Here is a 72,089-nt window from a genome sequence, read left to right on the forward strand (position 1 = left end):
CCCTATCAACGGGGGGTAACACCTCACTGCCCATAGTTAACGATGGACAAAACTGGTTCTCCCGAGATGCCGGTATGCACAGCCACTCAGTCTTGGCAGGATTGAGTCGAAGCCTGTTTCTCCCCATCCAAACCCGGACCGCCTCCAGGCAACGGGACATAACATCAAGGGCATCACTGGGTTGGTTCAGGGTGGAAAGAAAAAGCTGGGTATCATCAGCATACTGATGATACTCCACCCCGAAACCACGAATGAGCTCACCCAGCGGCTTCATATAGATGTTGAACAAGAGGGGAGAGAGAACCGACCCCTGAGGAAGTCCACAAACAAGAGGCCTCGGGGCGGATCTCAACACCGACTGCGAGCGGCCCAGGAGGTAGGAGGAGAACTACTGTAAAACAGTGCCCCCCCACTCCCAACCCCCTGAGACGCCGCAGTAGGATACCATGGTCGATGGTATCAAAAGCCGCTGAGAGATCTAACAGGACTAGGACAGAGGAACATCCCCTGTCCCGAGCCCACCAGAGATCATTCACCAGTGCGACCAATGCCGTCTCTGTGCTGTACCCGGGCCTGAAGCCCAATTGGTACGGGTCTAGATAATCAGTTTCCTCCAGGAACAAAGGAAGCTGATGCGCCACCACGCTCTCAACAACCTTTGCTAAAAAGCAAAGGTTGGAGACCGGACGATAGTTATTCAAAATAGCTGGGTCCAGAGCAGGCTTCTTGAGAAGGGGCCTCACCACCGCCTCTTTCAAGGCAGTAGGGAAGGTACCCTCTCTCAAAGAAGCAGTTATTACTGCCTGGAACCAGCCTCGTGTCTCCTCCCGAGCTGAATACACCAGCCAGGAGGGGCACGGGTCCAATAAACATGTGGTGGAGCTCAGTCTCCTCATGGTCCTGTCCACCTCATCTGGGGTCACAGGATCGAATTCACTCCAAATGACATTCTCAAGACCGCTCATTTCCTCCCCGTCAGTCTCTGCCCAGAGTCCAGAGCAGCCCGAATCTGAGCAATTTTGTCCGCAAGATGATGACTAAACTCCTTGGCCCGCCCCTGCAAGGGCTCCTCCCTCACCTCCCGATCAAGGAGGGAGCGAGTCACCCTAAACAAGGCGGCTGGGCGATTATCTGCGGACGTGCTGACGGCAGTGAAGTAATTAGACTTCGCCATCCTCATCGCCGCAAGACCTCGTAGCAGCTCTCAACCGCAATCGGTCAGATTCGGATCAGCTGGATCTCCAACAGCTCTCCAGACCCCGTCTCCGACGCTTCATCTCCCGGAGCTCCACAGAAAACCATGGAGCCCACCGGGATCTGCGCCGGATCAGGGGTCGCAAGGGTACAACATGGTCGAGTGCCTCGGTGGCAGCCCTCTCCCAGGCCTCCACCAAGGCATTGGCCGAGCTGTGAGTGAGGGAGGGAGGTATAGACCCAAGCGCTGTCTGGAACCGATCCAGATCCATTAGGCGCCTGGGGCGGAACCACCTGATCGGTTCCGCAGCCCAGGAGCGAGGGGTGGCAAAGCGGAAGACCAACTGCAGGAAGTGATGATCGGACCATGACAGGGGGACAACAGTTGGCGAGCCCCCTCCCAGATCATCAAACCACTGTCCAGATAGAAAAACTAGGTCGAGAGTGTGACCCCCCTCATGAGTCGGACCCTGAATTATTTGGGTCAGGCCCATGGCCGTCATGGAGGCCATGAACTCCCGAGCTAACTCTGACGATCCCCCCAGGGAAGGAAGGTTAAAGTCGCCCAAAACTATGAGTTTGGGAAACTCAACCACCAACCCTGAAAGGGTGTCAAGAAGCCCGGGCAGGGCCGTTGGTATACTGCTGGGCGCCAGGTATGTCAGCAACAAGCCCAACTGAGCCCCAGGGCCACACCTCAGGAGGAGAGACTCACTCCCGCCCATCTGTACAACAGTGGTTTCCTGTGGACATAAGGTCTCCCGTATAACCACCGCCACACCCCCGCCCCTATCCTGAGCCCGCAGCCGGTGAAGCACACAGAAACCTGGAGGGCAAAGCTCAGTCAGAGGGACACCTCCCTCTGAGCCCAACCAGGTTTCGGTAATGCATGCCAGATCCGCGTGTTCCTCCTCGATCAAGTCACAGACGAGGGGAGCTTTGTTCGCAACAGATCTGGCATTAAAATATACCAGCCTGAGCTCAGGGGCCTGATCCCCCTCACCCCCGGATAAGCGGGTACCAACCGGAGGGTCGGAGCACGCCACCGCTTGAAGACAAGGATGAAGAGGGACGCGGTGGCTCAGTGGGTTAGGACGCTGAGCTTGTTGATCAAATGGTCGGCAGTTTGGCGGGTCGAATCTCGAGTGAGCACCCGTAGCAGAGTGAGCGCCTGTTACTCGTCCCAGCTTCTGCCAACCTAGCAGTTCGAAAGCACGTAAAAATGCAAGTAGAAAAATAGGGACCACTACGGTGGGAAGGTAACAGCGTTCCGTGCGCCTTTGCCGTCTAGTCATGCTGGCCACATGACCACGGAGACGTCCTCGGACAAGCGCTGGCTCTTCGGCTTTGAAATGGAGATGAGCACCGGCCCCTAGAGTCAGAAACAACTAGCACGCATGTGCGGGGAAACCTTTACCTTATACACACACACACACACAGACACACACTGTCTGCAATGGTATAGGTTCTCCTGTTCGAGCAGAGTACTGGACTAGAACAGAGGTCCCCAACCTTTTGGGCACCAGGGAGAGAAGTTTTTCCATGGACCACAGAGTGCGTGGTTTTGTGTGCTGCCTGCATTCCATGGATGGGGCTTTGCTCATTTCTGTGGACCAGTTGCTGGCACGCCGCAGCCTGGTACTGGTCCACAGACCAGGGGTTGGAGACCTCTGGACTGGAAGACCTCCAAGGTCCCTTCCAGCTCTATTCTATTCTAAATATATATATACATACACACACATATTACACACACACACGTGTGTGTATGTGTGTGTGTTTGTGTGTATACACACTTATGTATATATCTCAAAGCTATAGGAAGCCATATAAAGAGCGCCCATATACAGTCACACACCTGGATTAATATTCTCTCCCTCAAAGTTTAGAAGAATGTTTTTCCTGACCCAAATAGTTTGGAATGGTTGCCTGAATGCTTCAGTTAAAAACTTCTGCCTGCATAAATAAGAGACTCTCATCAAAAACAAGGACGAATAACAAAGTGCCTGCATGAAAGCTCTGAACTCGGCTTTTGTGGCCTCTCAAATATCTCAGGACTGGGTTTACTGGCACACCATGAGAAATCATATCATCGTTACTTGCAGGTTTTTTGATGGAGAACAACTAAAAACCCCATCAGCAGCCAATAAGCCTTGGGGAAGAAATGAGACCTCTGTATCTGTTCATATTAGAGAAGTCATCACTTCTCCACGTGGAGCCTTTGGCCATCCCATCTTAAGGTATCAAACTGAACCCAGGACCTTCCTTCCATACAATCCCCCAAATCATCTTGTTTAAAAATAAAAATCCACTTCCTTGCTATGGGAGAGGAGGGTCACATTGTCCACAACCTAATTAACTTTGATTAACATGGCAATTTGCTAAGGAGATTTTCTTGCAAGTGGTAATCAAAACCTACCTCAAAATTGCTGCCCTACCCCTCTAAACTGCTCATCAGCTGCAAAAAAGTCCAAATTAAACCCCAGGCTTAAGTGCAAACATAAACAAGAGAAGAGCAAATTAGGGGAAAATACACATTGCCAAAAGGGGTAAGGAAAAAAGAGTGTACACTGTATTTACAGGCAGGTTACACAAAAGAAAGCTCAAGGAGCACACATTTAGCCACAAGAGTGTCTTTCCTTCAAGTTCTTCTTCCAAAATAACAAGAAGTAACCTCGGGAATAAATACTGAGATAAAAAAAGTGGAAAGTACCATACGTGCCTCTTAACAAGGTCTAAGAGGACAAAACTTTATCCAAATTGATCTCACCTTTCTCCAAATCTAAATGCAGATAGGCATCCTGACAATATTTTTAGTGAGGTAAAAAAAATGAGCCAAAAGTCCTTTCTTTTTCATCCAAAGGGCATGATTATTTCCGTCGGCCTATTGGTGGAGTTCATTCCTTCCAACAACTGATATGGGCACCCAACTTGAAGATTGCAACTCCAGCATTTGGGGTGGACACAAAAGAACAGAAGCTAAAAATCCAGAACATTACGAGGTGACTGCTGATGGGAACTCCAATTCTGCAGGGCCGGAGGAAAAAGCTTTTCTTCACAGACCTTCCAAAGGCCAACTGCCATATCTCAGGAGAGAGATAGAAAAGGCCTGCATCCTGGGTCCCATGAGATGGCATTGTTTCCGGGAAAGGGCCTGAAGCATAGGGGATGGGCAGGTATCTTCGGGGAGAGCTATTCTGAAAAGCACAACTTTGGTCCATGTATTTGGTCCCTTCCCTGCCGATCTTGTCGTAACGAAGTCCATTAGACAAGCACTTTTTGGGGAGATGTTAACAACACCAAGTACGCTTTCTTCTCTTGAAAATGCCACCTTCATCCTCAGAGTTGGAAGGGACCTTGGAGGTCTTCTAGTCCAACCCCCTGCTCATGCAGGAGACCCTAGACCAGGGGTCTTCAAATGTGGCCCTTTTATGACTTGTGGACTTCAACTACCAGAATTCCTCATCCAGGCACGCTGGCTGAGGAATTCTGGGAGTCTACAAGTCTACAAGTCATAAAAGGGCCAAGTTTGAAGACCCCTGATCTAGATCATACTTTTCAGTCCTTTCTTCATCTTCTGGTGAAACTCTCTTCCCACTCTGACACTTCCCTCCTGGTTCACCTTTCTTCAGAAGAAAGAGAGCCGGTCTTCAGCTCCATCACAGCAAGCCTGGCCCCTTTTAAATGTCGTAAAGCCTTGTTGTTGTTGTTAGCTGCGAAGTCGTGTCCGACCCATCACGATTCTCCCAATATGCACTACTGGCGGTCCTCTACTTACAACAGCTCGTTTAGTGACCGTTCAAAGTCACGACGGCACTGAAAAAAGTGACTTAGGACCGTTTTTCACCCTTACGGCTGCTGCAGCATCCCCATGGTCACGTGATCAAAATTCAAATGCTTGGCAACTGACTCATAGTTATGACGGTTGCAGTGTCCCCCTGGGGTCACATGGTCCCCTTTTGTGACTTTCTGACCAGCAAAGTCAATGGGAAAGCTAAATTCATTTAACAACCATGTTACTAATTTAACAACTGCAATGATTCACTTAGCAAATGTGGCAAGGAAAGTCATAAAATGGAGCATAACTCACTTAACAAATTTTTCACTTAGCAACATAAATTTTGGGCTCAACTGTGGTTGTAAGTTGAGGACTACCTGTATTCATGCAGAACAGGAACAAGCTGAACATTCCAGGATGTGCTGGTTGCCAGGTCTGGACCTGTCCCCTCTTGTGCTTCCTACTCCGACTTCAACTTGTCAGGGTAGATGGAAGAAAGGATCACATTTTCCATGCTCTATCAAGATTCAATGACGCGAAATCCAAAACTTTCCTACCACACAATCCTTTGGTCCCTCCTCTTTTTTAAAACATAAAATAGAAAAAAAACAACCCTTAACTTGCATTTGAAGATCAAACTAATGGGAGAAAAAAACCAAGAGTCACAATGCTTACTGTGAAAACTGAATCATATTTTAGACACACAGAGAAAAAAATGCCTGCAGCCTCTGACTGACTGCACCCCAAATTTGAAGAAGAAAGTTATTTCACTCCACTAAGCAAAATAAGTCCCAAACAATCGTTTTTCAGGATGGACATTAAAGAGTAGAAGCGACACAAACTTGTTTACCCTATTTGTCTTCACTAATGAATTTCCTGTTCACCAAAATCAAAGCTTATTTAAAACGCAAGAAAGAATCTCAGTTTCCATCACCTGAATAAATCCATGCAGGGTTTTCCACCACTGGAAAAGTTTCAATAATACACTTGCAGGAAACTTAGCTGTGAAACCATTACAGGTAGTCCTCAACTTACAACAGTTCATTTAGTGACCGTTCAAAATTACAATGGCACTGAAAAAAGTTATGACCATTTTTCACACCTATGATCACTGCATATTTTAGACCCACATGATCATGGGATCAAAATTCAAACGCTTGGCAGCTGATTCATATTTAGATTGGTTGCAGTGTCCTAGGATCATGTCATCAAAACATCCTTCTGACAAAGTCAATGGGGAAGCCAGATTCACTTAACAACCATGTTACTAACTTAACTGCAATGATTCACTTAACAACGGGGGCAAGAAAAGTCGTAAAATGGGGCAAAGCTCACTTAAAAAATATTTCACAGCAACAGAATTTGGAGCTCAGTTGTGATCCTAAGTCAAGGACTGCCTTATTTCCTTCAGTGGGTGTTAACTGCATTTCCTTCCAGGATCACCTGTGGGTTCTTACAGAGACAACCTCTGGGCAACAGGTAGAGAAAGACTGGTGCTTACAAGACGCTGGTGTTTTAAGCCAGAGGACACCTGTTTCTCATTCTTATCACAAGAATCCAACAACATGCATGCAGTTGAGAAATAGACTGGCGAAAGCAGTTTAAGATCTTTCCTAGATGGAATGATTACAAAAGTAGTTTATTGGGGTCACCAGCCATAGGAATTTCCACACCAAAGGGGCACAAAAGGAAAAAAAATGCAGAACGCATTCAGACAGCAGAAGTACAACTACACTAAACAAATTAGCCTATACCACAATTTACCACAGGGGTCTTCAAACTTGGCCGCTTTAAGACATGTCCTCAGCCAGCCAAGTCTGAAGACCCTTGGTTTACAAGTTTTCATGGCTGAAAACAAATCTAGCTATTGTTTGTGGAAAACAGCAACAATTACCACCACTGCAGTCTGTAGGAATATTTAAACAAGTGCCACAAACCTTAAATCTTTATAAAACTTACATAATGAAAGTGATTCTACTTAAACAAGGCTGGTTATTTTTATTCCCAGCCAGATCCAGACACAGGGTGTCCTCGACTTACATTTGTTTAATCACCAAAGTTACAATGGCATTGAAAAAAGTCACTTATGACCGGTCCTTGCATTTATGACCATTGGTGTCCCTACGGCTCTGCAATCCAAATGTGAGTGCACTGATTCGCTTAACTGTAGCAAAAGAGGTCATAAATCTGGGCATGGTTCATTTAACTGCCCTGCTTAGTAACATAAATTCTGGCCCCAATTGTCATACGTCAAGGACTACCTGTACCATACAGGTCGTAGTTGTGCTAAATTTGCCTTGTTTCTCAACCTTGGCAAGTCTTCTGGACTTGCTGGCTGGGGAATTCCAGGAGTTTAAGTCCTCACATCTTAAAGTTGCCAAGGCTGAGAAACACAGATCTAAACGGCACCCAAATGTAGTAAGAAACTGGCAATAGGTGAAATCCCCACCAGGATTATTCCCCTCACCAAGGCTGGTACTGAGCCAAAATGTGGATAGTTAGATTTGTTGATAATGCTGAGGGAGCTGTTGAGACTCATAAATATGGATTGCTGCAAGAAAACAACAATACAGAACACCTTGTTAGTGCACAAGAGTTGCTGTTAAAGGTCCTGCTACAATTTTGACCAAAAAAAGAGGCCTTCTCAAAATCCTGGCAAAAATAGCTTTCCATGGCAGAGCTTGACAGGGGTGCCAGTTTGAAATTCAAATGCAATCTCCACTTCTTGGTAGCACTGTCTGGATTCAACCACTATGCTAAACCAAAGTTACTGAATGAGGTACGAGTGACTGGTATGAGGGCACATGCTGCAGTGGCTAATTAATCCCTATTAGCCACTTAAGATAGATCAAACTAGAACATCCAAGTCATGAACATTAAAACATTATATTAAATTATATTATTATATATTAATGCTATATTATTTTATACACACACACACATGTATGTATGTATCTATGTATGTATTATTTATTTATTGAAGAATTTATATAGCCATGCACTCACTCTTGGTGACTCTGGGCAGCTTACAAAAAATAAAAACCCAATACACAAACAGTAAAAATAATCCCTTCACCCCCTTCCAGCAACAACCATCAATCAGATAAGCCACTTGACAGACTCCATCCCACTCTGGATTCCCCAGGCCTGTTGGCAAAACCAGGTTTTTCACCGTCTTGTGAAAGAGTATCAAATGGGGGGGGGGGCAATCTGCTCCTGGCCATGTGAGGTTGGTCCCAACTTTATCTTTTCGTAAGCGCTGTGCCCGTTGGCTTGGGTCTCCAGTGGGGGATCAGCACAATAGAGGTGGTTGATCCAGTAATAACAGATCCCACCTCTCCCCCCCACACTCCACTCCGGCCCTTTGTCTTTGGTTTTAATGTTTTTTTTAAACTTTTCATGTTTTAGCTTATATGTAACTCTGTGGTAAGAAGAGTGACTCTATGGCAGGGGTGGACTTCAACTCTGGCTGAGGAATTCTGGGAATTGAAGTCCACAAGTCATAAAAGGGCCAAGTTTGAAGACCCCTGCTCTATGGTAAGAAGAGCAGCCAATAAATTTTGTAAATAAATCAATCTAATCTCCGCAGGGATGAGTTCCAAAGGGAAGGAGCCACCACGGACAGGGCTCTTCTTTGAAGACACTGCCAGATATTCCTTCTTAGGAAAAAGGACTCTTGACATTCCCCTGCCTCCCTGTTCTGTGGGTCAGGTAGATCCGACTGGGAAGAGAGGGTCCTTCAGAGCATCTGATCTCAAGATAACACTAGATATTAAAATATTATTACAGTACCAGAATCTTGCAAGTCTCAGTGTGCCTCTCCCTCCTGGCCTTTATCCTTAAGGCAAGGGTCTTCAAACTTGGCCCTTTTATGACTTGTAGACTTCAACTCCCAGAATTCCTCAGCCAGCATTCCTGGCTTAGGAATTCTGGGAGTTGAAGTCCACAAGTCATAAAAGGGCCAAGTTTGAAGATCCCTGCCTTAAGGGAACCAGTTTGAGATGCTTTCTCGAATTCCAACGGGGCTTTGGACTTGGTTGTCTCTTATCTGACCGTGCCTTAGTGCAGCTCTTTCTCAAGGTTATTCTCACAGCCAGTGCAGTATCACTTGTCTTGCATGTCATGCGAATCTGACCACGGAGGTTTCCCTCCCAGTGCAGCTGTGCCTCTCCATCATGGTTTGCTCACCATCTTTTCTTTTCCCCTGAAGCATTCCCTTGCTAGCCCTCATTCAGAACTGGACTAACTGGACTAACCAAGAACATCAGAACAGAGCTGGAAGGGTTCTTGGAGGTCTTCTAGTCCAACCCCCTGCCCATTCCACCCTAGACCATGCCAGACAAGTGGCTGCCCAGGGTCTTCTTAAAAGCTTCTAGTGAGTGAGTGAGTAAGGAAGGAAGGATAGCAGAGTAACAGTTGGAAGGGACCTCAGAGGTCTTCTAGACCAATCCCCTGCTGAAGCAGGAGACCCTATGCCATTTCAAACAAGTGGATTTCCAGTCTCTTCCTAAAACCCTCCAGTGATGGAGCGCCCACAATTTCTGGAGCCAAGCTTCGCCAATGAGCTGGACCCGGCTGCAATCCAAACTTTCATAATCACCCACCGCCTTGACCCCCCCAGCTGCAACTTAAGACAGCCAGACTGGCGGGGAGGGGGGAAGGCTCGACCCAAGCGGGAACAGCGGGAGAGCAGAGGCGGTTCCTACGGGGGGGGGAGGGGAGAGCTGCGCTGCAAAAGGGCGCCGGGGAGGGCAACCCGGGGGCCCCCTGCCCCCCCCGCCAGGCACTTACAGTAAATGAACGCGGTGGCGCGCAGCAGCGCCAGCCGCGTCAGCCAGAAGGAGCCGGGGCGTAGGGGAGGCGCCGGAGGGGCGCGCGGCTCCCGCGGGTCGGGGGCGTCTCCCGCCGGCCCGGCCGCCCCGCGCCGCGGCCGCCGCCTCAGCGACTCCCCAGCGCTCGCAGCCATGCCTGCCGGATTGGGGCAGGGCGCATGCGCGCCGCGGGAGCCGCCACGGAGCGCGCGCTCATTGGCGGAGGCGCGCCGAGCCGGAGCTGTCGGGGGGGGAGGGGGGGGAAGGGGCCGCGCCTGGCATGCACCGCCGAGTCCGGCGCTTCCCGGCCCCGGGCTTGCGGGCTCTCGGTCCCCCCCCCCGCGGATGCCTCTTTGATGAAGGAGAAGCCGGTGTTAAGTCACTTGTCTGAGATGGTACAGGTTCTCCTGCTTGAGCGGAGGGCTGGACTAGAAGACCTCCAAGGTCCCTTCCAGCTCTTATTCTATTCTGTTCTATTCTATTCTATTCTATTAATTGTTAAGTGAGTAACACGGATGTTAAGTGAATCCAGCTTCCCCATTGACTTTGCTTGGCAGAAGGATGTCAAACTTGATCACATGACCCCAGGACACTGCGACCAGTTGCCAAGCCCAAGGGCGCATGGGGAGTCGGGAGGGGGGAGCACAAGATGGCTGTAGAGGGCTGTAGGCATTTCAGCTGGTCCTGGAAAGACCCAGTTCAGATTGCTTACCCATGTTGTGGCCTGTACAGGTAGTCCTCGACATATGACCACAATTGAGCCCCAAAAGTTGAGACATTTGTTAAGGGAGTTTGACCCCATTTAATGACCTTTCTTGCCACAGTTGTTAAGTGAATCACTGCAGTTATTAAGTTAGTAACATGGTTGTTAAGTGAATCTGGCTTCCCCGTTGACTTTGTCAGAGGTTGCAAAAGGGGATCAAGGTTGCAAAAGGGGATCACATGACCCTGGTACACCGCAATGGTCACAAGTATGAGTCAATTGCCAAGCATCTGAAGTTTGATCGCATGATCATGGGGATGCTACAATGGTCATAAGTGTGAAAAACAGTCATAAGTTACTTTTTTCAGTGCCATTGTAAGTTTGAGTGGTCACCATATGAATAGTAAGTTGAGGACCATCTTTCTCATGTTCTCATTTTTCCTATCTTCTCTTACGATTTTTCACTTGTTGTTTGTATCTTATGATTGATTGTAATTATGATTATGATCTATGACCTATCACTTTGTTGTTGTGTATATGTATGTCCTGTTGTTATCACTTTGTTGTTGTATCTGAGACAAATTCCTTGAATATCCAATCATACTTAGCTAATAAAGAATTCTATTCTATACTATTTAAGTCCAGGCCCAAAAGTGCTTTTTCAAAAGGCAACTGGACTTTCTTTGTTTTTCCTTGAAGACGTTTCACTTCTCATCCAAGAAGCTTCCTCAGTTCTTGGATGAGAAATGAAACGTCTTCGAGGGAAAAAAACCAAAGAATCTCCACATGCCTTTTAGGACCACCTGGATGACTGAGAATCTCCATAGACTTTTAAATCCAGGCGCAGAACGAATTGCCTTCACGGAGAGCCACGTCTTGCGCAGTGTAGGGACCTCTTGGCTGGGGAGCATGGGGGCTGGAGTTGAACTGGAAAAGCACAGTGGTGCACTGTGAGAGGGACTTTTCCTTGCCACTGAAAGTCCTGGACAAAAGGTTTGGTATGCTTCAAACTGAAAATAAAAATCTTTTTCTTAAATGGCACCTTCCTTATTTGCTTAAGCCAGTCATGTAAAAGTCAAGAAGTGGCACCCAGGCAGGATGACCTTGGGGTTGACCAAAATTCCGCCAAGTATCTGGCCCACTAGTTTCCTCTTTTCTGTGGAAGGCAAGGGGCTTTTTCCAGCTTCAGCGGAACAATCTCAAGGAAATGATTTTTAAAGGGATGTTTTTTTTTGTTTTTATAAAATCTGCAGTTTCTCAAGCTTGGTGTAATGGTGAAGCTGATGGTCTAAAAATTGGGTGGTTGTGGGTTCTAGTCCTCCCTTAAGTGTGAAAGGCAGCAGAGTGACTTTGGACCACTCCCCTTCTTTCAGTCCGACCTGCCTCAGAGGGTTGTTATTGTGGGAAGGAGGAGCATTAACTACCTTACTTTGAGATGTAGAAATAAAAGTGGGATTAAAAAAACTAAATATAAGTAATCTTTAACTTACAGCCTTTATTTATTTATTTGTTTGTTTGTTTGTTTGTTTGTTTGTCTATCACATTTTTAAACAGCTCATCTCCCTCATAGAGCATTACTAAACCAGATGGCTCTTAAGTGAATGGGGCCCAGGGTGGTGACCTTTTTTGCTATGTTCCTTAAGTGAATCACTGCAGTTGTTAAGTGAAGCCGGCTCCCCCCAATGACTTTGGTTGTTGGAAACCGGCAGGGAAGGGCGGAAACAGCAACCACGTGACCATGAGACACTGAAACCCTCATAGCTGCACAACGGTTGCCAAGCTCCTGAACTATAGGGGTCCTGCAAAGGGATTTTGTAAGTGGGAGGATCGGCTGTATGTCGCTTTTTTCTGTGCCGTTGTACAGGTAGTGCTTGAGTTATGACGTGTTCTGGTGGAATTCTCCACCATTCAGTCAGAGCTGAAGAAGCTTCTTGGATGAGAAGCAAAACGTCTTCAAAGAAAACGAGAAAGTCCAGTTGCCTCGTGAAAAAAGCACCTTTGGGACAAGCAAGGGCTTCTTTGCAAGAGAGATGCGCGGGGAAACAGGCCCCGCCTCCTGCCTTTGGATTCTATGGTGCGCTCATGCTAGGAGGGCGCTTAGGATCGCTGCCGCGCGACCCCGGATTTGCCAATACTACGAGCTCAGGTCGGTAGCCCCCATAGGATCTTTAGCAGCGAGCCTGCTGCCTCCGCTTTCTCCCTCTTCGCAACCCGCGCTCGGCTTGGTTCGCGACTAGCCCCGGCCCGCCCCTGCGGGTTTCTATGTCTTAAGCGGGACACAGATGCTGGAGCGGAAGGGACGCTGGCTGCGTTCACACGATACATTTTACTTCGGGGGAGGGGCGAATTAATCCCTGGGGCCAGAAAGACACGGAACTTTCAGCGATTTTCGGCCAAGTAACTCCCCTAGGGAGCCAAAGTTACCCCCCCCCACCTTGTGCGCAGGCAGCTGTTGGGTCTCACCACCCGCAAAAAAATTTTTCTACCACGAACGGGGGCTTCACTTGGATCCGGGAAAAGGTAACCGGACGGAGATTACACGCCACTGCCGTTTTTCCTCGGGGTGGGGAGCCATGTTCACACGACACGGGTACTTCGCTGTTCCTTGGCGTTCAGGTTGCCAAGGCCAAATCCTTCTTGGCCAGGCAGCCACTGAACCATCATGATAAACACGTGGGCTGAAATGTGGTTAGTTTGTGTCTCGCGCGTTCTAGGAGCAGCCGGGCGCGTCAGGTGCTGCAAAAGGTTTTCTGGATCTCTTGATTCTGCAAAGGCGCTTCCCGCCCGCCGCTCCTCTGCCGGGATCTTAACTTGGTGCCACTGAGGCAAAAATGGACATTGTGGCATGGAAGGCCCGTTTAATAGATCGTGGCTTGGTAAAGCGACGCAGCTGCATGCCCGGTGAAGCTTCTGCAGAAGTGGGAACAGATCGCAGGTTGAGCCGTGCCTTTGCTGCCCCCTCCCCAGTTGTGTTCTCTGCCCCCAAAGACTCCCTTCCCCTGCCAGCTTTTGGGCTGATGACGCCTGAGGGCAGAAGCTGACTTTGCCCACTCCCACCTTCCCCCCCCCGCCCCAATCTGGAACACCCCCACCCCCACCTTCAACCGGCCTGGCTCGGCGCTTAGATGTGTGATCTGCTTAACCACGGTTCTTTGTAGATTCAATCCAAGCGGGCTGAGTGTGCACAACCCGCTATGGTTTAATCGCACGGCCTAAAAAGTTAGCCTAAGATGTAAGAATCCCCCGAAGCCCTTAAATTAGTCTTCCTTAGAGGTAGACTGCCCCACTCCGGCGCAGCTCCATTTCTCCCACCAAAGATGCGCACGCCCTTTGCTTACAGACCGCAAATCCCTACCCCACAGCCTTTGGGGGCAGAAAATAGCTTGAACGTCGGTCATAAATGCGTCTTGCTCCGAGGGAGAAAAAAAGCCAGGTCTCCAATCCCTGCATAACGAGCCTCCGCTCAGCGACCGAGGAGGATGAGGTGAAAAGAGGATTCACACCAGGGTTTCCCCCTCCAGCCTCCCAGAACGTTTTAAATCAGGCTCCGAAACCGAATCTGCGGCGGAAAGCGGAGCTCCGCGCCTCCCGCTTTGGCCTTCGCTGCGGCCTTCGCTGCCTTAGCTCAGGGACGTGGGTGGTGCAGCCGGTCGGTGGGCGAGCGCAGCGCAGCTATTCCAGAGTGAACCTGGAGCGCAACCACCTTGGGCAGAACAAGGTCCCAGTCCGAGCCCTCCCCGAAAATCAGCCTCCTCTGCCGGCCAAACCAGATCTCCCTGCCCTCGCAAAGAAACCCAAGAAATGCTGCATTCCCACAACATCCCAACCGGGCACTAGCTAATTACTACTTAGCTTTGCCTCGAGGCTGTTTAGTCAAGGGGGTGGATAGTCTGCGAATCCAAACAAACTTGGTTAATCGTGGTTAACTTGGTTAATCGTGGGTAAATGTATAGCAGAATAAGGTTGAGGTTCTTTATCCCTTGTTGTGGCTGAGCCCAGCCAACTCTGACGGATCAAGCCGGAGATCACTAGCATATTCTCGCCACAGCTTCGGCTAAAGTGGTGAGTTTATGATTCAGCGGGTGGTGCGAACCCAGGAAATTGGGAAAGCGCAGTCAGCCAAGTCTACTTAAGCGGGAGTCAGCGTGTCGTGGGAATAGAGCCTCGGTTAGGTAAATGTAATTACCCTTCGTTGCTCAGTGCCGTAATCACATTCCCGGCCTTTACTTGGATCCAAATTGCTGCGGACCGAGTTGGTCTTCTTTCTCTAATTTCACAGCGGCAGGAAAGTAGTTATCATTTGCAGAGATTAGTTCCTGCTTGGCAAGGGAAGGGGAGTCTCCAGGGAAGGGCGATGGCCGGGCACTGAAGCGACTCAGGGGACCCCTCTGGACCCTGGGAGGGTGAGGAGGGTTGGGGCTTCCCTGCTGATTTTCGTGGATTAATCAGACGCACCATTCTGTCCCATTGCCGACCCTCCACATTCAGGCCAATCCAGGTCCACTTCCAGATGTCCGAAGCAAACCTGAGGATAATTTGTTTGGCCACCCGCGCCGCATTACGTAGACTTCTGGAGCCCAGCCCGATCTAGCAAAGCTCTTTAACTGAAGTTCTTCGGATGCATTGAACTACAGAGTCCAGGCTCCATGGGTTGATCCAGCACGTCCGGACAGCACAATGTTGGGAAGAGCTGGCTAGTACATTTACTCCCCAAGTCACTACTATTTTATACCGTACTCGCAAATTTTACACTCGCAGTCCCCCTCCCCCAATTTTCCACGCAGCTAAACTGCAAACAAACCATATGTCAACTTTCCACCCTCCGTTTTTCATTTCATTTCATTTTACTTTTAAGTCGTGGGTCGCTTTAAGAACCCGGGGAGAGCCGAAGCCCCGCCTTTTATGCAGAGTAGCCCGTTCTCGGCCGGCCAATAGGAACGGGGGAGGAGGCGGAGCCGGCTCGCCCCGCCGGGGAAGAAAGTCGCTGGCCGCGCCGAGTCGAAGCGTTTGGATCAAGCGGCGCCGTCGGGCAGGTCGGGCGCTCCGCTTCGCCTGGGCTCACGGCAGAGGCGGCGGCGGGAGAAAAAGCCCAGCCGGCAGCTGAGTCCGGAGCTCCGGGCGCGCCGGCCCCCTGCCCGCCCGCGGCTGTCCGGCGGCATCCCCCGCTCGCCCGGCCCGCGCCGCCGATGCTCGACATGAGCGAGGAGCACGCCAAAGCCCCGGAGGCGCCGGGCAGCCCGGCCGGCACGGCCAGCTCCCTCTCGCACGTGGATTCGGACTCGGACGCGCCCTGCTCCCCGGCCGGCTCGGAGGGTCCGCCGCCGGGCTCGGCGCCGCGCTCGGCCAAGGGCGAGGCGGGGGAGGCGGACGAGCGCTTCCCCGCCTGCATCCGGGACGCCGTCTCGCAGGTGCTGAAGGGCTACGACTGGAGCCTGGTGCCCATGCCGGTGCGGGGCCACGGGGCGCTGAAGGCCAAGCCGCACGTCAAGCGGCCCATGAACGCCTTCATGGTCTGGGCGCAGGCGGCGCGCAGGAAGCTGGCCGACCAGTACCCGCACCTGCACAACGCCGAGCTCAGCAAGACGCTGGGCAAGCTCTGGCGGTGAGTGCGCGGCGCGGAGCCCGGGCGGGGAGCGGCAGGGCACGGGAGGGGGGGCGGCGGCGGCGGCGGCTCTCCTCGGTCGGTCGGTCGGTCTCCCCCGCGGTCGACCCTCTTCCCAGGCTCGTGATTCAGTGCGTGTTGCAGACGACGGCTTCTCCGACTCGGGGGATCGAGCGGCGGGTTGCGTTTGGGCGCCGGAGCCCGCGGGGGCTCGCGGTCGGCCCGGCTGGGTGCTGCTCCTTCCGCCGCTGTGCGGGGACTTTCTCCGTCCCAAGCTGCGAGCTTTGAGAATCGGAGCTAACCGACCGGCTGCCTTTGGACCGATTTTCCAGCGTCGTTGCCAGCGAGCAGGCCGGGGGTATGGCCGGCTGTGGATGATGGGAACTCCATCCTTCGGTTGTTGAGAAAGCCGTGTGTCGGGCTGGCCCGGGGGATTTTTAAGCCCGGGGGGAGGCGCTCGGGCTCAGTAAGCGGAAGAAGTGGCGGAGCGGTCGCTCAGATGCGGCGTTTGGATCAAGTTGTTGAGACGACCGACCGACCTGGGCGTGTTCGGACCTTTTTCCTGACTAAGCCGCCTTGAAAACCGATTCGACTTTCATCGGCTTCTGTCTGCAAGCAACTCCTGTCCTGTTGGGTGTCGCTTTGATGAAGGAGGGGAGCTGCGCGTTGGAAGGGCTGAAAAATTAGTAGCTCCCTCATTTTAAGTGGACACGCATGTTCAGGAGGGATCAGACTGGAACGGGGTGATGTAGTCCAAACATACGTGTGTATGCAAAACCTGGCTCTGATGGAGGTGTTTCCAAACATTGGCTTACAACATCCAAGCCTGGACATGCGCTGGCTTTTCAGGGCTACTGGAGGGGGTGGCTGGTAGAGCCTCTGAGAACCCCCCTCCCCACTTTTTCTTTGAGGGATAAATCCTGAAGTTAAGGAACACATAGTGGGAATCAAAAGTGCAGCCAGGGTAATGAAGGACAGCTGGAAGGAAATTAAGGGTCAGATCAGGGACATTCCTGGAAGTTCAAAGGGATTTACTTTAAGCCCCCCCCCTCCCACCCACCCTGATCTGAGCCTTTGAGGTTGCTGGCCTCTACCTGTTAAAAGGTGGCTCTTTCTAGCCCTGGTTCAAGCAACTTGCTTGAAGGGCCACTGATTTTCCAAAGCTGGAAACACGGTGCATTATAAAACAAACGAGGAGAGAGGGTTTGGGGAAGGGTTCTTGCCTTCCTTTCTCTTTTTAGCCTTATATGAAGCATCACCATGGTGCCAAATTCCTGGAATATTTCAGTATCTCACTTTTAAGCTCTAGGTGGTGAGATACTGATCTCAAGGTAGGGTCAGTTTGGAACTGTTTACAGAGAAATGGGTTCCCATCTCTTCCCAGCTTGTTGCCAATCAAGTGACTCTGAATAAACAATTTTTTTATGGGGAAGAGGAGCCTGAACCCCTCAAAAGGGACCCATGTCACAAGGTGTAAAACACTGTATGAAAGAGATGTAACAAACTATGTTCTTGGTCACAGGAATTAAATCAGTTTGTGGCGCCTTAGAGACTAACGATTTTATGATCCTTTGAGCTTTCCTGGCTCACACTTCTCCATAGGATCACTTTTTAAAACAACTCTTGTTGCCTATGAAAAAAAAAATCAAACGGTTCTCAGCTTTACTTAGAGAAAAAGGATACTTTAAAGTCCAACGTATTTATTGTGGCAAAAGTTTGCATGGACTAGAACTCCATGCCCCCAGAAGCTGACACCTGGCTTCAATTTTTTTTTCAGGTGCCACAAGACTTTCTTTGTTTTGCTGGAGCAAGCTCAGAGCAGCTGCCCCTCTGGAATTTTCTATTAGCTTGGCTCCCAAGGTTTGCTGCAAACCTTCATTGCTCTTGAGTTACAGGGAAGCCCTGTTGAGATTTTAAGTAGCACATTGGAATAGAGCTATGTAGGGTGAAAAAGACAAGTTTACTATTCCCTGGTTTGTACTTTGCAGGCATAGGATACTGGGTGACCTATGAAAACACCGGGGTGCTTATATTTGCTTTATACGTACTTCTATTATATATAAACAGGGATGCAGTGGCTCAGTGAGTTATGACGCTGAGCTTGTCGATCAGAAGGTCGGCAGTTTGGCGGGTGGAATCCTGAGTGCCGCATAACAGAGTGAGCGCCTGTTACTCGTCCCAGCTTCTGCCAACCTAGCAGTTCAAAAGCACGTAAAAATGCAAGTAGAAAAATAGGGACCACTCCGGTGGGAAGGTAACAGCGTTCCGTGCGCCTTTGGCGTCTAGTCATGCCGGCCACATGACCACGGAGACGTCCTCGGACAAGCGCTGGCTCTTCGGCTTTGAAATGGAGATGAGCACCGGTCCCTAGAGTTGGAAACGACTAGCACGCATGTGCAGGGGAACCTTTACCTTCTTTACCTTTACCTTATTATATATAAGTTTTTAGAAGCTCATCCTTTTTCTAAACCTGGCAATCAGAAAATGAGTACCAGGTTTAGAAAAAATAATGATGAGCTGAAACTATCCCTAATAAATGAATGGGATAGTTAGAAGAACTGTCATTTTGGTACAATGCAATACGGCACAGTTTAATAAAAGCCCTGTGCTTTTTCTTTCTCAGGCCACTGTCACTTAAACACCGTTAAAATTAAAAAGACAGAGGCTTTTGTTAACACTTTTTTGAAACAACTTTTTGAAACCCGTAAATAAACTATTTTGTTTTTATGCTACACTGCTTGACTTGGATAGGAATAATAGCTGTTACAGCTGTTTTTTTCCCTGTGCCCCTAGCTGATGTATTTTACTGTTTTAATGTTCTTTGAAAATGAATTCTTTTTAAGCCGCCTAGAAAACCCTTAGCACAGAGCAGATTCAGAATGAGTAAATAGATAAGGGGTATGCCACCTGTCTTCCCTAGGTGTAGTGTGTGTGGTCAATTGGTTTTTTTTAATTACTTTAATTTATTTTTACTACCGTTTATTATTTATTTTGCTACTGTTGGGTTTTTTGTTCTTATTTATGTGTTTTGTTTTTAGTTTATAACTGTGGACGCTCAGAGCCACATATGTAAATGGGCAGTTACACAAACGAAACAAACTGGAAGATTAAAAGAATTTTGTTTGATATGACAGATCATGGGTTTACTGCCTCTCTGTCCACTGCCTTCAGTTTCTTTGGTCTCAAACAAGCCTGTGCATGACTCCAGCTCTGGTGGTTTTTAATGCTCTGTTTATGGAGCATTATGTGCCAAGGCAGCCATACGGCTCGCTTGCACGCTGCACTTCAAACCTGCCACGGCGTCTTGTCTGAACCCAGCCAATATTGCCATAAAGCATACACACACACACACACACACACACACACACACACACTCTTATGTGCGCATTGTATCTCGCCTGACTCCGAGCAAAGCACCACAAGGCCACCCAGCGAGTTCCCGACTCGGAGGAGATTTTATTCAGGCATTCGTTGCTTTACAGCTCCCTCCTAGAGATGGTTTGGTACAGAAGCCTCTTTGCTGTAAGGCAAAAAATTTGCACAATATTTTCTCCCTCTGGAAGAAATTCCAGCCTCCCCTCCCCCGCTGCAATTCTCTGCATGGAAGTACAAGTAGTCCTCAACTTACGACCACAATTTAAACCCAAAATTTCTGTTGCTAAGCGAGACATTTATTAGGTGAGTTTTTCCCCCTTTTACAACCTTTCTTGCCATAGTTGTTAAGTGAAAAACTGCAGTTGTTAAGATAGTAACATGGTTGTTAAGTGAATCCGGCTGCCCCATTGACTTTCTCAGAAGGTCACAAAAGGGGATCATCTTACCCTGGGACACTGTGACCGTCCTCCATGTGAGTCAGTTGCCAAGTGTCCGAATTTTGACCGTATGTCCATGGGGGATGCTGCACTGGTGGTAAGTGTGCAAAATGGTCAGAAGTCCCTTTTTAAAGTGCTGTTGTAACTTCAAACGGTCACTAAATGTGTTTCTGTAAGTAGAGGACTTCCTGTACCTGGTGTATTTGCCCTCCAGCAAGGTAGAGCAGGTGGCTTTTGTCCTGCGTGTGTAAATACAGGCAGGTCATCCCAGTTTTCAGTTTTCTCTTCCAGCCCTGGCTTGTATTTCCCAATGAAGCTGGGCTGCACGATCAGTAATGAACGAGTTGAGCGAGTCACAATGAGCTACGTTGGCATGATTTGCTAAGCCGTAAGCTGTGGTTTTTGCAATCGGCCGTCAAGAATATACGAGAAGCCAAAACCGAATCATGGGATGGCTTAAAAGTGACATTTCTGAAGTTAGTTGGTGAGAAATTCAGAGGGGGAAAATATCCCTTGTTCATGTTTACGCCTGTGGGACCCCCAACATAAAAATACATCTAAATGTTCAATTGCATGATAAACCTACATCTTCCTAAGTAGTTAGAAATCAATAAATGCTTTTGTTAGAAATGTTTGCCCTGGAAGGCAACAGTTTTTGTGAACGATTGAGAGTCTCTGTGGTTTTGGGCTGTGTCTCCTTTGGGGGCAGATTCAGCTGTTGCCAAAAGGGCATGTTCTTTCCAAAGGTTAAAGGGCATTTTTCAGAATGCAAAGCTTTGTACTTTGCTGAATCTGATGCAGTATGCTAGAAGGGAATTCTAGGCTCCAAGTGACCTTTTCTTTGAGCCAAGAAATAAGCTTGTCTAGCTTAGAAATGTGGGCACCGAGGTATTTTCCTATTCAGAAGATCGAGGAAGTATCAGTCTTACTGCAACTCATTTTGGAGCAGAGGGACATCAGGTGTGAAATGGGTTTGAATCCTTGCCTGGCTCTTGGGTGTTGTCGTGATTTACCCAGCCCTTATACACTGCAGAGGAGAAAGAAGTGGTGGGGAGAAGAAAAACTCTATCAAGTCCTGAACTGTTGTGTAGCAAGTTGGGGAGGGGGATGTGGGATAGAACTGTTAGCAAGATAGATGCAAATACTTTGTTGAAGCACATGCAAAATACATGCAGATGAATCTCTTACAAGTTCCTGTGTGTGCTGTGAGAAGTCACTTATATACTGCTTAAAAAGACTTTCCAAATCAAGAGCTGTCTAGTCTAGTGAAGAGAAGGACTAGGAGTGACATGATAGCAGAGTTCCAGTATCTGACGGGCTGCCCCAAAGAAGAGGGAGTCAAGCTATTTTCCAAAGCACCAAAGGCAGGACAAGAAACAGTGGATGGAAACTAAATCAAGGAGAGAAGCAACCTAAGAACTAAGGAGAAATTTCCTGAAGGTGAAAACAATCAATCAGTGCAAGGGCTTGCCTTCAGAAGTTGTGGGTGTTCCATCACTGCTGACTTTCAAGAAGAGACTGGACAGCCTTTTGTCTGAAATGGTATAGACTATCCTGCTCGAGCAAGGGGTTGGACTCCCAAGGTCCCTTCCAACTCTCTTATTCTATGTTCTATGAGATGCCATTGTTCCTCTCTCCTTTGGGCTGCTCAGACTCCCACACCTTAACCGAGATTCGGAAAAACTGGGAGAAGAGCAAAGAAAAACAGAGAAAAGATGTTTTGGGGACTGGAAATGAGGTCTTCGGTTGAAGGGAGGTTGAAGGCAGTGGGTAGATGTAGCCTTGGCAAAGATAGGCTAGCCCAGGGGTAGGCAACCTTGGCTCTTTTATGACTCGTGGCTCAGGAATTCTGGGAGTTGAAGTCCACGAGTCATAAAAGAGCCAAGGTTGCCTACCCCTGGGCTAGCCTTTTTCTGAATCTGAAAGACTTGATGGGACCTGCTTTCCATCATTCCTAAATGTAGAACACAGAAGGCTGTCCTTGAGCTACAGGAAAGCAGACTCTGATTTTAGGAGAAAAAACAAATCCTGACAGTAAAAAGAATTCTGTGTGATTCAGAAGGCTAGTGGGCTCCTTTTTTGCTGGATGTGTTAAATAAAAACCTAGACAGTTATCTAAAGCAGGGGTCACCAACCCCGGGCCATGGACCGGTACCGGGCTGTGGCATGCCAGCAACCGGTCTGCACAAACAAGCAAAGCCCCATCCGTGGGATACAGGCAGCACACAAAACCACACTCCCTCCGGTCCGCGAAAAACCTCTCTCCACGGAACTGGTCCCTGGTGCCCAAAAGGTTGTGGACCTCTGATCTAAAGGGGATGTTTTAATTTGGGTTCCAAATTAAAGGGCTGTTGAGATCTCAGGGACCCTTTTTAATGGTTAAGCTTCCCCCCCCCCCAGAGAAGATTCTTCTGTATAGGTAGTCCTCGACTTAACAACCGTTCATTTAGTGACCAAAGTTACAATGGCACTGAAAAAAGTGACTTACGACTGTTTTTCACCCTTACAACCGTTGCAGCATTCCCCATGGTCACGTGATCAAAATTCAGATGCTTGGCAATGGACTCACATTTATTTATTTATTTTATTTATTTTAATTCCATTTATATCCCGCCCTTCTCCGAAGACTCAGGGCGGCTTACAAGCTTAGCAGTAGCCTTCATTCTATGTATATGCCTGCTTATTAGGGCTTTCACACACACACACCCAAGCGGCATTATTACAAAGTCAGCTTAATTGCCCCCAACAATCTGGGTCCTCATTTTACCTACCTGGGAAGGATGGAAGGCTGAGTCAACCTTGAGCCTGGTGGGATGCGAACCTGCAATAATTGCAGGCAGCTGGTGTTACTTAAGGAGGCATTAGCCCACTGCTCCACCAAGGCTCATTTATGATGGTCGCAGTGTCCCCCTGGGGTCATGTGATTCCCTTTTGTGACCTTCTGACAAACAAAGTCACCGGGGAAGCCAGGTTCACTTCACAATAACGTTATTAAGTGCAGTGATTCACTTAACAACTGTGGCAATAAAGGTCGTACAATGGGACAAAACTCATTTAACAAGCCTTTCAGTTAGCCACATAAATTTTGGGCTCAATTAGGGTCATAAGTCGAGAAATATAGTTTCTCAGAATAGGCCTCTTTGATCTCAGTGTGGCTTACTGCTGGGTGGGAAGATGGGAGCTTCAGTTTTCTGGAAACGAAAACTAATCTCTGGGTGGCAATAGGCAACAAAAGGAGGACACAAGTTGCAACTATTTTTTCCTTATGGAAGCTACTTTTGCAATTTCTGGATGAACACATGAAGCTGCTGGAATGCGTCCTGGGGAGATTTGCGCCACTGTATTTAAGGCAGGCTGTGAATGCCAGATTCTCTTAGAAGTAAACATATTTAGCCCTTGCATATAAATGTGCGTGTAGACCCTCTTAACACAGGGAGAAATTTATCTTGGAAGCTGATGGGACCTCGAAGGCATTGTCAATGAAGTTTATGGCTCTTCGGAGAGAACTATCTCTTCCTCTCCCCCCTCCTGTGTTCCTATCCACAGTCCAACTGCTTAGGAATATTTATATTGGCTTGTTACAGTTCAGTCTTTCTCAGTCAGACACCTTACAAATATTTGAGATGTGGGTTTTTGTAATCCTCAGCCAGTGCGGGATGTTAAAGTCAACACAACCAGAAGGCACTGGATTGGAGAGAGCTATCGCAAGAAATGGGACATGTAACCCAAGAGATGCCTCTTGGTTTTGTTTCAGAAAGAACAAATTGATGTAGGATTGTAGTCAAAAGTGTTTTATTTTCCATTGAATTAACGAGTGAATATATCAAACCATAATTTATTTTTTTATGAATCTGAATGTGGCTCATTTCTCTCTCTCTCTCTCTCTCTCTCTCTCTCTCTCTCTCTCTCTCTCTCTCTCTCTCTCTCTCTCTCTCTCTCTCTCTGTGTGTGTGTGTGTGTGTGTGTGTGTGTGTGTGTGTTTATGGGGATGGAAAGTCCCTTTCTGAATGTTCACTTCTGTCATTTTTAACTTCTATGCTAGTTGGCCACTCACAAATCCTTCGTAATGTCAGCAAAGTTATACTCCCTAGAAAAACTCTTGACAGTCAAGTCTACATTGTATTACTGTGTGGTTTGGAGATATTACTGTTTCGGACAGGAAGGTGGTGAAGACAAGATGATTGGAGTTTCACTTCCTTCTCTCCAGGACACGGCATGTAAGCGCTGCTTGACCAGGGTCTGCAGTATTGCCTGGGATGCTACACATCCTCTCCATGGCCAGTTTTCTTGTTACCTTCTGGGAGGAGGTTTCACAATATCCAAAGCATAACAACTAGATTCTGTAATAGCTTTGTACCATGTTAACTCTTTTTCCGCTATGTATTCTAAATGTCTGTGATATATACATATACTGTATGCATGTGTCTATGGATATGTATGTGTGCATCCCTTCCCTTCCCTTCCCTTTAGCATGACATAGTGCCATTTTGGGCTGAAGATGGGCTGTTGCACTAAAACTCCTTTTTCCTTCTCAGCTAATCTCAAATCAAACTGCTTCTCTTCAGGGCTGAGAATTTTTCCTTGTTTGCCGCCAGTCCCTTGGAATTGACTTGCATCAAGTTTCTGCTTGATACTGTTGTGGGGGAAAAAACACCCCTTTTCTTCATGAGCTCTTGTGAAATTGCTTTAAAATAAATGCTTTTTTCCCCCTTTGTATAGAAATGAATATTACATGCCATGGACTTTTTAGTTTACAAGCTCCTTATTTTATACTGTGATGTCATAATTGACTATAGCACACTGTCAATTGTTTTCTTCCATGTCTGGACAATATCTAGCGATAAATGCTTAATAAATAAGATTAATTTTGTTAGCATTTGGGTCTGTAGTCAAATAAGAAAGCAATAGTGTATTGGAAGAATTTTTAAGGGCTTTTGAGCAACTGGTGACAAACCAAAGGGCACTGCAGAAAATAGTGTCAGAATCAATCAGTCAGTGAATCTGGGGCTATTTTACAAAACTTGGTAACATTTATTTTGTGGTCTTCACGGATTGCCCACGTTATGATGGATGGACGGGTGTTATCCAGAGATGCCAGAAAACATGAGTGGGACTTAATGGGAACAGAGCTTTGGAAATTTAAGAACTTTTCTCTCACATATGAAGAATGGTTACAGGAGCTGAATATATCAATCTAGAGAAAAGAAGAAATGGGTGACATGATAGCAGTGTTCCAGTATTTGAGGAGCTGCCGCAAAGAAGAGGGGGTCACACTACTCACCAAAGCACCAGAACGCAAGACAAGAAACAATGCATGGAAATTAATTAAGGAGAGAAGCAAGCTAGAACTAAAGAGAAATTTCCTAACAGAACAATTAACCAGTAGAACAGCTTGTCTCCAGAAGTTGTTGGTGCTCCATCAGTAGAGGCTCAGTTATTAAGTGAATCACTGCAGTGATTAAGTTAGTAACATGGTTGTTAAGTGAGTCTGGCTTCCCCATTGACTTTGCTTGTCAGAAGGTCGCAAAAGGGGATCATGTGGTCCCAGGACACCGCGACCATCATAAATACGAACTAGTTGCCAGGTGTCTCAATTTTGATCATGTGACCCACGGGGATGCTGCAATTGGTCCAAAGTGTGAATTTTGCAACCAAGAGGGTGTTTTAGGTCAGAGTCTGAAATGGGTGCAACTCGCCCTCCCACATCAAGATAATTGTCGAAAGCGGTGGGAAAAGGCTTTTTTTAAAAAAATCTTTAAAAGCAGGTACTTTTCTTGAAGGGCATCTTTGGGGATTTTCCAAGGGCTGCCAAAAGGTGAAGGAAGGATGTTGTGGCTCCTTGGGTGGCGTGCAAAGGGCCCCAGGAGCACTGCTGCATTTTAGTTGCCCTGAATGATGTATAAATATGGCAGTCGAGGCATTTCTGTGGCATATTTGTGGAGGATAAGAGCAGGATACATTTTGATTCAGAATCAGTTTGGTTTAATTTATTTATTTAATTTATTTATTCGGTTTATATACCGCCCTATTCCCAAAGGACTCAGGGTGGTTTACAACGCAAATGGTTGGTTTGGTTTTATTAGTATCGGTTTGGAATCAATTTGGTTTTATTAGTACCACTTTATAAAGCCTTAGTAAGGCCACCTCTGGAATACTGCATCCAGTTTGGGTCACCACATTACAAAAAAGATGTTGAGATTTTGGCAAAAGTGCAGAGAACAGCAACTAAGATGATCAAAGGCCTGGAGACTAAAACATACGAAAAATGGTTGCAGGAATTGGGTTTGGCTAGTCTAGAGAAAAGAAGGACAGGGGAGACATAATAGCAGTGTTCCAATATTTGAGGGGCTGCCACAAAGAACGGGGTCAAACTATTCTCCAAAGGACCAGAAGGCAAGACAAGAAACAATGGATGGAAACTACTCAAGGAGAGAAGCAACCTGGAATTAAGGAGGAACAGCTTGCCTTCACACATTGTGGGTGCTTCCTCACTCAAAGTTTTTAAGAGGAGGCTAGACAGCCAATTGTCTGAAATGATGTAGGGTCTCCTACTTGAGCAGGTGGCTGGACTGGAAGACCTCCAAGGTCCTTCCAGCTCTATTCTGATTCTAATGTGGGGAAGAGCAACAAAGGTGATAAGGAGTCTGGAGGCTAAACTGATATATCAAGGTGTCAATTGAGGCATTTCTGTGGCATATTTGTGGAGGATAAGAGCATGATACACTTTGATGCGGAATCAGTTTGGTTTAGGGCAGAGAAGAGCAACAAAGATGACGAGGGGCCTGAAGACCAAACCATATGATAAACAGCTGAGGAAACTAGGTACAAGGGTGGAGGTTTGTTCTCCGAGCTTGTGGGTTGGTTTCCGACATTTCATTACCAGGCTAGGTAACATCTTCAGTGGAGTTTAGGGGACACACAGCCACACAACTCCCCTAAACTCTGCTGAAGATGTTAGACTGGTAACGAAATGTTCCAGAAACCAACCCACAAGCCCGGAGAACAAACCTTCATCCTCATCCTACCCCTGAGCTGCAGATATTTGCCACAGGTATGTTTAGCCCTAAGGAAGAGAAGAACTAGGGGGAGACATAGTAGCATCTTCCAATCCTTGAAGGGTTGTCACAAGAAAAAAAGTGACAATTTACACTCCCACAGCACCTGAGGACAGGACGACCAGCAGTGGATGGAAACTCATCAAAGGACGATCCAAGCTGGAAATAAGGAGGAATTTCTGGACAGAACCATTAATTAATGGGACAGCTTGCCTCCTGGAGTTGTGGGTGCTCTGGTTGCTGAGAAGGGTTTTGTTTTTGTTTTAAGAAAAGACTGGACAACTTTTCAACTCCTGCCTTGGTCAGGGGGTTAGACTAGAAGACCTCCAAGGACCCTTGGGGCCTTATGATTCTATTTCCATTTCTATCAATTCAGAAGCTATTTACTTTTATGTGGAAAGCTGGAAAAGAAAATATAGTCCATGCCCCTGAAATAGATCCTTGTTTATTTAATGGGCCTTGTCGAAAAATGTAAACGGAAGGTGTTCTTGTGGTTCTCAACTCCAAATCGAGCTGTGCTCAGTCGAGTTCTGCTACTTAGTAAACAACTACAGGATTGCAGTACTAGACTTATATACTGCCCCATAATGCTTTACAGCCCTCTTACACAGGGTCAGCCTCTTACCCCCAAGAACCTGGGTCCTCATTTTACCGACCTCTGAAGGATGGAAGGCTGAGTCAACCTGGAGCCAGTCAGGATCCAACTTCTGACTATGGGCAGAGTCAGCCTGTAATGCTGCATTCTAACTACTAGGAAAGGAGGGAGGGAGGGAGGAAGGAAGGAAGAGCAATAGCAATAGCACTTAGACCGCTTCACAGTGCTTTAATTTTCTCTAAGCTGTTTACAGGGTCAGCCTCTTGCCCCCAAAAGTCTAGGTTCTCATTTTACTGACCTCAGAAGGGTAGAAGGCTGATTCAACCTTGAGCTGGTGAGACTCGAACTGCCAAACTGGTGACAGTCAGCAGTCAGCAGAATTAGCCTGCAGTACTGCATTCTAACCACTGCATCACTCCGCTGATGGAACAGAATCATTAAAGGCTGTAAAGGGAGGGACAGAGTGAAATGTAAATGACAAAAAATAAAAACATTTTTAAAATCGTTTTAAAGAATTGAATTGTGGAATTGTCCCATGGCATGCTGGCCCTGGCAAGTTGTCCTGCAGCAAGTTGGCCACAACAAGTCAGCTGTGGTGCATTGATGGATTGCGATATTTTTTGGGTTATTCATTATAAAGGAAAAGCTTGTCCCTTAAACTTGTCGGAAAGATTAGAAGCTTTGTTTAAAATACTTAAAAGCATAGGAAATGTGAAGAAAGCTCATTAGTCCAAACATTTTCATTTGGATTCTGTCCTTGTGTGAAGTTGGAGTGAGGCAGTATTGACAGTAGGGCTTTATTCATGGGATCCCAAGTCCAGCTCAGTTTGTGGAGCGAAAAGTAAGCATCTGTGCTGTATCCCAGGGGATGTCGGTTATGGTGGTCTTCCCCAGTGTGATAGTCTTCAGATGTTGCAACAGTTGGAATCACAACAATTCCAGCCATGACATTCACAACACATCTGGATGGGTTGGGGAAAGGCTAAAATGAAGGCTTGGCCATAGAATCCAGCCAGTTAAATAGTTCTGTTGATTTCAGATAGCGCCATGTACATGCTAACGTACTCCTTGGTTATATTGCTTTTTTATTTGTTTGTGTCAACACTGCTAACATCAAATGTTATTGCTTGACAAGAGATGAAGAAATAGCCGTTGCATATGTTAAACTTGTGTATTGCTTTAAGAAAGTTAGTTTAATGTTGGGAGGGGGGATGAGTAGGATTGCACCTTTTAAGGCCATTTTTAACTAGAGAAGATAAGACCTTGGCGGCTTTTCTAATGGAAGGGAAGCTGATTCTTTAAATTAATTGGAGAATATGATTAATAACAAAATTAGAAAGGTGGAGAATTGTGTTTTAATATATTGTGCAAGGGGTGGAGATTTCAGATTCCAGCTTCCTTCGAGCAAGCATTTGCTGGTGTATTACGCTAATAAAGGACTTTTAAGGTAAACAATGCCAGAGTCACTTGAAAAGCCCATACTCAGAAACTTGACAGTTTGTTTATTTATCTATTGTTATTGGAAGCATATCTTCTAGTTCTGTAAAGGTTAAGTAACTTATTGTTCTGAAATGTCTTTGACTGTTCTTTGTTTTTAAAATTGTAATCATTTCCCCCCCCAGATACCATCTTTAATATTGTTTGTCATGAAATTTGTCCTGTAATTTGGCAGAGTAGAGTAGAGTAGAGTAGAATCTTGGAATAGAGCAGAGCAGAGCAGAACAGAACAAAACAGAATACAATTCTTTATTGGCCAAAGTGCCATCTTTATCAGGAAAAATAATATTAAAGCAATGTAACAAAAATGTGACTATATTTGTTATGTGCTACTACTGGAGATTGGGGTAAAACACAGTGAGGTGGGCCATGGGGAATTGGTTTGAGTGCCTTTGAGGTGTATCTCAGTTTTTTTTAAAGTGTGGTTTGTTGCTTATTTTCATCGAGTAAAAATATTGAGCTCTGCATTGGAGATAATTTCCCATTTAGACAGGCAGTTAAAATCCCATGGAGAAGAAGGATGAGGGTCTTGCATCATATGTACCTTGGACCAAAAATTCTAACTACTTATGCAAAGAAATGAGATCACAGCCTGCAGGGACCAATGGGGGAAAGAGATTTTAGAGTAATGATAAACAGTTCAGTGACCCAAGGTACAGATGACATTCAGTGAAGGTATTAGCACAGTGTGTATCCTCTACACAGTATGTTTGGGATAATGAGAAACGATATCGACAAGAGAGGTGCTAATATCCATGGCCAAGAGTTCGCAAGGTGTTGGATGAAGCCAGAAAAACCTATAAGAAATATGCTGACAAGACGTCCCCTCAGAAAAAAATCAAGAGAGGGGATGAAGTGTGTTTGTCCACCATGTATCTACAGTCTAGACCACAGTTCCCCAAAATTTCCGGCTTTGTGAATCAGGCAGGGGGAGGAGATGGGATGGGTCCATGTGGGCAGCGGGCACATACCCACCTGTTGCTCATGCAAGTGGGCGCATGCTCGCCCACCACCTCTGCAGCCCAGTTCCGAATGTCTCAAAACCCAGTAGTGGGCCACGGCCAGAGATTGGGGACTCCTGGTGTAGACAACCCTTGGCAAAGCTGGGAGAAAATTTGTAAGTCCTTTCCCTATGGTAAGAATTATCAACCCAGTAACTGTCAGATTTAAATGACCAAAAAAATCTTAAGAGGATACATCCTGTCTTCCACCGTTATCTGCTTAAACCAGTAAAATCCTTCCCATTAAAATCACCAGCAGAAGCCCTTCCCCCTCCTGATCTCATTGAGGACAAGCAACACTTTGAAGTGAAGGAAATATTTGGACTCATGTATCCACAGAGGCAAACTCTGATACCTTGCTTCAGTCTGATTGGACACGGTGTGCGTGTGTGTGGTCAGCGATGGGAGGCGGCTAAGGGAGGGAAATGTTGAACATAAGGATTTTGGCCTGTGATTCTCGGTTCTGGCTATGCATTATTGTGATACGCTCAACTTCTAATAAACTATAGCTTTCTCAACAAATGGAGCCAAGGCTCGTTTCTATTTAGAGGTTTACACTGGCAAGTCTGACAGAAAAACCAAATAGTGAGCAGGGCCAGATGAGCTAATTCTACATTATTGTAAGGTTATATTAACAGAAACTTGCAAATTCAAAAGTATATTTCCCCTCCCCCATCCCCTTTACAGCCCAAGAAACCAGGGAGGGTCTCTTCTGAGCATCTTCTTGCCCCACCCTCATTCCTGCTGCTGGCTAAGTTGCCTTTTATCTGGCCATTTCCTTGGCTGAGTCTCTTCTCCCTGTCTCCCAAGGTCATTCTCACTTAAAGTAAAGGTAAAGGTTCCCCCGCACATGCGTGCTAGTTGTTTCCGACTCTAGGGGCTGGTGCTCATCTCCATTTCAAAGCCGAAGAGTCAGTGCTTGTCCGAGGACGTCTCCGTGGTCATGTGGCCGGCATGACTAGATGCCAGAGGTGCACGGAACACTGTTACCTTCCCACCATAGTGGCCCCTATATTACCCAATATTATAATGCCCTTAGAAGAATCACTAGTGTGACCACATCTGGAATATTGTGCACAGTTCTGTTCAGAGCATCTTGTAAGGGACATAAGGGAACTTGGAGAAGGTTAGAGGAGGGTAACTAAGGTGATCAAGGGGTTGGAACATCTTCCCTGTGAACCAAGATTGCAACATTTGGGGTTTTTTTTAGTCTAGAAAGGAGGTGAATGAGATGACAGAGTTGTACAAAATTAGATGTGGGATGGATAAAGTGAACAAGGGGAAGTTATTTTCCCTTTCCTCAAATACTAGAACCAACCAATACAATTGGATCCTGGAAGAATTAGGACATATGTAACCACACAACTCAACAAAGTTTGGAATTTGCCACCACGAGATGTGATGCTCGCTATACCCAAAAGTTTGGTTAGCTTCAAAAAACGGTTTGGACATATTCATAGAAGTCCTGGGGGATCCATGGCTCTTAGCTTTGATGGGAGTGGGACTGCCTGTGAAGACCCTCTGCTGGGAGACTGGAGGGCTTTCTTGTGCACTTGGCTGGCCATCGAGAGAACAGGCTGCTGGATTAGATGGGCCTTTTATCTGATCCAACAGGGCACTGATTATGTTTTTGGGACTACATAAGAGTGTTAGACTTAAATTGGGTTAAGGCATACGTGAATGACTCATTTAGTTTTCCTCTCTCTGTTTTTAAGCTTACTGAGTGAAAATGAGAAGCGTCCCTTTGTGGAGGAAGCGGAACGGTTGAGAGTTCAACATAAAAAGGATCATCCAGACTACAAATACCAGCCACGCCGGAGGAAAAGTGTCAAAGCCGGCCAGAGCGATTCAGATTCAGGAGCTGAGCTGAACCATCACGGAGGATCCCAGATCTACAAATCGGACGCAGGGCTGGGCTCGATGAGTGAAGTGCATCACCCCAATGACCACACAGGTGAGGGAAGGGAAGAGTTTTTGTGTCAGACCTGCCCCAAATTAGACATTTAGGAAAGAAAGACCCTCGACTCTGGTTGAAGTGATAGGTTCTTTTACTAAAGTTAAGTGGTTGCAGCGAAAGTAAAGCTAGATCTGAGTATTCCCACATAAAGGTTACACTTTGCCCCTTTTCCCTGGCCCTCCGCCCTTGACCAGTTCATCAGTGTCCAATAGGTTGCCTTGAAGATGTTTTGGGAATGGCTCGGAGCTTGGTGCCTCTCAATCCAGTTTCACATTTGGTTCTCAAGCTAGGTGTCCTTGAATGTTGGTTTATTCCAGTTTAGCACCTCTGGTTCTTGTCAGTGTGTTTTCCATACCCCCTTCTCATTCCCAGGCCCACATGTTACTCCCCCAAATTCCTTCTCCCCTCCCTTACTATTTATGGCAGGATGCCAGTGAAGGGAAGAAGCTGGAGATGGCAGGTGTGACAGTTTGTTCAAGGGCAGAATCCTTAATTTGCTTTATCTTGGATGTCTCATGTCATGAGAAATAGCATGAATATAGGTGGAGATTTGGCAGCTCTGCCCATATTTCAAGTTCTCCTGTTTGGTGCATTTTCTGTTTGGGATGATTTTCTTGGGAAAAGAAAGGCTCAGTTCCAGATACCATGAGAACATTAATCAGTCAATCAATCAAGTTTGACAGAGTAGATGTCCTTCTCCATGAGACTTCTGCGGCCTTTCTCCTTCCAGAACTGTGGCGCTTGCATGATGCTTCCCATGGACTCCCACTTTTTGTTTGGAGCTGTCCCAGGTGCCTTGGCCAACACAGGCTACAATCTGAGACTATCCCCCTCCCCCCTCCTACAAAATTGGCAGTTTCTTCTCTGCTTCTGTTCTACTCACAGTCTTTTTTTTCAAGAAAGCTGGGATTTTTCCATTTCTGGCTTCTGCTCCTAGGCATAAAGCCAAGACCTTGTGGCTCTGTGCTCAGTTCCACACTGAGGGCTAAAAGTATATTTGTGTTCAGAATTTGGTGCACTCTGAACACGTTTGTGGAAAGCTCTTGCACATGGGTCCCCTTTTCCTTCCAAGGTGTCTTGGGAGCAGCCCCCCCCCGTGCATATATCTTTATGTATTCTATGGGAGACCCTATAGCAGGGGTGGGGAACTATGGCCCTGTTGTGACTTGTGGACTTCAACTCCCAGAATTCCTGAGCCAGCATTCCTGACTTAGGATCACAATTGAGCCCAGAATTTCTGTTGCTGAGACAGTTGTTAAATGAGTTTTGTCCCATTTTGTGACCTTTCTTGCCACAGTTGTTAAGTAAATCACTGCAGCAATTAACCTAGTAACCTGGTTATTAAGTGAATCTGTCTCCCCAATTGACTTTGCTTGTCAGAAGGTTGCAAAAGGTTTATTTTCCCCCAATAAGCAACTTCCTGGTTTTCCCCCCTTTTTATTTCCAGCTGTTGCACAGCAGGGATATTTTTAAAAGGAGTTTTTGAGATATTGATAAATCAAAGTTCCTCACTGAAACTGATTCTGGCAGCTTAGAAAGCCTGGCTGGGTGCTGCTCCTCCCTATTTTTTTGCAGCTTTCCAAGAAATCATTGTAAACTACAATCTATATTGCATCTTCATGATCATGTGATCAAAATTCAGACAATTGGCAACTGACTCATATTTATGACGGTTGCCATGTCCCAGGGTCATGTGACCTTTTGACAAGCAAAGCGAGATTCACTTAACCGGGTTACTAACTTAACAGCTGCAGTGATTTGCTTAACAGCTGTGGCAAGAAAGGTCGTAAAATGGGGCAAAACATACTTAACAAATGTCTCACTTAACAGCAGAAATTTTGGGCTCCGTTGTGGTCGTAAGGCAAGGACTCTCTGTACTTTGCTACTGGAATTAGGTGGGAGATGAGTTTTCAGCAGGAAATGGATAAAAAACACACACTTTAGGCCTCTGCTGTGCTTATTGCAACAATAACATATTTTCTGAAAAGTAGGAAAGTTGGGGAGGGGGGTGAAAGTGGGAAGAACCCTCCCCAGGCTCCCCCCCTCACAATAGAGCACTGATGTCTTACCTGTCCTTGTTACAAAGCAGGAGTCGTGATCCTGCAGTTTGGGCATGTAAAGTCACCAGTACCTTTCCCTGCTGTTCAGACCACCTGCTCAGATTTCTAAAAGTAGTTGCCCTAGTCCAGGGGTAGGCAACCTCGGCTCTTTTATGACTCATGGACTTCAACAGTAGTTGCCCTAGTCCAGGGGTAGGCAACCTCGGCTCTTTTATGACTCATGGACTTCAACTCCCAGAATTCCTGAGTCAGCTGACTCAGGAATTCTGGAAGTTGAAGTCCATGAGTCATAAAAGAGCCGAGGTTGCCTACCCCTGCCCTAGTCAGCTTCACAGCAGAACAATCAACCAGGAGACCAGCTTGCCTTCAGAAGTTGTGAGTGCTTCATCAGTGGAGGTTTTTAAGAAGACACTGGACAGTCACTTGTCTGAAATGGTGCAGTGTCTCCTGCTTGAGCAGGGGGTTGGACTAGAGGACCTCGAAGGTCCCTTACTGCTCAATTCCCTTGCGTGTATGTGTGTATGCAGACATACACATTATATTCGGCAGGGGTCCCCAACGCCCAGGCCACAGCCCATTTGGAATTGGGCCAGATAAGCGGAGGGCGAGCACACTCACGCATGCAGCTCCACTTGTGTGGAGAACCATCCTGCTTGTGCAGAACCATCCTCTCCCCCCCTCCCTCCCACCGGAACCGCTGCTGGTCCCCAAAGCCAGAAAGGTTGGAGACCACTGATATAAGGGCTGGGTGAAGCTTCTGTGAAAGATTCAAAGGCTGTTCTCCAGACTCACTCAGCTGCACTAGACCAAGAAAGCAAGAACTAGCCAGATTCCAATAAAGTCTCTTTAATGCTAGAATTAGGGGCAAATGCAGATAGCTAGAGCCTGCAAGAGTAATTTCCCTGCCTCCTTTATAAGGAGTTCATTTGCATGGTTGGAAATGCTTCTCCCCACCTGAGCTGAGCTGCTGTTTATGAGAAGAACTGCTGATAGATTCACCTTCTTTTGATTTATGTCTCTCCTTCCTTGCACTCCTTTCCCTGCTTCCCTAGAATAACAGAATAACAGAGTTGGGAGGGACCTTGGCTTGGAGGTCTTCTAGTCCAACCTCCTGCTCAGGCAGGAAACCCTATACCAGGAGTAGGGAACCTTGGCTCTTTTATAACTTGTGGACTTCAACTCCCAGAATTCCTGAGTCAGCATGGCTGGTCATAAAAGAGCCACAGTTCCCTACCCATTCCCTTGACCAGGGGGTAGGCAACCTTGGCTCTAGGGAATGGTCTAGGGAATGGGTAGGCAACCCATGGCTGGCTCAGGAATTCTGGGAGTTGAAGTCCATGAGTCATAAAAGAGCCAAGGTTGCCTACCCATTCCCTAGACCATTTCAGACAAATGGTTGTCCAATCTCTTCTTAAAAACCTGCAGTATTGGAGCACCTAAAACGTCTAGAAGCAAGTCGTTCCATTGAATGGATTTGGGACTTCTGGTCTGGCATCTTTGAATCAGTGTGAAGATTTGATGGACTTTGATGGACTTTGCTATGTGTTTGCATCCTTTACTCCAGGCAGTTTTCATCATAAAAACAGAAACAAAACCAATGAAAAAGCACTAAACTGCCATAAAACAATAGGTGCACTCAAATTTGCCATTAACAAATTTGGACTAATTTCATTCATCAAATCAAAGTGCACACTCAGTTTCATTCTGCAAAGGAAAGCAAATCAGACCTTGGTTAAGGCCTGACCAATGTGTGGTATAGTTCTTTCGGCTGGCCCATGCTGTGCTAAATGGTTTGACAACTTCTTGTTATCCGCCCCCCCCAGAGCTTCCATTTCTCTCCGTTGCAGCTGCTTACACTCAGAACAGCTTTCCAAATCTTTCTGCATATGCAGTTCACCAAATCGACATGCAGAGTTGGGAAAGCTATTAGGAAAGCATTTGCTTTACAGGCCAGGGGTGCCAGATGTTATCCTTAATGTCTGGTTGGTTTGGAAAGACCCTGGCTTGAATGTAAGAGAATCCTTTCCCTGTCAGATGGGAAGTTTTGAGCTAGCTCAGTGTCTCCCATCCTTAGACATTTTAAGATGTGTAGTCTTCAGTGCCAGCTGGGGTATTCTGGAAATTGAAGTCCACACATCTTAAAATTGGTAAGGTGACCCAACGGTGAAGTGGTAGAAGGTAAAGTTTGGATATTCCACTCATTTTCTAATGAGTACACTGTACAGTCAACCCTTACGTGGTCTCTCCCATGTTCCTTCTGTTTAGCACATCTGGAATTCTAAGTTCACACTGTTAGGTGCTCTGCCAAATGGTTGCCACATCATAAGCCCACGTTGGCCAGAAAGCAAGCTTGTTAGGTTGCTCCTTACCTTGAAGTTGTGAGTGCTCCATTACTGGAGGCTCTCAAAAAGAGATTGGACAACCACTTGAATGGTATAGGGTCTCTTCAGTGGTGGGATTCAGATAAGTGAGCAACCGGTTCTCTGTTTGGATGCCACTTCCGGAAGTCCATTCTGGGCCTGGGCAACAAAAGATTAGCTACCAGTTCTGCCGAAGTGGTGCAAACCGGCTGAATCCCACCACTGGGTCCCCTGCTCAAGCAGGGAGTTGGAACAGAAGACATCCAAGGTCCCTTCCAACTCTGTTATTCTGTTAAACTTGGCCCTCCTGCTCCTCACCATCCCAGCTTAATGTTTTCCTGGTAGGTAGGTACCTCTAGAAATAATGGCCTGGCCTGAAGCCAAGCTTCTTTTATATTTTGATAGTAGGATTTCCAAAGCTGATTTCCAGAGCAGACTATTTTTTGCTTTTCTGCCAATCAGCTTCTTATTTATTTTTATTAAATAAGATCACCCTACATTTTTCAGGGCTGGCGCTTAAGCTAAACCATCTTTCACTTGTAAGATGATGATTTTGTTTTAAATACACTTTCCTCTAGGGCAGCCCCATGGGCCTCCTACCCCACCTACCACCCCTAAGACAGACCTACACCCTGGGGGCAAGCAAGAGCTGAAGCACGAAGGCCGACGCCTCATGGAAAGCGGTCGACAGAACATTGATTTCAGCAACGTGGACATCTCTGAGTTGAGCAGTGAGGTCATCAACAACATGGAGGCCTTTGACATCCATGAATTTGACCAGTACTTGCCACTCAATGGGCACTCTGCTATGCCAGCCAGCCATGGGCAGAGCTCCACTGCAGGATCTTATGGGACCTCTTACTCTCACTCGGTCAACGGCAGCACTGGTGGGGCCTCCCAGGGATGGACTCACAAGAGCCCAACCTCTGCCTCCCCTTCTTCCAGTGAAACCAGCCAGCAGAGGCCTCACATCAAGACCGAACAGCTCAGCCCTAGCCATTACAGCGACCAGCCTCACAACTCTCCAACCCATTCGGACTACGGATCCTATACTGCTCAGGCATGTGCCACCACTGTGTCCCCGAGCTTAGCCACGGGGGCTTTTTCCAGCTCCCAGTGTGACTACACAGATCTTCAGGGTTCTAACTACTACAACCCCTACTCGGGCTACTCTTCCAGCATTTACCAATACCCATATTTCCATTCCTCTCGCCGGCCATATGCCACCCCCATCCTCAACAGCTTGTCCATCCCCCCTTCTCACAGCCCCACGGCAAACTGGGACCAGCCAGTCTACACAACCCTGACGAGACCTTGAGCTGATGGAAGGAGCCACTTCTCCAGGTCTTCCTCACCAGCCTTCAACAGTGTGCACTACACAGAAACAAAGACGGAACAAAGAAATGATAATAATTAGTAACAAAGAACCATAATGGAGCATCATTGCATAGTCCGAAGTGCCTCCCACTTTGCCTGGCCATTCCCTGCATAGAATCTCTTAGATTTTCCAAGGCAGAGTTCTATTTTGTTTATTCTGATTTGCAAATAATATTAAACAACATCGGGACCAATGAATGCTCTTGAACAGATGAAGGACAATCCATTCTAAGTCCTCTGTGAGAACTTTGAGATGAGTTTGGATGTCAAATCCAGGACTCTGTAAAAGTCGAGGCGAAGATGGTGCTTAAGGTTTTATGGCAAACTAGGGACAGATCAGCCTTGCACAAAAACCCATGTGGGATTTTTTTTTAAAATCCTAAGTGTTCAATTAACAATACTGAGGGACCATTCAAGAATCTTTGGGGACCAACCAACTAATGTCAGCATTTCTTAATTTTAGTTGAAGTTCTGAGCAAGGTTTGGCTGTAATTAACATTTAGTTTGGAAGCTTAAAAAGTGCATTGAGAAATATATATATATATATATATATGTATATATATATATTGTCATTGTTTGAGAGTAAATCTGTTAAATATGTATTTATGTTCTGTGTAATTTTTGTCCTTTTAATTAATGAAGTAATTCTGTGCAAGAGGTAGAATTTAAATAAAATAAAGTCTTTATAGTCCATGAAGTAGTGGAGGAGTTTTATCATCTCCCTAATTACACTACTCATTAAAAAGAGGAAAAAAGCAGCATTTAAAATCTGTCAGAAAGGAAAATTAGAAATGCTTCAAAAGAAACAGTGATAATATAGGAACCTAAGAGGTGGAGAAAAAGCAGAATTCACACCCCGTTTCAACAAAAGTTGTGCCAAGTTGCTTCTGGCTAACATTCACTTCCAGGTGCTATGAAGGTGATGGCCACTCCGTATTGTTTTTCTCAAACACCGGGAACTTGAGGTAGACTGCCACTGGAACCAGAGAATGCTCAAATAGCTCTTCCAGTTGTTGGCCCCAGCATAGCTGTATGGCTTCTAAGCAATCATTTAGGGCTTGGTAAATTGGGAGAAGCATGGTTGAATTTTCATAGCCTGGTCAGAAGAAGAATCACCCAGGGAATTCTGGGAATTGGTCCACGTGTCTTAAAGTTGCTGAGAGTTGAACTTGTGGACTTCAACTCCCAGAATTCCTCAGCCAGTGTGCCTGACTGAGGAATTCTGGGAGTTGAAGTCCACAAGTCATAAAAGGTCCAAGTTTGAAGACCCCTGCCTTAGAATGTAGTGGGAGCCCACCTACATCTGATCCTGAATTTGCAGGACTGTTGCTTACCTGAAGGTCTGGGTTGTAGAAATGAATTCCTGGCACTGACTTGTTTTTTCCATCTTTTTCGGACCCAGTGGGTGACCTTGATATTTGGTATTCCAGATGAAGAAAAGGTGACATTTTTTTCTCTTGATGGTTTTCCAGCCACAAATAGGCTGTGTGCCTCCATACTGGTGCTTCCTAAATTTTTGCCCTTTTAATTTCTATTTAGAGAGGTTTCATGGAGTTAACCTTTTCTAAATACTCTCTCATCCATTGCCTATTAAGTCAGAGGAGGCTGGAACTTAGATTGCACTAATGCAACTCAGAATAGATACTTTTATCAAGCAAATTGAACAAGCTCAGTTTTGGGGCTGTGGTTGACCCACCTGAACTTCCACAGTGGCATCTCCAAAGTGCCTTTGCACAACCCAGCTTTTGCAAGCCAAATTCCACCACTAGGAATTGCACACGTGCAAAAATATTGTGCAAGGTGTTCCCCATCAGAAGGAAATTATAATATTTTACCTGGCAAGGTGTGATATGAGCTTCCTGCCAGAACTGTAGGATGTTTCAAGGAAAGCAAATCACCTGCCAGAGGCTCAAAGATGCTTTTTCAAAAGGCAACTGGACTGGTTTTTTTCCTTGAGAAAAATAAGACATTTCACTTCTCATCCATTTGCTTCTTGGCTAAGTAGCACAACAACAATGACAATTCTTCTTCTTCTTCTTCTTCTTCTTCTCTCCTCCTTCTCTCCTCCTCCTCCTCCTCCTCCTCCTCCTCCTCCTCCTCCTCCTCCTCCTTCTTCTTCTTCTTCTTCTTCTCCTCCTCCTCCTCCTCCTCCTCCTCCTCCTTCTTCTTCTTCTTCTTCTTCTTCTTCTCCTCCTCCTCCTCCTCCTCCTCCTCCTCCTCCTCCTCCTCCTCCTCCTCCTCCTCCTCCCTCTTCTTCTTCTTCTTCTTCTTCTTCTTCTTCTTCTTCTTCTTCTCCTCCTCCTCCTCCTCCTCCTCCTCCTCCTCCTCCTCCTCCCTCTTCTTCTTCTTCTTCTTCTTCTTCTTCTTCTTCTTCTTCTTCTTCTTCTTCTTCTTCTTCTTCTTCTTCTTCTTCTTCTTCTTCTTCTCCTCCTCCTCCTCCTCCTCCTCCTCCTCCTCCTTCTTCTTCTTCTTTTTTTTTCTTTTTCTTTTTCTTTTTCTCCTTCTCCTTCTCCTTCTCCTTCTCCTTCTCCTTCTCCTCTTCCTCCTCCTCCTCCTCCTCCTCTCCCTTCTCTCCCTTCCTCCCAACCCCAGCCCCCCACTCCAGATGCCTTTTGAAAAAGTACCATGGAAGCAACTATGACCTGGATGACTGAGAATCTCCACAGAATACCTGCCAGAGGAAACAGGTGCAACCTGAAATTTTGCACTGTGATTCCTTCACTGGAATTTCTGTTCTGTCCTGGCAAAATGTGAATTTGGAGTGAATTCACTCCATCTTGAGTGAATTTGTATGAAAAAGGAAACTTAATAGGTTCTCCTCCCACTGTAAGCTAATTCCAAACTAAAAAATTATTTTTGAAAATATTACAATTTTGAATTGGTCTGGGGTCACAGCTTTTTATTTTTTTAAAGAAATATCAGTTTTAGCAGAATTTCCACACTGTTTCACTTTAATATTGCCCTATTTAAGAATCAGATGTTATTCATCAAAGCTGTGAAAATTAACATTCTCCACTATGTTTTGGTTAATCCTTAGGTGTAGGCTAATAATTCTGTTGATATTTGTTCCTTTGTATGCTGAGCATATAACAACCATCTATTCTAATGGTAACTTTGTGCCTTTTAAAAGAAAAACAAATCTTTATAAAACTTTAAACTTTCAGAGATTATCTAGCTTATCTTTTCTATATTTCATATTCTTGGGTTTGTTTATGTTTTCACATTTTCCTTTACAGATGCGTATTTGTGTGGGGTGGGTGGGCTTGGAACACAAAAGAGGGGGGTTAAAGATGGAATACTTATGCAATCTATTTTTCTGTATAAAGTTTGAAAGTTGTCAGTTATCTGTTTTGTTCACTGGCTTCTGACTAATGCTAACTTTTGTACAGATCTATTTGATAAAATTAAAAAAGCCTTTATCCCTGTCACTGGCCTGTTCATTCAATGTCACAATTTCTCAAAGAAAGAAAACCAGCGTGAAAAAAAATGGTTTTACTTCCCCAGCAGAGGGTTGCATTTTTAGCAAACCTTTCATTATAATTGGGTAGAAGACAATTATTGTAAAGGGAAGGGAAAGGGCAGGTAGGTTCTTACTACGTTCCAAAATCTTTGTCAAAGTTTAGAATTCAAAATGAGCAAAGTGCATTTTCAGAGCATTTCTTGAATTTGATCTGCTCTGAATTTGACTACTAGTTTGGTCTAGTGATGAGGAAAATCTGAGTTCTCATCCCGCCTTAGGCATGAAAGTCGGCTGGGTGACTTTGGATCAATCACCAGGAGACAGGGAGTTCTAGTCCCACCTTAGGCATGAAAGCCAGCTGGGTAACTTTGGGCCAATCACTAGGAGACAGGGAGTTCTAGTCCTGCCTTAGGCATGAAAGCCAGCTGGGTGACTTTGGACCAATCACCAGGAGACAGGGAGTTCTAGTCCCGCCTTAGGCATGAAAGCCAGCTGGGTGACTGGGCCAATCACCCTCTGAGCCCACCCATTCACAGGATTATTCTTATGGGAAAGATGGAGGGAAGCATATTAACTATGTCACCACCTTGAGTTGCTTATAAAAAATAATAGAGATAAAAAATGGAATGTATGCAAGAGTTAGCTCTCTTGCTTGATAAGAGAAGTTGGTTGTAATGGCAGTTAAATCTTACTCCACAATAGCAGCCTTTGTGAGGGAGCCTGGAAGAAGCTGCTTGTAATTGGAGAAGGTGATGGCATCCAGGCTGAAAAGGATCACAATGGCTACTACTTGAATAAGAAGCCACCAAGAAATGTAAGGGATGCAGGTTAGTTTGAGAGTTCTGACAGTGACATAGAAGTCATTAAAAACCACTGTTCCCTTGCTTGTTTGCTGAGCTACCCTGACGTGGGAGGCTAATACTAAGAGAATTCATAAAATAATTATAACTCTTAGTATAAAAATAAGGAAAAGTCTCCTAAGGGTTTAAATCGATCCATGCCTCAATCCCTAATCTCCAAATGCTCTCTTAAAGAGCCAAATTGTTTGCTTTGTGAAAAGAGGGGAGGATGGAGGTCACATAAATGAGGGGGAGGGAGAAATATGCTAAAAGGATAGAGCAGCTGTTCCTCAGTCTATTCCCTCCCCCCATGAAGTCACGAGGAGCCCAGCTCAACTCAAAGGGGGATTTATATAATAGAGAAGAAAAGTTTCAGGCAGATTGGATGACAAAAACCCAACAGAAGATTTACACTTGACCAACTTTGGAAATAATTTTATCTAGCCCCGCCCCCCCAGTTCCTAATTTTGTTAGGTTTAATTTAAAAAAAAACACCATGGGAATCATCAGAGAAAGAATTGGTGTGTGGGATAGGAACAAAGCTGGTGCTCTTGAAAAACTGATCTGCATCCAAGGAGGGTGTTTTAAAACCTGCCTGCGTGGTGACATCTTTGCTACCTAAAATCAATGATGTCTTACATGGGACACAAGCTCTGTTGTGGCCTAATATGAGGCCCTAACCCAGCCAGCCTGGTTAGTAAACTTTGAAGAATGGCATTGGTGTCTCGTACAATCCAAGCCTTCAATACACCACAGTTAAGTAAACAGCAGTTCATCAGGTAGAGCAGGTACAATCTTGGTACTCGAAGTATACAGGTAGCCCTTGGCTTACAACCACACAGTTGAACCCAAAATTTATGTGGGCAAGGGAAACATTTGTTAAGTGAGCTTTGCCCCATTTTATGACCTTTTGTGTCACAATTGTTAAGTGAAACCCTGTAGTTTTAAAATTAGTCAAACTGTGGTTATGTGAACCTGGCTTCCCCCATCGACTTTGCTTGTCAGAAGGTCGCAAAATGGGATCACTTGATTCTGGGACACGGCAACTGTCACAAATGTGAGCCAATTGCCAGGCGTCTGAATTCTGATCACATGACCATAGTGATTCTACTGTGGTCATATCTGTGAAAATTGGTCATAAATCACTTTCTTTTAGTGCCGTTGTAACTTTGAATGGTCACTAAATGAACTGTTGTAAGTCAAGGACTACCTGTATACGCTTTCACCTCTTCCCTCTGCAACAGATCTGAATCAGTCTATCCTGTTTCTAAGACTGGCTAGCCAGCTTCTTCTGGGGTTCTGAAAAGCAGGGTCCCTATTTCCAGATGACAAGAGCAGCGAATGCTGGTTTAGGATGACCCCTTTGCTGCTGCTTCTATCCCCCTTGCTGGACTGAATCTCAGGGGCCTGTGAACCAGGACTTCTGACTTAGCCTTTGCAAGCCAGGATTGCAAACTGGTGATTGCCTTGGCCAATAAGACTTGGCTAATTTGAGAGAAGCCAGACATCAGCTATGCATTTTTATGTAGACGTTTGCTTGGTAGCTGTGCTCAAGAGGAAAAGCAAAGCAGCATACACCCAGGAACAATAGCTTATCCAAGGCTTCAAATAATTAGTACTGTATACCTGTCTTTAATAAAAAATGGGTTTTCAGTTAGTATGCTACCTCTGTATCTTCTTCCTTTAAGTACTTATACCCAACCCTTCTGTTCCAACATCTCCCATGTTGGCTTAGAGAACATAATACCCAGAGGTTCTTGCTACCACTAAATAGTTCAAGATGGGATGGGATGGAAGAACATGTAGCCTTGAGTCTTCATGTCTATAAAGGCCAGCTGCAATGGAAATAGGCCAACAGCTGAAGAAGCTTCTTGGATAAGAAGTGAAATGTCTTCAAAGAAAAACAAGAAAGTCCAGTTGCCTCTTGAAAAAGCACCTTTGTGACAACCATGACCTGGATAACTGAGAATCTCCATAGACATATAGGCCAACAGTTTTTAACATCCTGTATCCCATTCCCACAAGGATGTCAGATCCCTGGAAGCCATTGCTAGCTGTGAGCCCCCATTTCTGAAATGCAAAGTTCTGGTTCTTTTATGGCTTAGCTGATTTTTTATGGGGAACATTTGCTTGGTTGACTGAAATATTTGTGTGAATAGCATTATAAAAACCAATGGACCTCCTGCACCCATAGCAACTAGTAAAAGATGATGTCCGGCTGAGAGAAGCTGGGCAGAACCAGGGAAGAGACATCTGCTGACTTTGTTCTTACAAGAATAAGCCAGCCTCTCATCTCCATTTGCACAAAAAAGTCACTGATGTTAATCCACATTTAGAGTTATGCTCAACACCACATAATCTGCCTCTTTCATACAAGCAGGTTACCTGCTAAGGTTCATTTCCCTTTTTCTTTGTGCTTCAACACAATGGAGAAATTTACTCTGCTGCTCAAATCTGGAGATAGGCAGGGAGCAGAGTTCTCCACATTTTTCCAGGCTACAAGCTCAGCTGAGCCTGTTCAGAAGGAGAGAGCCACTTGTGTGTGTGTGTGTGTGTCTGTGTGTGTGTGTCAAAAAAGTGCAGGCTCATAACTGGGCATTCTAAACCCTGCCCTGTTTTTATATGCATCACTCATGTAATGTGATGCATGTAAAAAGGGAATAAGTTTTTTTGTCATGCCTTGACGATAGGTGACTTTTTGGTGACCACTTATTGGAGATGTACCTGTTGTTTGACAGTGAATGGAAGTCACTGTTCCAAAACATCTGGAAATCTGGAGGGCCAAGGAAATCTAAATGTACATAATTAAAAATCTACCTGCTGGTGAATCTACTTTCTATCCTTACATCAAATGTAAGGCATTCTAGGTATCCTACTGGATGAGCACTTGACCATTAGCCAGCCAAAAAAGCTAATACAATCCTGGGTTGTATAAACAGAGGCACAGACTCAAGATCACACGAGGTATTAGTACCGCTTTATAAACCCCTAGTAAGACCATACCTGGAATACTGCAGGGAATTTTGGTCACCATACTCCAAAACAGATATTGAGATTGTGGAAAAAGTTCAGGGAAGAGCAACTAAAATGATCAAAGGCTGGAGACTAAAGCATATGAAGAATGGCTGCAGTACTTGGCTTTGGCTAGTCTAAAGAAAAAAAAGAGGGACGCGGTGGCTCAGTGAGTTAGGACGCTGAGCTTGTCGATCAGAAGGTCGGCAGTTTGGTGGGTCGAATCCCGAGTGCCGCATAACAGAGTGAGCGCCTGTTACTTGTCCCAGCTTCTGCCAACCTAGCAGTTCGAAAGCATGTAAAAATGCAAGTAGAAAAATAGGGACCACTCCGGTGGGAAGGTAACAGCATTCCGTGCGCCTTTGGTGTCTAGTCATGCCGGCCACATGACCACGGAGATGTCCTCGGACAAGCGCTGGCTCTTTGGCTTTGAAATGGAGATGAGCACCGGCCCCTAGAGTTGGAAACAACCAGCACGCATGTGCGGGTGAAACTTTACCTTTACCTAAAGAAAAAAAGAAATAGGGGTGACATGATAGCAGTGTTCCAGTATTTGAGGGGCTGCCAGAAAGAAGAGGGTGACAAATTATTCTCCAAAGCACCAGATGGCAAGACAAGTAACTCAATGAGCTGTGCCGTGCAGGGCCACCCAAGCAGAGAGTTCTGACAAAATGTGATCCACTGGAGAAGGAAATGGCAACCCACTCCAGTATCTTTGCCATGAGAACCCCATAGACAGTACCAAAAGGCAAAAAGATATGACGCTGGAAGATGAGCCTCTCAGGTCGGAAGGCGTCCAATATGCTACTGGGGAAGAGTGAAGCGACTGGGCCAATGCCGAATGGACGCTCAGCTTTGGATCTATTCTCCATAGAACCTGGAATGTAAAATCCATGAATCAAGGCAAGCTGAACGTGGTCAAACAAGAAATGACAAGACTGAACATCGACATCTTAGGAATCAGCAAACTAAAATGGACAGGAATGGGTGAATTTAATTCAGATGACCATCAGGTATACTACTGCAGGCAAGAATCCTGTTCTGTACCAACCTGCTACCGGCCCTGCAGAAAAGGCAGGGACAACCCCTTTTACAAGAAGGCAAGAGGCTGGAACTAAGCCTGCCAAATTTATTAACATAAAAACATAAACAGAGCAAACAGAGCAAAGAGAGCAAACACAAACCATGAAACAGGAGCTATTCAAACGGTTGCCTTCAGCAAACCAGCCCTCCCACACATTCCCCTTTTAAACAGTTCAGGGCGTGGCTTCTCTCTGCCTCCTTCCGAGGTGCCCCATTGCCTTCCTCTGTTTACTCCTGATTGACTGCCTCCTGCGTCGGGCGTCCTTGAACAGGGCCAGCTGTGGGTCATCATCATCCACGCTGTCAGGCTCACACAGCTGGGTCTGCGTCATGACCAGATGGGAGGGGCCTGGCTGAGGGCTCTGTGGAGCCTCAATATTATTCTCAGCAAGCTCTTCAACACCCCCCTCCTCCTCCTCTGAATCGTCCGACCCAACTGCCGAACCCACAGGCTGACCCTGAATCACAACAAATCCCTCAGAAGAAACGTAGTAGCCTTCATAGTCAATAAAAGAGTAGGAAAAGCAATACTGGGATACAATCCCCCAAATGGCAGAATGATCTCAGTGCAAATCCAATGCAAACCATTCAATATCACCATAATCCAAGTCTATGCCCCAACCACTGGTGCTGAAGAGGAAGAAATTGACCGGTTCTATGAAGCCCTACAGCACCTTAGAGAATTAACACCAAAAAATGATGTCCTTATCATCATGGGGGATTGGAATGTTAAAGTAGGAAGCCAAAAGATAACCAGAATAACAGGCAAGTTTGGCCTTGGAGTACAAAATGAAGCAGGGCACAGGCTGATAGAATTTTGTCAAGAGAATATGATGGTCATAGCAAACACTCTTTTCCAACAACCCAAGAGATGGCTCTACACATGGACATCACCAGACGGTCAACACAGAAATCAGATTGACTGTATGCTCTGCAGCCAAAGATGGAGAAGCTCTATACAGTCAGTAAAAACAAGACCAAGAGCTGACTGTGGCTCAGACCATGAGCTTCTCATTGCAAAGTTTAGGCTTAAACTGAAGAAAGTAGGGAAAAGCACTAGGCCAGTCAGGTATGAATTAAATCATATCCCTGTTGAATATACAGTAGAGGTGACAAATAGATTTAAGGAATTAGATCTGATAGACAGAGTGCCTGAAGAATTATGGACGGAGGTTTGCAACATTGTACAAGAGGTAGCAACTAAAACCATCCCAAAGAAAAAGAAATGCAAGAAAGCAAAATGGCTGTCTGAGGAAGCTTTGCAAATAGCTGAGGAAAGAAGGGAAGCGAAAGGCAAGGGAGAAAAAGAAAGATACACCCAATTGAATGCAGAATTCCAGAGAATAGCTAGAAGAGATAAGAATGCCTTCTTAAATGAACAGTGCAAAGAAATAGAAGAAAACAATAGAATAGGGAGGACCAGAGATCTCTTCAAGAAAATTGGAGATATGAAGGGAATGTTTAATGCAAAGATGGGCATGATAAAGGACCAAAATGGCAGGGACCTAACAGTGGCAGAAGATTTAATTTAATTTAATTTATTATCATTTCTATACCGCCCTTCTCCCGAAGGACTCAGGTCGGTGTACAGGGCAAGAATAAAACACAGAAATTTACAAAAATTAAAAAATAATTAAATGCATGCCCGATTAAAATACAATTGATACATAGTAAAAACCCCAATAAGAATGATAAAAAACCCCACCAATCCCCCCTCAAGCCAGAGATTAAGAGATTAAGAGATTAAGAGATTAAGAAGAGGTGGCAAAACTACACAGAAGAACGATACAAGAATGACGAGGTGGTCACTGACCTTGAGCCATCCTAGAATATGAAGTGAAGTGGGCCTTAGGAAAGCTGAGCAACAACAAAGCTAGTGGAGGTGACAGTATTCCATCTGAGCTATTCAAAATCTTAAATGATGATGCAATAAAAGTGCTACACTCAATTTGCCAGCAAATTTGGAAAACTCAGCAGTGACCACAGGATTGGAAAAGATCAGTTTACATTCCAATTCCAAAGAAAGGCAATGCCAAAGAATGTTCAAACTATCGCACCATTGCATTCATTTCACATGCTAGTAAAGTTATGCTTAAAATCCTACAAGCTATACTCCAGCAGTATGTGGATTGAGAACCAGAAGTACAGGTAGGATTTTGAAGAGGCAGAGGAACTAGAGATCAAATTGCCAACATACGCTGGATCATGGAGAAAGCTAGGGAGTTCCAGAAAAACATCTACTTCTGCTTCATTGACTATGCTAAAGCCTTTGATTGTGTGGATCATAACAAACTGTGGCAAGTTCTTAAAGAGATGGGAGTACCAGACCATCTTATTTGTCTCTTGAGAAACCTATATGCGGGTCAAGAAGTAACAGTGAGAACTGGACACGAAACCACCGATTGGTTCAAAATTGGAAAAGTGGTTCGGCAAGGCTGTATACTGTTGCCTTGCTTATTTAACTTATATGCAGAGCACATCATGAGAAAGGCAGGGCTAGATGAATCAAAAGTTGGAATTAAAATTGCCAGGAGAAATATCAACCTAAGATATGCAGATTGAAAAGGTGGTCTGTTCTTGCTTGACACAGATGATACCACTCTAATGGCAGAAAGTGAAGAGGAACTAAAGAGCCTCTTGATGCGGGTGAAGAAGGAGAGTACAAAAGTGGGCTTGAAACTGAACATTAAGAAAACCAAGATCATGGCATCCAGCTCTCTCAATTCCTGCCAAATAGATGGGGAAGAAATGGAGGTAGTGACAGATTTTATTTTCCTGGGTTCCAAGATCACCGTAGATGGGGACTGCAGCAAAGAAATTAAAAGACACTTGCTCCTGGGGAGGAAAGCTATGGCAAATCTAGACAGCATACTAAAAAGCAGAGACATCACCCTGCCAACAAAAATGCATATAGTCAAGGCTATGGTTTTCCCAGTAGCAATGTATGGCTGTGAAAGTTGGACCATAAGAAAGGCTGAGCGCCAAAGAATTGAGGCCTTTGAACTATGGTGCTGGAGAAGACTCCTGCAAGTCCCTTGGACTGCAAGGCGATCAAACCGGTCAGTCCTAGAGGAGATCAACCCTGACTGCTCTTTAGAAGGCCAGATCCTGAAGTTGAAACTCAAATTCTTTGGCCACCTAATGAGAAGGAAGGACTCACTGGAGAAGAGCCTAATGCTGGGAAAGGTTGAGGGCAATAGAAGAAGGGGACGACAGAGAATGAGGTGGCTGGATGGAGTCACTGAAGCAGTAGGCGTGAGCTTAAAGGGACTCCAGAAGATGGTAGAGGACAGGAAGGCCTGGAGGAACATTGTCCATGGGGTCGCGATCAGTCAGACACAACTTCACAACTAACAACAACAATCAAGGAGAGAAGCAACCTGCAATTAAGGAGAAACGTCCTAGCAGTGAGGACAATTAACCAGTAGAACAGCTTGCCTTCAGAAATCATGGACTAGAAGACCTCCAAGGTCCCTTCCAGCTCTATTCTGTCCTATCCTATCCTATCCTATCCTATCCTATCCTATCCTATCCTATCCTATCCTATCCTATCCTATCCTATCCTATCCTATCCTATTCTATATTATCTTGGTTCCTGTCTCAAAGGTGCTCTTCTTTTTCTTCAAAAGGCAACTGGATCATTTTTCCCCTTGAGGAATAGAATAGAATTCACCAATCAGCAAGCATTAAAATGAAATTTCTTTGCATTCAGCCATAAAAAACCCCATTATGCATATACTCACATACACACACACATATACGACACAGAGAAACATCACAGTCTGGTTTGAATATATACATATACCTGGCCAACAAAAAAAAAGAATCCTGCAGATTTACCAGACGGATGGCATAAGGAACAAAGCTGTTACAGAATTTGGTAGTTCTGCTATAAATACTTTGAAACCTCCTCTCAGAGGGGAGCAACAGAAATGGGCTGTAAAGTGGGTGGGTATGGTCTGTAACAGTGCTTTGATCTCTGAGCACATAGCACTTATAAGCAGTATCCTGAATCACAAGAAGCAAGCTTTCTATAATCTTCTCAGGAAGAAGAAGAAAACATTTCGATTCTAATCCAAGAAGCTTCATCAGTTGTGATGGTGAGGGGATGGAAGGATAGATAAAAGAGGTCATCTATGTTAGAATTGAACACCCCTCCCTCAACAGAAGGGGAGGAATAAGACACCACCTATCTCCTGTCTACAGTGCAGCCCTCCCAGTAGTTACAAGTAGATTCCACTACCAATGCACCCTGATAGAGGTGATCCTGAGGGCACAGATAAATCCCCAAGTGGCTTCAAGAGCTCTCAGAGAGAGTACTAATGACCAGATGACTGCAAAGAAATAAATTCCTTCCATCCCCCACCACCATCCTACCCTTCCACCCACCCACCTATCCAGCCTCAACTGTCAGTACCTGTCCTTCCATCTCCCCCATGCCATTACAACTGATGAAGCTTCTTGTATGAGGAGTTAAGTATTTTCTTCTTCTTCCTCAAAGGGGAAAAAACAGCCCAGTTGCCTTTTGAAGAAAAAAAAGGACTTTTGAGACAACTAGGACCTCCTAGATCAGAGGTAGGCAACCTAAAACTCTCAAAGAGCCACTTGGACCCGTTTCCCACTGAAAAGAAAACACTGAGAGCCGTAAAACCCTTTTGACATCTAAAATGAAGATAACACTGCATATATTGTTTTTTACCTTTATGCTATGTATAAAAAAACTATAGTGTGCTGCATTTATAAAATCAATGAACTGCTACAAAGAATTTTTTTTTATTTCTGCATGCAAAAAAAACATTTTGAACTGCAAAAAAAAAGACGCTGGGTTGAAGGTTACTTTCAAATAAAATACTCAAATGTCTATTTGAGTACTCCTCGTATTTATGAAATAAAAAGCCGGTGCAAACTATAAAAACTACAAACAGAAAAATAGAAAAGAAAAAATGCAGGGGGGAGAGAGAAAAGGACAGGAGAAAGAGGGGGAAAAAACTTTCTCCATCCCAACAGGTAAAAAAAAAATTAGTAGCTTATCTACCATCTTTAAATACAGCATAATTATCCCCATACCTCACCTCTTAATTAAAAAAAAATCAAAATATTTCGTTAAACATTCTTTACTAAACATCCAGTAAGGACAACCACATATATTCATATTTTCTCTATCTCTCTCTTCCTTCCTCCCTCTTCCTTTCTCTTTCTGCCCTTGGTCTGCCAGTCCTCTTCCCCCACTCAGTGTGTTTGTGTGTGTGTTTTTAGAGAGACAGAGACAGAGACAGAGAGACGCCCTTGTGCTTCCCTTCTCTCTCTCTCTCTCTTTCTGCCCTTGGTCTACCAGTCCTCTTCCGCCACTCAGTTTGTTTGTTTGTTTATGTGTGTGTGTATGTGTGTGTGTGTGGGTGCGGGTGAGAGAGAGACAGAGAGGCACTTCCCTTCTCTCTCCCCCCCTCTCTTCCTGCTCTTGGTCTTCCCCCACTCAGTTTGTTTGTGTGTGTGTTTTTAGAGAGACAGAGACAGAGAGACGCACTTGTGCTTCCCTTCTCTCTCTCTCTCTCTTTCTGCCCTTGGTCTACCAGTCCTCTTCCACCACTCAGTTTGTTTGTTTGTTTGTTTATGTGTATGTGTATGTGTGTGTGTGTGGGTGCGGGTGAGAGAGAGACAGAGAGGTACTTCCCTTCTCTCTCCCCCCTCTCTTCCTGCTCTTGGTCTTCCCCCACTCAGTTTCTTTGTCTCCCTCTCTTTCTCTTCCTCCCTCTCTCCCCACCACCTCTCTCCAATCTTCTGCTCACCTGGCAAGCTGGCTTCACGCTGTTCTGGACAAGCTGACACATTCTTATTGGGCTGGCTCTCCTGCCCTTGAGAGCTGCTGCTTTTTGCTGCTTCCCGTTTCCTGCTTCCTGTGGAGACGCAGCAGAGGCAGGAGCCCCGACCAATAACCTTGTCAGCTTTTTGGAGGTGTTGTGACTCAGGGCCAGCCTGTGGGTCCGGCAGCCGGCTCAGATGTCTCGGATGACTCAGATGAGGGGGAGGAGGAGTGTGTGGAAGACGAACCGGCTGATGATGGCTTGGAGGCTTCGCAGAGCCCCCAGCCGGGGCCCTCTTCTCAGCTGCGTGAGCCCGATAGTGCGGAGGATGATGACCCACAGCTGGCCCTGTTCAAGGACGCCCGACGCAGGAGGCAGTCGAGCAGGACCAAACAGAGAAAGGCTGTGGGACTCCTCGGGAGGAGGCACAGGGAGGCCACGCCCTGATCTCTAAATAAAAGGAGTGTTTGGGGAAGGGCTGGTTGCTGAAAGCAACCCTTCCGTTTGAGAATTCAAGTTCCAGTGTTTTTGTTTCTTGTTCTGTTATTTGAGTAATAAATCTTGGCAGACGCTTTCCAGCCTTAGACGCTCTCCAGTCTCTACTGTTTGAACAGGGCTTTGCCTTATTGCAAGGCCGGTAGCAGGCTGGTTCAGAACAGGAGGACAGCGTGAGTTACACTTACACACACACACACACACACACACACACACACACAGAGAGAGAGAGAGAGAGAGAGAGAGAGAGAGAGAGAGAGAGAGAGAGAGAGAGAGAGAGAGAGAGAGAGAGAAAGCGCAAGTGCCTCTGTCTCTGTCTCTCTCTGCAAGGTGGGAGCTGCAAGAGAAGGCTGAAAGAGCCACATGCAGCTCCAGAGCCACAGGTTGCCGACCTGTGTCCTAGATGACTGAGAATCTCTAGACATCCTGACTCCTGGAAGGATGGTTTCCTGATACGTAATAGCAATAGATTTAAGAAAATGCATGCAGGTTGACTTACAGCCATGCATTGGGCAACCTTTTGAAGTTACAACAGCTCTGAAAAAAGTGACTTATGACCAGTCCTCACACTGAGGACTGTGTTGTCTCTCTGTGTCATATAATGTATGGGGGTATCTGCATAATTCTGTATTTGTTTATTTATTTTTGTCATATTTATGTAGTGTATGTATGCAGTGTAGTGTACCCTTTGACAGCTGTATGCAACGAAATTTCATTTTAATGTATGCTGATTATTGTACATTCAAAGTGACAATAAAGTTATTATTCTATTCTATTCTGTTCTGTTCTGTTCTGTTCTGTTCTATTCTAATTCTCTTCTCTTCTACTCTCTTCCATTTTCTATTCTATTCTGTTCTGTTCTGTTCCGTTCCGTTCCATTCTATTTTCATTTCTATTTCTATTTCTACTTTACTCCATTATCTATTCTATTCTATTCTATTCTATTCTATTCTATTCTATTCTATTCTATTCTATTCTATTCTATTCTATTCTATTCTATTCTATTCTATTCTATTCCTATTCCTATTCCTATTCCTATTCCTATTCCTATTCTATCAAGATGGTAGATCTTGAAGACTCCAGACTAGGGAAGATCATGCTAGAGAAGCACACAATGTTTGCTTGGAGTGAAGGTAAAATTTTGTTTGAAATTGGTAGGGCCAAGTGAAATAGATGTAGAGGCAAGACATAAAAAATGAATGCTGGTTGCCCTGGGCAACCTTGCCTGATCTCAAAATTGGGTCCAGCCCAGCAGTTTGGTGTTCCTGGGCTGTAGGCTACAGCACATTCTGACAAAGATAATGGAAAGCTGCTTCATTGCAAGGTAGTCCTTGACTTACCATTACAATTGAGTCCTACAATTGTTGCTAAATGAGAAAGTTAAGTGAATTTTGCCCCATTTTACAACTTTTCCTGCCAGAGTTGTTAAGTGAATCACTGTGGTTGTTAACTGAATAATGTGGTTGTTAACTGAATCTGGCTTTCCCATTGACTTTGCTTGCCATAAGCTTGCAAAAGGGGGTCACGTGACCCTGGGACACTGCAACCATCAGTTGCCAAGCATCTGACTTTTGATCACATTATCTTGGGAAGGCTGCAACGGTCATAAGTGTGAAAAACAGTCATAAGTTACTTATTTCAGTAATGTGGTAACTTTGACCGGTCTCTAAATGAAGTATTGTAAGTCAAGGATTATGTGTGTACTGTTGTGTTTGTTTATACAATGTATAGGCTGCTCTGTAACATGTTCGTGCATTATTCCTGTCCAAAAATCCTAGAAAAAGGCAACAGCAAATCAGACAAATTGTTGCAAATGGCCACAACAACTTAATAGCCGTCCAGCAACACCCCAATCAACAACTAAAAAGCTACACACAACCAGGCACCACATAAATATTACACATACTGTAGCATAGCCCAAAGCACATGCTCTGGTGGACAGAGATGTTTCCTGAGGATGGGGTCTGGCACAAGTCCGAAAGTTTGGAAAACTAAACTTCTGGTCCTTTGACTGATCCAGACCGGATCCTACAACATTATCCGGAGACACATATTTTTGCCTTCATTCGTAACAGCAAATCCCTTTAATGCAGTTTCTCAGATAACAGAATGGATATATTGTCAGGTGTTAAGTATTGAAAGTAAAATAAGCCAAAATGATTATCCATCACAATATATTTAAATAATTTCCCGCCTTTAGTAACATTTGTTTTTTATTTAATGAATGTAATGAATGTTACTCTGAAGGACTGAAAGAAACAGTTTTTATATCAATTTGCTGGCATCTAAAAGTATCTGGAGTTTTACAGCCCTGTTATGGACAGTTATAGCTGCCTTGAATCTTTCTTGCGGTCTGGCTCCCCTCCCTGATGGTGGAAGGGAGAGTTAATTTGAGGGGGGGAAGAAAGGAAGTCATCTTTATTTCTAAATTAAAGAAAAATTGGGGGGGGGAAAGCCCCTGTTTTTCTGCACAAATGGGAGATGTGGGCAGCCGCTGGTGAGAAGCTGAGTGAGAGAAGCTGAATGCTAATGAGTTGTCAAGGCTTGGGAAGCTTTTGTCTCGCTTTATCCGGTCCCCAATAAAAGAATTAATTGGACAGGAAAAAAATGGCAGGCTACCGAATGCACAACTAATTAAGGTGCCCTGAATACCCCAGCCAAGCACGTTGTGGAGGGGCAGTAATTCCAAACTGCCCCTTCGTCTCATCCTAACGTTTGATCTATAAGGCCGTTGCATCAACTGACAGATCCTCTGGAAACTCAAGTCCACAAAAGACTGGAAGTCAGTCCAGTTCTGCTGCCCGTTTTGTGTGTGTGTGTGTGTGTGTGTGTGTGTGTGTGTGTTTCTGTGTGTATGGGGGGTATGTGTGTTAGCAAACAAAGATGCATCACTCCAACCCTTTTCCAGGCTCAATATGGGGTGGGGGGGTGGGGAAGCACAGCTGAGACTCTTTTTGTGACTCTGAAAATTGTAGCCTTTCTACATTCTGGTGAGAATTTAAGGCACTGCAGAGCAAAACAGCCCTTAGGCTGCTGATCTTGTTCAGCTCTGAAGCCTCCCTGGTCATCCTTCCACTGATGTCCAGGACCTGGACTGGACCATCCATCACACAGAGAATTTCAAACTGTAAAATTTCCATTGAAGGTGATGTGCAATTCCCTTTTCTCTCACTGTAGTTTGGCTGACTCAGAAGAAAGCTATTTTTTTCCTCTTAAGATGCTCATTTTCATTAACTTCCAGGTCCAACATATCCCATTGGTGCTCCTAATTTTGAACCTCACTTCTTTTTCATTCCTAAGGTTGGCACCACGGTTAGAATGCAGTACAGTATTGCAGGCTGACTCTGCCTACAGCCTGGAGTTTGATCCTGACCAGCTCAAGGTTGACTCAGCCTTCCATCCTTCTGATGTTGGTAAAATGAGGACCCAGATTGTTGGGGGCAGGAGGCTGACTTTGTAAAACCACTCATAGAGGATTATAAAAGCACAGTGGAGTGGTATATAAGTGCTATTGCTATCTTCCTTCCTTCCTTCCTTCCTTCCTTCCTTCCTTCCTTCCTTCCTTCCTTCCTTCCTTCCTTCCTTCCTTCCTTCCTTCCTTCCTTCCTTCCTGTTAGAATATAGCATTACAGGCTGACTCTGCCCATAGTCAGAAGTTCAATCCTGACCACTCAAGGTTGACTCAGCCTTCCATCCTTCCAAGGTCAGTAAAATAAGGGCCCAGATTGTGGGGGGCAAATATGCTGATCTGTAAACTGCTTAGAGAGGGCTATAAAGCACTGTGAAGCAGTGACTTTGGGCCAATCCTTCTCCCTCTGCATAACCTCACTCACAATGTTTGATTTGAACTGGGAAAACCAAGGTTCACCTCTCCCTGAAACCATGAAGTCTCAGCCAATTATCTTGCAAACCTAAAGCCCGTGTAGTGTTCTGGGTAGATTGTTGGATTAGGAATGGGAGAGAACTGGGTTCAAGTCCTCCTGAAGCAAGGCAAGCTAACTGGATAATTTTGGGGCTGTCAGCCAAGGATGCTATTATTCCTGTGCGTGACTAACCTAGGCCTAGCTCCAATGATCTCTCCTCGAACTCCTTAGAGGAGAGGTAGGAAATATATCTAAGGAATAATATATTAGAAGTGAAGACTTTAGTAGTAAGGTTCAACACAGAAAGAGCAGAACTGAAATATTCCAGGCTGTAGTGACACAGGGTCTAAAAAAAGTGAAAATGATTAGATAATTATGGGTTTTGATCTTCATAAAATTCCTAGCTGGACAAGAAAAATGGACAAATAGATAAAATTATGAGAAGGGTAAAGGCTAAAAAATTTGATAGTATTGTTTGTCTTATCAGAAATGAAGATATGGGGAGATTAACACTTGCCAACTGTGGATAGTTAATATGAAAAATATGTCTCAACACCATGCCAAGTACTGCCTTAGTCATTACAGTTGAGCATGCCACCACCATGACTATTCTCTGGAACAACCTTCTCCTGTGAAAGGAATTTTAGAGGAAAGTTCTCTTTCCTAGAATAAAATGATAGACACATAACATAATAGAGTTGGAAGGGACCTTGCAGGTCTTCTAATCTAGTCCAACCTGCTGCTCTAGCAGGAGACCCTACACCATTTCAGACAAATGGCTGTCCAATTTCTTCTTCAAAACCTCCAGTGATGGAGCACCCACAACTTCTGAAGGCAAGCTGTTCCATTGGTTGATTGCTCTCACTGTTAGGAAATTTCTTTTTAGTTCTAGGTCGCTTCACTCCTTGGTTAGTTTCCATCCATTGTTTCTCATCTTGAGTTTTGCTGCTTTGTCCCCCTTATCTTTGTAGGAGCTCCTCAAATATTGGAACTTTTCTACCATGTCTCCTCTAGTTCTTCTTTTTGTTAGACTAGACATACCCAATTCCTGCAATCGTTCTTCATTTGTTTTTGTCTCCATGCCTTTAATCATCTTAGTTGCTCTTCTCTGCACTTTTTCCAAATTCTCAACATCTTTTTTATAATGTGGTGACAAAAACTTGATGCAGTATTCCAGGTGTGGTCTCACTAGGGTTTTATAAAGAGGTACTAATATCTCGCGTGATCTTGATTCTATCCCTCTGTTAATGCAGCCTAGGATTGCATTGGCTTTTCTAGCTGCTGCTGCACAGTGTTGGCTCCTATTTAAGTGATTGTCCACTAGGACTCCAAGGTCCCTCTCACAATTCCTGGCATTAAGCCAAATTTCACCTAGCCTGTACCTGTACAGTTGGTTTGTCTTGCCTAAGTGTAAAACCTGACTTTTGTTGTTGTTGTAAGTTGCGAAGTTGTGTCCGACCTATCGCGACCAGTGTTCAAGTCTGTCAAGATTGAAGACAAAAAGAAACGAAAAATATTTTGCCTGGTGCTTGTGTAGTCACGGTTAGTGGAAGACCTTAAATTATGTGTAGATGTGAATATGCAGCTCATACAAAGAGCAGATAAATCTGCTCTTCGTGGAAGAACAAGAAAGCTGCCTGAAATGGGAGCACACAAAGATTTCAAGACAAGTACTTTAATTTTATTGAAGTGGGAAGTAGCAATGCTTATTCTTCCATTTGAGCTTACAAAAAGAGAACTTGGAGTTCCTCTACCCGCTTCCTCTTTTGAAGCAAATTCTGAAAGGGCAGGGAATATTTTCAAACTTTAGGAGCAGGTTCTTGCTGGGATTTTCCACCAAATGGGCATTGTGAATGCAAGGTGACGTCCTAAAATAGCACTCATGGAAACACACAAGTTCCATGAAGTCCTTAATCTCCTTAGGCAGCTGAGAGGTCCATAGATATCACAATAACCTGGAGGAAGAATTATATTTCCTTGCTTTGACTTCCAAAGCTGGTAAGATATTTATACAAGAGAATTAAGAATTAAGAGCTGTCTAAGCAGGTCCTGAGAACCTTATAAGCAAAACCTTGCACAGGAATAGAGACAGAAAAGAGAGTCTGCTGGTGTAGTGGTTAACGTACCAGGGTAGAAACCAGAAGGTGGTGGGTTCCAGTCTTGCTTTGCACACAAAGCCAGCTGGGAAACTTTGGGCCAATCCTGAACATTTTGCCAGCTATTCCCTGGCATATTACATCCTGTTCTCAGCCTGGGTCACTGGAGGGGAATGATATAGACACAAATTTGGGGTGTCATGAAAAAGCAGCTGTCACTTTTGTATATGTTATAAGTGTTTGCTCTTGTTACACTGCTTGCTAATTGCTTGCATTCAATTGCTAAGTGCTAGTTCACATTTATGTTGTAATGGTTGCTAGCTGGCCCAGACTGGTTGTAGGTCTTTGGGCAGGAAACCTATGCTTCAAACTATTGGTCACCGCCTATCGGCCAACTGTATAAATACCTGCGCAGCAGCTCCCTTGTTGCTTTTGTTCTGTTTCACTTTCAATAAAGTATGTTGCTGTTTTGAACCTTCTGTCTCACTCAATGCCTGCAAAGAATCAGCTACACAACACTGGTGAAAAAGGCGGGATGTGCTGCTTCTTCGTAAGAGCCTGAAGTCACTAGGGGGTGAGACCAGCACAGAGCCTGGTAGGGAACAGCGTTTCCCCCTACCCTCGGCCTGCCTAGCAAGCCATGGTGGAGACCACCCTGCCCTGAGGATCAGTGCCAGGGCCTACGCAGAAGCCAGCAGCAGGAGGCAATGCGAGGCACAAGCTGCGAAGACTTCTCATCATGGCGAAGGTCGGAAAGCTCGAAGAATTTGACGTGACACACCCAGAGAGATGGTCATCCTATATTTCCTGTGTAGAGAACTACCTGTATGCAAATCAAGTCAGCGAAGATGGGCTGAAGGCCACAACCCTCCTCTGCATGTGCGGCCCAGCCACCTTCAATATTGCGGTGAACTTGGTCACCTCGGTGCCATTGGAAACTGTCACGAATGCAAACCTAAAGAAGCTGCGTGACCATTTTGAACCAAAGATTTCAGTGATAGTGTGGAGGCACACCTTCGAACAACGCAAACAACAACCCAGCAAGTTGGCAACAGAATTCATCACAGTGCTTCATCAAGCTTCGCGACACTGCAATTTCTCCGACCTAGAGGAGCAACTAAGAGACCACTTAGTCTGTGGACTCAGGAACAGAGAGCTCCAACAAAAACTCTTTGCGAAGGAGAATCTCTCACTTCAAGAAGCCTTAAAGGAAGTTATGGTGGACGAAGCCACCGGAGGGACCGTGAAGGCATTGCAGTCCTCCAAAAGTGCGCCATCTACAGAAACCATCCACCACGAGGATGCCGAACGAGTGGAAGACATCGACTCCAACCACAAAGTCGACAAAATTCAGTGGCACCACAAAAAAAGGAATGAGGCCGGCTGACAAGGCAGTTCTGTTCCCAAGGTGTTTGGGCTGCGGAGGCTGCCATCAGCTCGTGGATTGCCATTTCAGGACAGCCACGTGCTGGGCGTGTGGAAAGCCAGGCTACATCGCCGCCGTCTGTCAAGGTCACCAGAGGGACCGCCAGGCAGACAAGACTTTCAGGAGAGGTACCGGGGCCCCGGGGCAACACCGAGTAGGGTTCTGCTCCAGCTGCTGGAGCATTTTTCGCATGGGTATCCATTGACCTCTTAAACAGAAGTTGCGATTGCAGGTTGAACTTCAAGGCTTTCCATGTAAAATGGAACTGGACACAGGCTCCGCTGTGTCCATCATCTCCATTGGAATTTTTCGGCACATTTGCAGCCATAGTAACAGATGGGTCAAGCTACGACCATCTAACATCCTACTTACCAACTTCCAGAATTCCAGAGTGGCGGTCAAGGGCAAGGCCACACTTGTGGTGAATTTCAAGGGTTTTTCAGGCCCACTAGATGTTTTTTTAAAAATTCCATTTATATCCCGCCCTTCTCCGAAGACTCAGGGCGGCTTACAAGCTTAGCAGTAGCCTTCATTCTATGTATATGCCTGCTTATTAGGGCTTTCACACACATCCCAAGCGGCATTATTACAAAGTCAGCTTAATTGCCCCCAACAATCTGGGTCCTCATTTTACCTACCTCGGAAGGATGGAAGGCTGAGTCAACCTTGAGCCTGGTGGGATGCGAACCTGCACTAATTGCAGGCAGCTGGTGTTACTTAAGGAGGCATTAGCCCACTGCTCCACCAAGGCTATTGTGGTAGATGGCCAACGAATGAGCCTCATAGGACTCGATTGGTTCGATGCATTGGGCATTCAAGTCACCAGCATTCACCGGACTCAAACAACAGATTTGTCTTCTGTCTGCAAGGAATTCACAGATGTTTTCAGTCCATGTTTGGGAGAGTACAAGTGCACTCTGATAGCTTTTAAACTTAATCCCTAGGTTGCGCCAATTCGGGTTAAGCCCCGTCGTGTGCCATTTGCGTTAAAGCAGAACTGATGCAGAACTGGACAAGCTTGTTAGTCAGGGGGTTTTAGAGCCTGTAGACAGTGGGGAGTGGAAGACCCCCATTATAACACCGCTCAAGGTCAACAGAGAGGTACGAATATGTGCTGACTACAAGTGTACCATTAACTGGGCACTACAGCAGCAAGCGTACCCCGTCCCAGTTGGGGTAGAGCTCCCCCAGACCGCCAGAGTTGAAACTGTGGTGGTTGAAGGGTGTGAGCCCCCCCAAAGCCTGAGTTTGCTCCGGACTCCGGGACGCCTCTGCTCCAAGGCTTTGGAGCAGAGCAGGACACTGCAACCATCCCTGCCATCGAGAGTGAATTTTGGATTACTTGGATGCAGACAGAGCTGTGCAGGAGAATGCTGTAATAGCAAGTATCTGAACTTTAACTCAGTTAACCTTGTGGAAATTTGTAAGCGGTGCGGAAAGTGAAAGTGTGCAATAGAATTAAGTGGTGTGAAAATGGCTACCAAGCCAACTAAAGTTCCTAGAAGCGCGGGGGCTTCGCCAGTTCAGCAATCCTCATTACAGGCTCTAATGCCCCCTCCTCCGGCACCCGCACCCGCACCAGCTTTAACAATAAAAGATCTGCAGGGTGTTTTGCAAGAGGCTTTGAAAAAACAATCCCAGCAATTAGCTGAGCTTATTGAGGAGAAGAATACAGAAATAAGGGCAAACATTTTGCTTGCATTTCAAGGCATGGCTGTTTGTATTGAACACTTGGATGAGAAAGTGGAAGAACTTAGCCAAAATAGTATGAGATTAGATGCCAAAATGATGGATGCTGAAACAGTGATGGAAAAGATTGACGATGATTTATTATTGGTGCAGTATAGAGATGGGGTTTGCTGTGAGAATTAGGGGTTTGAAAGAAGACCCTAAGGAAAATATGAAAAAAGTATTTTCAGAAGCTCTTGAACAGATTCTGGGGCGTTCAGCAGAAGATATTATGGTGGATATAAATAAAGTATTTCGTGTTAATTCCTGGATTGCAAGACAAAGGAAGCTACATAGAGATGTGGTGGTTTATTTTACAAAGAAAGCAATTAGAAATGAGGTTATTCAAGCCTTTTATAATAATAAATTTACAGTTGCAGAGCAAGAAGTTTTAATTTTGAAAGAGATCCCTCCAAGAATTTTAAGGAGAAGGAAATAATTTGTTTTTCTGGCAGAAGAATTAAGAAGACGGGATATCCAGTTCAGATGGGAGATCCCAGTAGGTATGGTGCTGATGCACGCAGGCACGAGATATCGTCTTGTCACAGTTTTACAGGCACGTGATTTTTATGCCAATATTTTGAAGGTAGGCCCCATACCACTTCTGGAATCTAAAAGGAAGAATGGCGAAGGAGAGCGTCAACCACAAAGCGAGAGTATACAAGGTGCTGAAGGAGTTATGCAGTCGAAAGATGGAGAACTCCAGAAAGCCACAGGAGTGGATCAGATTTCAGTACCAACGGAGGAGGTCAGAGACCAAAGAATGACACGCGCTGCAGCTAGACGAATGAGACAAGAGCAAGAACAGCAGAGAGCCATGACTACATCTCAAAAACTTACTTACAGTGAAGCAGTGGGAGGAGTGAAGCCAAAGAGAGTGCAGGTGATGTTGGAAGAGGCATTCCAAAAGCTTCAGGTTGCAAAAGATGGCGACAAAGCTTCTAACCTGGAATGTTAATGGTCTAAATTCACCACATAAGAGAAAGAAAGTATTTCAATATCTAAAGCAATTTAAAAACGATGTTATTTGCTTACAGGAAACACATATTTGAGCGGTTGATCAAAAGTACTTGATAAACTTTAGGTTGGGCACACAGTTTATTGCTTCTGCGCCTGACAAGAAAAATGGAGTTGTTATTTATGTCAAGAACACTTTAACAGCGAGTTTAATTGAAGCAGACAAACAAGGAAGATATGTTATAATTGAACTATTAATAGAAGGCAAGAAAACACTTTTGGTTGGATTATATGCTCCTAATCAGCAGCAAGGAGATTTTTACAATTTATTACACAGCAAGATGATTCAGTGGGATTATAAATCTTGTATTCTTATGGGAGATTGGAATGGCATCTTGGATGTACAAATGGACAAGAGAGGTCTTTTTAAAAGTACGCCAAGTCATGCTAAACTGCCTAAATCTGAAGGATGACTTGGAATTGAGAGATGTTTGGAGAGAAAGGAACTTGCAAGAAAAAGACTTTACTTTTTTCTCCGATAGGCATCAATCTTTCTCCAGGATTGATTTTGTATTAATTACTAATGATTTTTTTTCTAGGATTAAGAAGATCAAGATTTGTCCAAGAACTATATCTGATCATAGTCCAGAATAGTTGGAGATAGAAAAAGATAATAGAGACAGACGGTCTTGGCGTATAAATGAAAATTTGTTTAGATATCAGGAAAATGTGGAAGAGTGTAAAATACAGATGAAAGAATTTTTTAAAATTAATATGCATAAAGGTACTCCTATTGAGATGGTTTGGGATGCAAGTAAAGCTTATATGAGAGGTGTATTAATATATTTGAATAATAAACATAGACGTAAATTGGAATTTAAAAGGAAAGAATTAGAGGATGAAATTAAGGAAAAAGAAAACGCTTTAATTCTGAATCCATCTGATGGGAAGATCAAAGAGGTAATTACTTTATTAAGAGGTCAGTTTGATATGTTAATGGCAGATCAAGTGGCAATTAACCTACGGTATGCTAGACATAACACTTTTTGTAATGCTAATAAACCGGGTAGATGGTTAGCTTACTTGTTAAGGAAGAAACAAAGAGCTTGTAATATAGATAGAATAGAATATAAGGGTAAAGTAGTGTATCAGCAGAATCTTATTAAAAAGGCTTTTGTTGATTTTTATTCTAAGTTTTATGCTAGAGATAAGATTAGAGATGTAGATATAGATGGATATTTGCTGAAAGCAAATGTTCTTACACAAGAACAAAAGGAAGGGATGAATCAATTGATAACTGATGAATAATTTTTTTTAGCAATTAAACAATTAAAAGTGGGTAAAGCACCGGTAACTGATGGTTTGACTGCCGTTTATTATAAAAATTTACAGTCAGAAATGGTGGAACCCTTAAGAGAATTGTTTAAGACAATTCAATTGGGAGGAGGAGTGCCTCCATCGTGGAAAACTGCCTTTATTTCATTGATTCCGAAGGAAGATCAGGATGCTACCCAAGCCAAAAACTACAGACCAATATCGCTTTTAAATACTGATTATAAGATATTTGCAAAAATTTTAGCCAATAGATTAATAAAGGTAATGCAGCAAGTGATTCATAGTGATCAAACTGGATTTATAAGTGGTAGACAAATGAAGAATAAAGTGAGACATATTCTAGATTTATTGGAATTCTTGGAAAGAAATAATCAGATCCCCGCAGCGCTGATCTTTTTGGATGCTGAAAAAGCCTTTGATCAATTGGACTGGCAATTTTTGATGAAAGTATTGGAGAAAATGGAATTTGGGGAAACTTTTTTACAACCTATTAGGGCAATATATCAGAAGCAAACAGCTCGTATAATAGTAAACAACAGCCTGACAGAATCATGTAATATTGAAAAGGGTACAAGACAGGGGTGTCCGCTGTCACCTTTATTGTTTGTCTTAACAATGGAAATACTACTGATTAAAATACGAGATTCAAATAAAATTAGGGGAATTCAAATAAGAGATCAGGATTACAGATTGAGGGTGTTTGCGGACAACCTGGTTATTACAGTAACTCAACCGGTTTACTCAGTTGTAGAGTTGATGGAGATAATAATGTTATATGGGAAAGTTTCTGGATTCAAGATAAATACACAAAAAACTAAAATACTGTGCAAGAACATGACTATAGTACAAAAGGCTGCTCTAGAAGAGCTAAAGGGATTTGAAATAGTTAAAAAGATTAAATATTTGGGGGTTTATCTGTCAGCCTCAAATGTGAAGTTATATAAAAATAATTATGAAATGTTATGGGGAAAAATACAAAAAGAACTAGATAGTTGGAAAAAACTACAATTGTCTTTATTGGGAAGAATTGCAGCAGTGAAAATGAATGTTTTGCCAAATTTTTTATTTTTGTTTCAAATGATACCTATACTTAAAAAGGATTTAAATTTGGAGGAATGGCAAAAAGGAATTAATAAATTTGTTTGGGCAGGGAAAAAGCCACAAGTTAAATTTAAGATAATGCAAGATACACGTGAAAGAGGTGGTCTTAAAATGCCTAATTTTAAATTATATTATGAGGCTGCTGCTTTGTCATCGATAAGTGACTGGTTTAATTTAACACAAGGGAGATTATTAAATCTTGAGGGTTATGATTTGTTATTCGGTTGGCATGCATATTTATTGTATTATAAGAAGGTGGACAATGTGTTTAAGATACATATATTAAGGTATGCTCTGTTGCGAGTTTGGAAAAAGTATAGACATAAGTTAAATTATAAGATACCAATTTGGACAATAGCTAAACACGCAATAGAAAATATAAATGTGGGATTTAAACATGAGACTACATATAAGGAAATTTTAAGTCTAGAAAGGAATGTATGGCAATTAAAGCCTTATAATATTTTAAAAGAAGAAAAGATTGTACAAACTTGGTTCCAGTATGGGCAATTACAGGCAAGATGGAAAGAGGACCAGAAAGCTGGCTTTTCGATGACTGATGAAAAATTGGTAAAACAAATTAGAGATCAAGGTCGAGCACATATAAAAAGGATATATAATGCATTGATAGAAATTGACTCAGAAACGGAACTTGTTAAAGATTGTATGATAAAGTGGGCCCAGAATTTTCAAGAAGTTATAACAATGGATATTTGGGAAAAGATTTGGGTTAGAAATGTAAAATTTACACAGGCCCAAAATTTAAGAGAGAATTTTTATAAAATGTTTTATAGGTGGCACTTAGACCCTAAAAAATTAGCAAGTATGTATCCGAACTGCCAGCCCAAATGTTGGAGGTGTGGTTGTGAGGATGCAACGTATTTTCATATATGGTGGACTTGTAAAAAGGTTAAAGCTTTTTGGATTAAAATTTGGTGGAATATGCAAAAGATATTTAAGAAAAGGATAAAGTTCTCTCCGCAATTGTTTTTATTGTGTATTATTACTGATACTACTGTTATATACTCTAAGTTGATGTTGCATCTAATTACGGCAGCAAGACTTTTAGTTGTGCAATATTGGAAGAAGGAGGAATTGCCGACTATAGAAGAGTAGACTTTGAAAGTTTCCAACTTGGCGGAAATGGCAAAGATTTCAGCATATTTGAAAGACCAATCGCAACAGAGATATATTGTGGAATGGAGAAGATGGATTGAATATATTCAGAATAAATATGGGACTAAAAAGTTTCATTTAGCATTTGAATAAGTAGTGGATTTTTATGATGTATGATTAGTTATTTGTTACTTTATTAATATTATGACTATGGAGAGTTACAGTGCGATAGAACTTAATGTTTTACTTTTGTTGTTAGCATATTTTAAGCTTATGTTTGTATTACTATACCCTGTATTCAGCTCTGGGAAGTCGGGGAGGGTGGAGGGTAGGGTAGGGTTGGGGAGAGGGGAGGGGGAGGAGGGAGTTTATTGTATTTAAAAATGTATTGTAAAACTTTTTAATTAAAAAAAAACTCCCCATAGCAGTGGACCAAGCTCCATGAAAGGAGTTTTCAGGCAGTCAAGGTGTTGTCCTCGAACTCGGTGCTCACGCACTTTAACAAAAAGCTGCCAGTTTGCATCGCGTGTGATGCGTCCCCATACAGGTTTGGAGCTGTGCTGAGTCACTTGTTGGTGGATGGGAAACAGTCACACATCACCTACTCAAGGACCTTGTCCTTAGCGGAGAACAACTACGCACAAATCGACAAAGAGGCCTTGGCCATCGTGACTGGGGTTAAGAAGTTCCATGACTATTTACTTTGGAGCAGTTCATGGTCTTTACTGACCACAAGCCCTTGCTAGGCTTGTTCACAACAGACAAGCAGACACCTCAAATTCTGTCACCATGAATGTTGAGGTGGTCTATCTTCCTTTCGGCCTACAACTACAGGATGGTTCACAAACCTGGCAAAGAGATGGGCCACACAGACGGCCTTAGCAGATTGCCATTGCCACACGTGGAGCCCGATCCGGCTCCAGCTGCACGCATTTTAGCAATTCAAGACTTGCCAGAGTTTCCTCTACGTGCGGGAGATGTTGCTGCAGAAACAGCAGCTGACAAACTCCTAAGTCATGTGTTGGCTTGGATTCACACAAGGTGTCTGGAAAATAGCAGGGCCCCCGAGTTCCAGAGTTTTTTCAGTGGAAAAAATGAGCTTTCGGCTCACAAGGGATGCATCCTTTGCGACAGCAGGGTTGTAGTCCCCAGTTCACTCAGGCCTAGAGTTCTCCAGTCTCTGCACGAAGGCCATCCAGGCATCATCCGGATGAAGGCACTGATGAGGAGCTACCTCTGGTGGCCAGGGCTAGATAAAGCTATCGAGGCCCAAGTACACGGGTATTACATGTGTCAACAGTCTAGACCAGAGATGCTGCAGGCTCCTGTCCACCGATGGGAGGAAACGCACACACTGTGGTCAAGGATCCATGTAGATTTTGCTGGGCCCTTTCAGGGACAATTGATTTTAATAGTGGTCAATAGCCACTCTAAATGGTTGGAGGTGATTCCAATTCCCAATATGACTACTGCAAGGACCATCCAGGTGTTGCAGTCACTGTTTGCAATGCATGGGTTTCTGGACGTCATAGTCTCTGACAATGGAGCCCAGTTCACTGCATCAAAATTCCAGGTCTTCCTCAGGGCCAATCTTATTAGGCACGCCACATCGGCTGCCTTTCACCCGTCATCGAATGGGCAAGCAGAACGGGTGGTTTGCACAACCAAAGAGTCCCTCAAACGCATTACTACAGGGGACTGGCACCACAGGCTGGCTGACCTTGTTATGCCAGCATACAATGCCTTGTATGGCTACTGGCAAGAGCCCCGCAGAGCTGTGATGGGGAAAGAGACTAATAACAAAATTGGACAGATTGCACCCAGATAGAGTAGCCTCCGACATGGCATGCCTGAGAGCACTTAGGCATTTACAGGTGGGGGACTGGGTTTGGACTCGGAAATATGGGCAAGGGCAGTTGTAGGTACCAGTGAAAGTTGTTAAAGTGTCAGGACCACTCTCCTATGAGGTGGTCCTGGAAGATGGGCAAGTCATTCGCCATGTCGATCAGTTGCGCCGGCAATTAGCAGAACAGTCATTGGCTCAGGACTCCCAAGGGGAGCAGACCTGGAGTCCACAACCTCACACTTCAGCAGAGCAGTTTGGATGCTCTGAGACATTTAGTGCAACAGAGAATGGGGCCAGGGCTGTAAAAGTGCTTTCCCTGACCAGACCGCAGGGGCTGGGCAGTCACCCAACACCCAGCAGCAGCCTTGCTGATTTAGTGGCACCATTAGACTTTGGGCTAGGCCAGCCAAAGGGACTTGAATTGTTTTGACTCCACAGAGCCCGGGTCTACCAAGCACGGCAGATGAACCGGTAGACTGCGAGATTCCGGCAACCCCTTGATGCTCTGAACGAGCCTGAAGACCCCCAAATATCTTCAAGATTTCGTAACCAAATAGTTGTGTGTTCCATCCAGGGGGAAGGGTTGTATATGTTGTAAGTGTTTGCTCTTGTTGCACTGCTTGCTAATTGTTTGCATTCAATTGCTAAGTGCTAGTTCACATGTATGTTGTAACAGTTGCTAGCCAGACCAGACTGGTTGTCTCCAGCTGGCTAAATAGGTCTTTGGGTGGGAAACCTATGCTTCAAACCTATTGGTCGCTGCCTATCGGCCAACTGTATAAATAGCTGCACAGCAGCTCACTTGTTGCTTCTGTTCTGTTTGAACTTCAATAAAGTATGTTGCTGTTTTGAACCTTCCGTCTCACTCAATGCCTGCAAAGAACCAGCTACACAACTTTTTTAAAATTTGCAGCAGGATGTGTGGGAGGAGGGAGGGGAGGGCTATGCCTCAAGTGTGCAAATCAGTCATTTGCACATCCTTAAGGAAAAGATGGACAAACCCTTCCTTCCTTCCTTCCTTCCTTCCTTCCTTCCTTCCTTCCTTCCTTCCTTCCTTCCTTCCTTCCTTCCTTCCTTCCTTGGTTATGTGGCCAGCATGATCTCATAGAGCACTGTTACCTTCCCATCAAAGTGGTACCTATTTATCTACTTGCATTTGCATGCTTTCGAACTGCTAGAATGGCAGGAGCTAAGGCGAGAACAGGAGCTCACTCCATTGCATGGAGCTTGGGTCTCGAACCTGGGCTGTCAGCTTTCCAGTGTCTTAACCACTGAGTCCCCGCCCCTACACATGTGAGTAAGCCCCATGAAAAGCCTGCTTTGATGCACTTTGCAAATGATTGTTGTGAATGTCTTGCCATTTTGAAGAGTGTGAAACAGACACAAAAATGTAGAGTAAGCTTTCAAATAGGTTTAATGCTGTCCCTTTCCCCCCCAAGGAAGATTCGGCCCAGCTCAGACCTTCACCAGTTTACCTAACCCCGATTTCTAGGCCAAACCCATTAATTTATGATTAGTTTATGGTTATCACTTTGTTGCTTGTACTGTATGTACACTGAGAGCTTATACACCAGAAACAAACTCCTTGTGTGTCCAATCACATTTGGCTGATAAAGAATATTCAGTTCAATTCAATACAACACCAAGCTGGCTCTTTTAACAAGCTGCACTCATTTTTACTTTGAAAAACAAAAGGGCAGCCATTTAATAATTGAGGGAAATGATCCTGGCATGTAATAATTCACTATTGCCCCCAAATCTCTGCTTACTCAAGGAACATAGAACATAGAATAATACGGTAGGGTTAGAAGGGACCTTGGAGGTCTTCTAGTTCAACCCCTTGCCTGTGGCAGGAGATCCTATACCATTCCGGACTTTCTTTGGGCTTGATGGGATAGATGTACGTCATCATGGAAAGAACAACAGAATAACACAGACACAGATTTTATTCTGATATAAGATTCCCTCCAGTTATTGCACTCTTAGCTTCCATTTGTGGGACGCTGCTTTCTTTTGGACATTCTCCACCCCATTGGAAGGCTAGGAAGTTGGGTGGACAATCTCTCTGAAACTTGCCGAGCAAGGAAGCAATGTGGAATTTTCTTATTAGAATGACAGGAATATGGTTGGAACCGTTCCCCTGAAGGAGTTCCCTGCTGTGGTGGTCTTTTCCTCTGAAACTCTTTTTTCTGGAAGTTTTTGAAAGCAATTCTGTGTTATCACATGGAATGAGAACTACTGAGAATAAAGATAGGAGATCCTCACTGTTGGGTGTTCATTTTGATCCAGTCATGCTCCATGCCTTTTTATGAGGAGAGCTTTCTGGAGTTCCAGGCGGCACCCACCGGCTGAACTAAAAGCTTTTGCATTCTAATCTTGCATATGGAAATGCCAAAGGCGTCGAATGCAAAATCGTTTGCATTCTAATCCTAGATGTGCAAATCAGCTGATTTTCATATCCAGGATTAGAATTAGAAAAGCTTTTGGTTCAAGCAGTGGGATTAGCTTGGAACTATGGAATGGCTTCGCCAGAACCATATTTCTCAGCCCTCTGAGTTCGAGAGTTGTTCAGGTGTGTGTATATATGTGCATGTATGTATGTGTGTGTGTTTGTGTGTATATGTGTGTGTATACATACATGCACATTTGAACAGCTTATGTATATGTATGTGTATATAATAATATAATAATAATAATAGAGTTGGAAGGCACCTTGGAGGTCTTCTAGTCCAACCCCCTGCTCAGGCAGGGAACCCTATATCATTTCAGACAAATGGTTGCCCAATCACTTCTTAAAAACTTCCAGTGTTGGAACATTCACAACTTCTGGAGGCAGGTTGTTCCACTGATTAATTGTTTTAGCTGTCAGAAAATTTCTCCTTAGTTAAAGGTTGATTAGTTTCTTCTCTCTTTGCTTAGTTTCCATCCGTTGCTTCTTGTCCTGCCTTCGGGTGATTTGGAGAATAGGTTGACCCCCCTCTTCTTTGTTGGCAGCCCTCAAACACTGCTATCATGTCACCCCTCATCCTTCTCTTCATTAAACTAGACATATCCAATTCCTGCAACCGTTTTTTAATATGTTTTAGCCTCCAGCCCCCTGACAATCATTGTTGCTCTTCTCTGCACTCTTTCTAGAGTCTCAACATCTTTTTTACATTGTGGTGACCAAAACTGGATGCAGTAGTCCAAGTTATGTTTACACGTACATATATATGTATATGTATACTTTGGCCAATGGATCTCAATGGAAGGTGATACAAAAAAGGAACTCAAACGGTGTGTTAAATGTGGTTGAAAGTCATCCAACAAGCTAAGCATAATTTTCAAGAGCAACCTCCCCCTATGCCTGAAGAGAAAAGTTTTTGATTGGTGTGTGCTATCTGCTCTAACATATGCCAGCAAAACATGGACACTAACCTCACAATCAATACAAAATCTGTGAGTGGAGCAAAGAGACATGGAAAGAGACGTGCTCAGCATCACAAGACAAGATATAAAGCCCTGCACATGGATTACAGAACAAACAAAACTACAGTATACTGTATGATGCCATCAAGAGAGTAAAAGAGTGGAAATGGAAACGGGCTGGTTACATATCAAGGAGAACTGAGGGCAGGTGGACCAAGGTGTCATAGAATTGATCCCACTTGATCAAAAGTGACCTAAAACAAGATTGATCGACAACATCAGCCAGTATTGCAGTCCCAACTGAAAAAGAAAGCTCAGGACTGTGCGGGTTGGAAACAGGCAGAAGATGGAATGGGCCAACTCACCACAGCCAGCTTGCCAATCCACCAACTCGCAATTGGCCATGGCAAGAAGGCCATGGTGAGTTAGCTGTGGTGAGTTGGGTGTGGTGAATTGTCATAGACCCTGCAGAAGAGACCTTCATCCTGCAGTGGATAGCAGTGGCTAGAATGAGGATGATATGTATACATATATTTATATATGTATGTATGTATATATTTGTGAGGGACGCGGTGGCTCAGTGGGTTAGGACGCTGAGCTTGTCGATCAGAAGGTCGGCAGTTTGGCGGGTCAAATCCCGAGTGCCGCATAACAGAGTGAGCGCCTGTTACTCGTCCCAGCTTCTGCCAACCTAACCTAGCAGTTCGAAAGCACGTTAAAAATG

General features: G+C 44.8%; 1 protein-coding gene across 1 annotated transcript; it reads left to right on the forward strand.

The window, feature by feature from the left end:
- The first annotated feature begins 15,401 nt into the window (after window positions 1–15,401).
- On the forward strand, window positions 15,402–39,843 carry SOX8 (SRY-box transcription factor 8). Its single transcript, XM_081338040.1, has 3 exons — window positions 15,402–16,085; window positions 31,761–31,999; window positions 37,001–39,843. Exons 1-3 carry the CDS (start codon window positions 15,670–15,672, stop codon window positions 37,738–37,740), a joined length of 1,395 nt encoding a protein of 464 aa, XP_081194166.1. The 5' UTR covers window positions 15,402–15,669; the 3' UTR covers window positions 37,741–39,843.
- Window positions 39,844–72,089: the final 32,246 nt, after the last annotated feature.

This window comes from Vipera berus (assembly GCF_964194415.1).
Source record: "Vipera berus genome assembly, chromosome: 13".
Classification (NCBI taxonomy): Eukaryota; Metazoa; Chordata; class Lepidosauria; order Squamata; family Viperidae; genus Vipera; species Vipera berus.

Excerpts from the sequence above, each read along its gene's own strand:
- SOX8 (XM_081338040.1), top strand. The coding sequence starts at position 15,670 with ATGCTCGACATGAGCGAGGAGCACGCCAAAGCCCCGGAGGCGCCGGGC. Across the intron at positions 16,086-31,760 it reads ACGCTGGGCAAGCTCTGGCG|CTTACTGAGTGAAAATGAGA; the intron begins GTGAGTGCGCGG and ends TCTGTTTTTAAG. Across the intron at positions 32,000-37,000 it reads TCACCCCAATGACCACACAG|GGCAGCCCCATGGGCCTCCT; the intron begins GTGAGGGAAGGG and ends ACTTTCCTCTAG.